Source organism: Gallinula chloropus, assembly GCF_964237585.1.
Source record: "Gallinula chloropus genome assembly, chromosome: 7".
In the NCBI taxonomy this organism is placed as follows: domain Eukaryota; kingdom Metazoa; phylum Chordata; class Aves; order Gruiformes; family Rallidae; genus Gallinula; species Gallinula chloropus.
In genome coordinates, this window is record NC_140092.1 from 9,040,162 (window position 1) to 9,112,250 (window position 72,089).

A 72,089-nucleotide genomic window follows, 5' to 3' on the forward strand; every position below is an offset into this window, starting at 1 on the left:
TATAGTTTCATTATGTACTCTGACAAGAATACTTTGTCATTATGGGCTCTTGCACAAAGTAAGAGCATCAGCACTTCCATGCTGTTCAAGTCAGTGCAGTTCTTTGGGACAAAAATCATTATTCGTATGTGCTACTTGCTTGGAATTGACTTTGTTAACCTCAATTGCAAGTCAATGAGAAAGGGAAAAGCAAGTTTGGTACATTAGTACCACCAACCTCTTCCAAAAGTGGTAAATGCTTAGCTGCAAAAAAATCAGGAAGGGAATGAGAAAAGCAATTCCAAGAAGGATTTGAACTCTGAAAAAGGACACTTCCACCTTGGATTAATTTTATTTCTGGCACTACTGAAGTTGAAATCCTGCCATAAATTTTCTGGATTATGATGCCTTGGCATCAACAAAGGCAACTGTACCTACGTACTTATGCCCTTACTGATACCTTACATAGATGTTAAGTCCCCTGATAAAGCACTGAAAGGTATCAGAAGCTAAATTCTAATATTGGCAGCCAGTGATTACAGTGACATAGTAAACTCCTTCAAACCTAATAAAATAATTCCTTCTCTTACAGGGAAATACGTTACTTCTGACAATCTCTACTCTTTTTTCCAGTCTCACATCTAAGTCAGTTCTAAACTGTGCCTCCACTTGATTGTTCTCAAATCCTAACAATCTGACACAAGTAAAAGCAAACCTCACAATCACTTTAGAAAAAAATCAACACTCCAAACCACTGAACCAAGTAGCCTGTCCTGTTCCTTTAACCACCAGGAAGAATGAAGCAAATGCCTACGTGGAATGTACACAACAGAAAGGGAACAAAGGCAAACATCTCACCATCCAATCAGCAGGTGCCTCTAAGCCCTGTGACACAGCGTATGAGGTGGAAGTTAACTGGAGTATGTGGATAAAACTACAAAAAAACCAATACTTTTTCATGAGGGTGGTGAGGTCCTGGCACCGGCTGCCCAGTGAAGTCATGGCTGCCCCCTCCCTGCCCATGTTCAAGGCAGGTTGGATGGGAATTTGGGCAACCTGGGCTACTGGAGTGTGTCCTTGCCCATGGTTGGGGGTTGGAACTAGATGATCTTTAAGGTCCCTTCCAACTCAAAACATTCCAGGGTTCTATCATAAAACTTACAGGCAGCATACGCAGACCCAGTGGAAACAAATCTTGCTTCTGCCAAGAGTCACAGTCCTCCACAAAGGACACACTCAAAACAGCACTGGTGGAGGAAAGGGAATTCTCCATTATCTATTAGGTTGAGGACAGCAAACCACAAAGAGATTGTGGGGACAGTTGTGTTCCAGGTCTAAATGAAAAGGGACAATGGTGTCCTTGATAAAGTGTACTTTAACTTGATGAATTATATACTGATGATGTGCCATTCAGAAGGAAGGGTCCTTACATCCCTCCTCAATACACTGTTTGGATTTTATTATAAAAAATGACCATCTAGAAGATCTTTGGAAGTCATTTTTGCCTTTTGCATATACTGACTTTCCCAAATAAAAGGGATAAAAGAAGTAGCAATGTATAGTAACTTGTTTCAGTGGGCTTATGATACAAGAAATGATAAAACCACAGCACTTACATGGAATGTGATTATTCCATAGGGCTGTGTTTCCAATTCCTGTTACAATTTTTGAAGGAAAAATAAATTACACAAGCACAAAACTCAAAGTGGTTATTCAATATATTTGCTTTGGAATGTCGGGGGTTTTTTAAAAAGAAAAAAGTAGCACTAACAATGGCCATAAACTGACCTAGGAAACATACACCAGAAATGGATTCTACTCTGGGAAACAACTGAGTCCCACCAACAATTTCCCATATATGGACAAATAAGTGCAGCAAATTGGCATACTGTCAAAAGGAACAGAGGACTCTAAGAGTCTTTTTGGAGCAACACAATGCAAGCAATAAGAAAAAATTTCTTATATAGTGTGAGAAAAAGCATTCACTATATGCCTGTAGCATTCATATTGTGATTTCTTCCTCTGCAGCTGAAGGAAAGCCTATGCCTCACATACTGTGTCTATCAGTGAGACAAACAAGTGAATTCTGTTATGCACTCTAGCTACTACAAAATATTCTTATTGTCTTTTGTTTCTTTCTAAATTCATGTTCCAAAATAATCTTTGAGTTTAAAAAACAAAGTTAAACCACGAACCATCTGCCATACTTCCAATCTAAAAGCTACAACGTACAACTTTTCATATCTGTCTAGTGACTTTTATCTACCAATTCACTGTTATCTGCAATAAAGCAAATTATAATTGCTACAAGGAAGATCATAATAATTAAAGGAATATATATGACATCCTACATTACTGCCTGAACTGCTTTACAGCCAGATAACTACTTTAGTGAAATCGAGTAAAAAGAGACTGACATTACAGGAGAGTCTAACTGCTCCAAGGTGACCCTCTACATCGAACACTTACTATTTGTCCATTGCTATTTTTAGTGACAAATCTGGATAGATCTCATTAACGACGCCGTAGACATGGTCTAATAATCTGATGAAGCTGGGACACTGTCAAGGTTTTAGACTTTCTATTTTTAAACAAACAAACACACTGAATTCCTATCACAAAACAATTTATTTTAGATTCGTACAAATTACTGGCCTATACTTGGGTATTTAATAGCAATTAGTCCCAAGAAGGAAAATATCTCATTTTCTGAGGGTAAAAGTAGAGATACTATCTCCAAACTGTGCTTTGGAATCACTGCAGAGCATACTCTGTGTTCTCTCAGTGCTCCAGGACCTAGTGTTCTCCCAAATATTGATGGGCCACCTCACGGCACGTGAGCCCAGAAACCTGTCGTCCACCATGCTCTCAGTGGAACCACTGAACTCTGCTCACCATCTTTTGGGGAAGAGATCCAACTGCTGCTGAACTGCCTGAAGTTTTACCAAATTTCTCCTCACTGTGTTCTTGGAGGCAACTTTATTGTGGAAATGGCAAACTAGAGAGCCCCACAATGCGTTGCAACATCACTCTTCAGGGTGTTTGTGGACTGCATTACAGTAACATTGCTCCCCTTGACTGTTCAGGGGGATTTTATCCCATCTAAACTGTTCAATTTATCTGAGAGTCAAGCACTCAAACACAGAGAAATACACAATTACTGACCATTTGCCCACCATCTAATCTCGTGTCTCCACCTCCAATAAAATTTAAGACAGTGCAGTGTCCTTGGCTCTGTCACAAAAACCAACCCTGCTTTTCCTGCTGCCCAGCACTTGCTTCACCAGGTACCTCCTGACCACTGAAACACAAAGCAGGATGGTATCATGTACTGATGATGTGACACAAGCAGCTCCCCAGACCGTCACGCCTTGTCTTGACAACATTACACCTCACCATCCTCACCAGTCATTCAGGAGTTATTATTTGATCAGTCAAAATATCACTATTTTGCAACGTGGCCCACACATAAAAGTTTTGTGTGCTGTGCACCAGATTACATTATTAATGTCTCCATGTTTGTTCCTCAACATCCCCATGGGCACCTGGAACACAGAAACATGAGAAACAGACACTTGTTCTGCTGCTGGAAAGCTCAACATGCAGGTCTTTGTAGTAACTCTCCCATAGCTCTGAGAACTTTGGAGAGCAGTATGTCACAGTGCCAGCTCTTTCAGCATTTCCACTTCTTTTTCCAAATTACAAAGCCATTACAATGCCAACCCAATCACCTAGGGATCTCAGAGTATCCGCTCCACTTTGTTCTTCCCTACAGCCACTGGCATTTGTCCACATTTAGAAAAGCAAGGAAATTAGTGGCTCCAAAGCCTGTGGGGTCCCCCCAAGTAGGTTTGCTGAAGTACATTTCACACTCGGTTTGAAAAAGCAGTATGACAGAAAGTTACAGAGATATTAAAAAAGTGAAAATCTCACTACTTTTCCTTCCTCTTCTCTCTTGTCCATATAACAAAAATTGTGCAACAAATGGGAAAGGTATGCTCTGCCACTTACAAGCAGGTTAGGTTTCTCACTCTTACTCAGAATTCACGTCCAGAATATTTAACTATTTCAACAAGAGCTTCTGCTCTATAGTTATGTGTTTGATAAAAATTCCCCAAAATTCTTTTGCCAAGTTGGCAATTACTAGTCAAGGGAGCTAGGCTTGGAGTACAAGGGAGCTAGGCTTGGAGTAAGCTTTCCTCTCTGGTGCTGAAGACCATACATAGTTAATAATCAAGAAATAGCCTCTTGAGAGGGGTTGCTGTAAATAACATACAGAAAATGCTCTCATGTGTGGGAGGTGACAAGGGAAAGAGGAGCATCTTGACACTGGATTTAATTCTGTATGTTGGCAAATCCGGGGGAGAAGCTAACACAAAGGATGGAGGACAACCCCTAATCTATTGTGTTTCCTAGGAAACCTTTCTTACTTCCAGTGGAAGACACCACCAAAAGCACACATTCTCCAATTAGGACTAGTGCCAAGTCTAAATGAAGTGGATGGAAGCACACTCACCAACTTCAGCAGAAAGGAGACCAAACCCAGAGAAGTCAGCTCTCTAAAGCAGGGGCAGAAGTGGTCTTGCAGATTATGCAAAAGTGGCTTTTTCCCCTACTTGCACAGTTCAACTCATCCTACTGCCCCAAGATCATGCTACCACCTACTCCCTTCCTCCACCACTGATTTGGTCATCATCCTTAGATCAAATGGTTCCAAGACAGATTACATGGAATTCAGGCAAAAACTGAAATCACACCTTTCTCCACAGCAGAACATACAAAGTTCAAAGTTTCTACACCCTTTCCAAAACAAGTCCCCAACCACCCCCGAACAACTCATACACTGTGTTTATCACTTGTACTCATGGTAGTTAGTTATGTTGCATCTCCCTTACAGAGACAGGAAAACTGAGCCACTAAGGAGTTGACTCATATGAGTTCATGGAAGTCAACAGCTTCACCTATCCATAGACAGGGCTGTCATGCTGAGCAGTAAGTATGGGCATTCAAAAACACTTAAAAGCAAACGCAACTCTGCAACCAAGATTTTGGTGACCAAAATTATTTTCAAGAATTCTATTCTTTTCAGTGAAGAATACAGCATAACTATCTTTCCAGCTGCATTACTAATAGTTCTAGAACAACTAATAACCGTCATACTTTCTTCTGTTCATCCTCTTCCAGGTGGGAGAAGTGCTTTATTTGCAGCAAGGATTATTTATTTTTTTAATGAAACATCCAAAGGCATGTTCAAAGGAGTGACTGTACTTTGGAATATTATTTTGGGGTTTATGAAGACCACCTGTTTCTGGAGGACTTAGGCCAACATCTCAGTCCAGACAGTAAGAAAATTCTTGCTATGGGTCAGTTTCTTTTGTGTCAAACAAGCAGTTATTGTCCAGGTCTTCAACCTACAGCTTTAACAGGCTTTCATATATCCAAAACACAGGTCACTCACTGAATTAAATGTTACATAAAAACCTGGATTCTCAGCAAAAATTACATGGTAACCCATCAGAGTACCTTTTATATATATTCATCCACCACCAATACTTGAACTCATCTAAAGAACAGGGAAAACATATGCAGATCCTTAGTCCTGAAGTTTGTTCTTCTGCAGTCAGTTTGCAAGACTATCAATGGAAACAATGACTTTCTGCACCTTCAGTATTTGCTAAGTTGGCTTTGTCCCAGCACCCTTCCTACGTCACCCTATTCAGAGTTAGCCTAAAGACTGTTCAAGGTGCAGAGATTGTTCAGCGTACCAGCTGCACACCAGGCACGAAATGCATGTGGCTGTAGAATAAGTCAAGACGTGCATAAACAGGGAGGCAAAAGAACAAGCAAGAAGTAAGTGATGAGCATAACAAAAGCTGAGAGGTATGGGAAAGGAGTACAGAGTGAAAGGCAGTGAAATGGAACAGAAGTGAAAAGGCAAAAAAAAAGAGTAAAGACAGAAAAAGACTTGAACACACCAAAAAAACCCCATTTTATCTAGTGAAGAATGAAAAGCACACAGCTGTGTGTACAAACGTTTGTGTATGGATAACACCCAAACGTACATCCTACCATTTTTTTAACATCTGCAATACCAGACTTTTCAAAATATTAGAGCTGGTTTTACAAGTTTTTCACTTACTCCTACCTTTTGAATTTAGTCACTAAGCTTGTGGATATGAAAAAGAACACGACCATGGATCTGAATCCACTAGGTTCTGGTCTTACACCACAATTTTTACCCCATTCTATATTTTAATTGTTCAGCATCAGCAATGTGAGAGTGTTTGCTTAGAATTACCATGACTCTTCTTACCTTGTATTTTGAAAGCACTTCAAAATGTCTACAACATGCATAAGGAACAAAATTTAAATTACCTAGCAGTTACTAAAGCTAAGAGACCTGAAGAAGCTCTGTACCACTGACAGATAGAATAATGTGGAAAAACTTACTACAAGTTACAGCGACTTTCTCGCAGACCCATTAGGATGTTGGAGTTAATGGGTAAGTCACACAAAATTAGTAACAGCAGCCAAAGGAAGAGGAAGGTAAAAAAGAAAAGCCTATAACCTGACAGCATGAGCTACAGACTTCACGCAGGAAAACAGACTGTAAGCCTGCTGTGGGAACAGAGAGAAAGGAAGGAAAAATGGAATATAAATCAATAGGCCTCTAATTGTTCCTGGGGAAAAAAAGAAAAGAAATTATTTGTAAGAATGTAGTTCAGCACGGTCAATAAACTTTGGTTTAGAGGCTTCTTCGTTGTAGCAGAAATAAGTGCTCAATATCAGAACCAAGTTTTTAGGTTAAATCATATCAAAAGTAAAAAAGTTCCGAAGTAATCTCAAAGAACGTTTCTTTTGAACATGCCTCATGAATTGCCCTTCTCTCTTTTACTCTTTTACTCTCTTTTACTCTTCTCCACCATGTGACACCACCACCACACCTCCACCACCCAAATAAAACTCCATTTGTGAAATCAGATGTCAGGTGCAACACCACACCGTCAGGATACTACTGAAAGTAAACTTCTCACTTCCTTCTGCATTATTCTGTGCGCTTGCAAGCGCTGTGTACTCCAATTCTAGCACAGATCTGAGCCCACACAAACTCCCATGGAAATCACCAGGAGCAGTGAGTTCTATCTGAACTCATCTATCTTTTTGACAGGTCAGGGTCTTAAGCCATGGTGACACAACATAAAGGAGGCAAAGCCCTCCTGCTATCAGAGGAATTTCACCTGTGCATCGTATTCTATGACAGCAGACTCAGGTTGATCTAGGCGTTCATGCCATTTGCCCAAAAGTTCTCTTTGCTAGCTGCAAACACAAAAGTACTATTTTTATACTAATGCAAAATTAATGCAGTATGCAATGGGAAAATCAGCATGCCTATCGCCTTCAAGCTCCACCATTCTGTCGATTAGACAGATTTGACTTTGATGGCATTACTTTAAATTACACTGACCCCAAGCTGCTTGGAGTTTGGTGACTTACCCTACACGACAACGTGTACCTGTAAACACTGGACCTTTATTATATAGATAATAACACTTTGTATTCTTGTATTCTGAAAATCCTCCACCTGTTGAAGCTCTCGGCCGCTGTGCTACTACAGATTTTTCTCCCACTTTAAGAACGTCACCGTGGGTCTCCAGATCCTTCAACCTGTGATTCAAGCGAAGTAATAAAATAAAGCATCAGGGGAGGAGAGAACTCAAGGGAGCAGACCCACGGCCCAGCCGCCGCAGGGCGGGAGTCCTGCCGGACCTTCCTGCGAGCCGGCAGCAGTGCGTGCCCGAGGCCTCAGCCCCTCGCTGGATCCCTGGCCAGTTCAAGCCCGCAGCAGGCTCGGTACCTACAGCCCCTTTCCTGTCAGCCCCACGACAGTTCAGACACGCAAGGGGCTCACAAGGACTCGCTGCCGGTATGTAGGAGCCGTGCAGGGGGCCGGCGGCGTGAGGGCGGTTCGCAGCAGGGCTGTGCCACACAGCAGACGTGGCCCTACAGCTCAGCCTCGCCAGGCTCCAGCTCAACACCCCCCGCCGGCTCCACCTGCTTGCCGTCCCCGCCGCGGGGTCGGGGTCCCTCGGTCCCGAGCAGGCCGGGGTCCCCTCCCACCGACCCTCGCCCTGGCAGTTTCTCCAAGGAGCTGGGGGCACCATCCGAGCGCCGCAGCGGGGCGGGTCCCCCTGCCCCTCGCCCACGGCGGCCCTGAGAGGGCCAGTGCGCGGCGGCCAGGCCGCGCTGCGGGAGGCAGGGCGCCCCGGCCCGCGGCTGCCCCCGCCCCGCCGCCTCACCTCGCTCACAAGCCCCTGCCAGTCGCTCTCGCTGCGGTGGGAGCTCATGGCTCCGGCGGGTCGCGGCGACATGCGGCGGCGAACGGCTCCGCCCGCCCCGGCCTTCCGCCGAGGAGCCTGCGAGGAGAGGCGGGGCCTGCGGTCGCCTCCCGCGGGTCGGCCGGGGCCGCCCAGCTGCGTCCCGGGCACCGACCTGACGGAGCCGGACCTGAGGCGGCGCTTTACCGCCCGCGGCCTAGCACGGCCCTGGCCGCACGGCCTCGCCGGGCCCAGCCCCCGCGGCGAAGCTCCCCGGCGGAGCAGGGCAGGGCCGTGGTGCGTGGGCAGGAGGGCCGGCCCGCGGGGTGAGCGGGGCACGCCCCAGCAGCGCGGTAGTGCACCTGTCTTCGAGTGGCACCTGCATAGGGCTGCGCAGGGAGTGCTGTCAGGGGTGCGCTGCCCGGGATGGGACCTGTCTCCATCGCCCTCCTCTGAAATAACAGCAGGGCCCTGCTGCCAGCCCAGGCACGGAGCTGCCCGGGCTGTCGGTGAGGGGATGGGCGCCAGGGGACGGTACCGCAGTGCAGATTTTAAATATACCTAATAAAACGCCCGCAGATCATGTATACACGTTGTAGGTGTGAAATAAGACACAGCAGGAGGACAGAGAGGTAGAAAAGCGTTTTCTGAAAACATGGTTCTGGAGCGCTGCCCACTTCAGGCACAGGCCTCTTGCACTCAGCTCACAGAGGTGCAAATGGCGCAACTTCCCAGGACTTGGTCTGGCATTTTTTTCCCCCATCAGCACGGATGTCCCTCCATCAGCACTGAAACACAAGCGTGCTGCCCACACCACGCCCAACACCCCTCCAGATACCTCTGCTCCAGCTGTACACGCCGCAGCCAGAGCTGCTGCAGCCACGGTCACTGCAAAGTCCCCATGGACCAGGCCTACACCGAGGCACATCAGGCATGATCTTCGTTACTCTCCTAACACAGAAGCACTCACAGGGCTTAACATTTTCCCAGTGAGTCTGAGTGCGATTGCATGGAGAATCCAAGCAGTTCAACCCATAATTAGTCTTTGTTTTAAATAACAAATGGTGCAAGATCACACTATACAACATGCCTGTATCATTCTTTGCCACAATGTCCCCACTGTTAAGACTTACCAGTGGTTTGGCATCTAGGCACAGTGTTGTCCTGTTATCTAAAACATCCTCCTTCCACAACTTCACCTGCCTTCCAGCAGGTGATGGGTTGGCTTCACCACTGACATTTCTGTTCCAGGTGCTTAATTAACAACTTATATGGGAAGAAACCTAGGCCACATCTAAACCCAACAACTATTTGAATGAAAGATTATCAAGTTTAATAAAGAGTTATTTCCATATATACATATAAATAAAACCCCAGCTACCTTTCTATGGAACTTTAGTTTGATAAAGGTAGATACAGAGTTCAGACATTTTGCCTGCAATTTATAAAACAAACTTAGACATTTTCTCCAAATTAGAGCCCATGTCCTCCTCAGTAGCCTGTTGCTCATCTCCAGCCTTTCTATAACTTTAGTGCTTTAGAGGGTACATTTGTCTTTCCTCTTTCTTCATATTTTTCTGTGGTTTACATTGTTGTGAGTGTGATGTATCATCATCCTGCATGTCCTTGCAGGCTTCTTGGCAAACTATTGCTGAAAACAGCATCTTGTTTGCAGAGACAAATAGCAAATAATGAAAATTAAATGAATAAGAACTATAATTTAAACCCACTGATTTAAAGAATCATGAATTATTTTAGAAACACCATCATTTTCATAGTATTGTTGATAAAGCCAGGCAACTGCTAGTGTAGCTGAACCAAACAATTTTTTCTAGTTCTGCTTCTCATCTGAAGAATTTCTCTGGGTTTTTTTTTTGTCTTTTAGCACCTCAGACTCAGAATGCTGTTGCAGAAAAGCTCTGCTTGCAAGAAAGATAACCCTCTAACAACCCTCATTTTTTTGAAGGATGTCACTCATTTTAATCCCAAAGCTTCTTGCAGTCCCCACAAACATAGGGTTTTAATTTTTATTGATGATAATTATTCAAATTAGAAGTAAATATTCATGAAAGAGAGGTTATTAAAACAAAAGGAACTCTCAGTGTTTCCAGCTCTTATGATTTTATCAAAATTCTGATGAGAGCTGGTGTTTTTCAGAAAGCCCAAGCTCTTGGATGAAAATAACCAATTTCTTTTGAAGTAAAACAAAGATTCAAGGGAATAAATAAAAAATAAGCTGAAACGTGCCTTGAGTACGCTTGATAGGATCAGAAAGGAAATGAAAGAACCCAAATATGTATTTTTAACTCATTGCTATTAGCACTTGATATCAAGCCTTTGGGCAGCTTCTTCAGCTTTCCTGATCTCTCTGTCTTACCAGTGGTTACTGCAGCGCTCCTATGGAACCATCCTGCTGGGACCAGGGAACTCTCTTAGCTTTTAGGCAGACACATACTGAGAGACGGACAAACAAGTCAAGAAGAAAATGACAGAAGTACTGTCACCCCTACTTCACAAATGGGAAACTGAAGAGAAGCGATTCCCTTGCCCAAGAAAAGCAGTTTTGAACATAACCAGGAAGCAAATTCTGGTGTTTCAGGAGTACCGACTGCTGCTTTCATTATAAAATTAATGAGGCATCTTGATTTTTCTCCTACCTGCTGCAGTAACTGCTTTTGCATTGTCACCTTGCCAGCTTCAGAAGAATACAGTATTGTCATTGAACTCTGAGGAAAAAAATAATCTCTCAACCTTCCTCTTCAGCTACCATCCTGTTGTATTTGTCTCTAGATTTCTTATCTTCTTTGCTTTCTTCCTCTATACATTCAACTAGATAAACCTACTGGCTTCTAGTGTTTCATCTCCCTTCTCTGCAGTTCTGCTTTGCGATCAATCTTTCCCTTGGTATCTTGAGTTCATCTGTCTTTTCACCAGATTACCTTCCACTTCTCTGGGCATTTCCTACATTTCATTAAGAAGGCTCTAGACTTTCTAAAAGCACCTTTTTTTTTTTTATTTGCCTGGACAAGTTACATATTCAGAGTCACTTCCAAGCTACCATGGCTCTTTGATACAACTACTCAGGTAAACACATGTAGGAGAATTAACCAACGGTTTTCACTTGTAGGAGATTTAATGGACAGTTTTAAGACACAGCTTTCAGAAATCACTGTCTTTTTCAGACATTGGGAAAGAAAACAACCCATTTTTCTATCCACAGGTAAACCAATGAATGGATCACTTAGAATTTTGCTGCTGATTTTTGTCAGCATCTGTCTACTGCACTAACATGATCATTACATCCATGTCCAACTCTGAAGAAATATAGGATTAAAAAGCCAATGTAAATCCTTAAGATCTGGACGGGCTACATAATTGAAATGTAATGAAAACATGTAGTGCTTGTCCCCTGAAGGATGATTCAATCTGACTTTCCACAGATGTTTCAGGGTTCCATTTAATCAGGTTTTAAATACCTCTGAATGAGGCTATAACCTATTGCAGATAAAACATCCACTTTAGTTCCTTTGGTAATTTATATCTGCATGATTCTAGTTCACGTTCTTGCTAATATGAAGACGGATAAATACACGATGAAACTCTCATCACACGCTTTTGGATGAAGCATCCTATGTTTGGGGCAGGTGGCACTATTACTTTTGGTGTTTATCTGTACCTGTTTGTTTTCTTTCCTTTGCTTTTGCCTCTCCTTGTCAGAGGCTGCTTCTTGTCCAATTTATATTCCAGCGGCGCCTTCTCAATTTTCTCAGGTTCACCGCTGGTTTCACTGTCCTGTATCAGTCCTTCTGCTTCACATGCATGATCCGTCAGCGGGACAATATGATCTGCAGATCAGAAGCAGTTTAGCAGTTATTCATTTGTGTTGAATCCTTTTGTACCCAGTCAAGTCCGTGAAGGACACATCTTAGGCAAACAACAAAGATCTTTAAAGTGATGGTGTTTCTTTTTTTCCTCTCCAGCAGTTACAGACCTTCAACATATTGTGTTCCTTTGTGTATCAGGTGCTGTGTGTGACATTAAAGTTTGAGACAGTATTTCTTTCCCCCTTTTTTTTTTTTGCTAGCTGATTCAACTGGATACTGGAGTTCAGAGTTGAGCAGCTCTCTTCTCTAGAGAGAGTGGAAAAAAGGGAATTTGAGGGAAGAGACAGGAACTGTCCATGATCTGCATGAGCCAGCTGTGGGAGGGAAAAGAAAAACTATGCAAAGCAGCAGCCGAGGGGGAGGGAGTGCAGGTAATGGGTGGGATGCTCATGGAAGGAATTGAAGGGAAAACTATAAAGTCCTGGGGAAGAGGAGAGACTGCAAGTCTGAAAACAGACTGATTTTGAAAATTAGTGACCACATATAAGCAAGAGAACAGGCCTAACTTTGAGGCTTTCCGAGTGATTGAGATTCCGAAGTCAATAGTCTTGTGTTGTATAGATTTTCTAGTAGTACTGAGTTACCTGTAATTTCATATGTAAGTGCTTTCAGTGGTTTTGTGTTAAAGGCTGTTTTCTCTTCTTGCCTGGAGAAAACTTCAGCCAGCCTCAGGTAACACAAGGGGTTTCCATGAAAAACAGGTGGTCGGGTCCCTCCCAGCTATAGCTGTGGCTGCAATGCTCAGAGAATGTGTAGGATGGAGGGCACAGGTGTTTGAGCAGGTCACCAGCCCTTAGCAACTGCTAGTAAACACAGAACTGCTCAGTTCAGATGTGCTCTTGCATGGATGTACTGAGCCTGACACCAAGCATGGGTTTCAGTGAAGTCCCTTAAAACCACCAGGCTATGGATGAGGCTGTGGAAGATGCTGGGGGAAGTTAAATTCCAAACTTGCCAAGAAAGCTCAAAATTCTTCAAGAGCAACTGTAAAATTAGTCAGTTTGATCTAAGCTGGATTTGAAAAGTCTGGGACTCTTGTGTCTGCTAGCAATACTGGATAACTGTGTAAGGATTATGAGTAAGTTTACCAACAAAATTTGTGGCTCTTTTTCCCCTCACTGTAAGAAAAAAGAACACTCAGCAGGACCTAGAACAGTAAAAAGGAAAAGGGGAAAAAAAAAGTGCCAAATCTCAGAGCCTGTTTTAAGACCTTGTCATTACAATTGAATATAGAGTTAATGTAAATGAATTCTGTTTTCCCAGAGGCATCAAACTCCTCCTGTCAAGACAGTCTCTCCTGAGAGACTGGAAAGTCTCTTGCTGCCCTCCTTCTGCATTATTATTATTTCCCTTAAAGTATCTTGCTATTGATGTAACTAAAAATGCAATATAAGATCAGAGAAAATATTTTGTCAAGTGACTCAGACAGGCACAACTGATGGGTACTAAGGAAACGTGTACTGCATTTTATGTTCTCCTGAGTGTGTTAGAAAAATATAAGAAATAGTTCATTATACTAAGAAATACAGGTGGGGAATTCAGACTATGTTCTGTTACTATGAATTGAAGAGTGACCTACTACTGTCATCAGATCTGACATATGAGTGGCTTTTCAGACTTGGAAGTTCATTTTTCAGCTGGTGGGGTATATCAAATCCCTGAAAGCTGTCTGACCATTGCAGAGACACTTACTGCTGTGACCACACCAGGCTTCAGCAGCACAACTATCACTTTACATACGTGATCGATACTCAGCAGACTGTGAGCAAGGAACGAGGTGGAGAATACGAAGAGCAACCAGCCCAATACCATGCTTCCTAGTCAATTGAGAGAGAATAAAGGAAGAAAACTCACCAAATGAGAGCAGAAGAATGAAAGTGAAACAGAACTTGTTGAGAATATCACAGCAAAACTGTTTTCCATACGAAAACATCTATTTAGTAAAAATGAATTATCTGCTTTGGTATGCAGTTTTTCTGGATTAACGAGGAAATTTCTCATCCAACCCTGACTACACACTTTAAAACAGGCAATGGCACCATACAGAAGTTTGGCACCATACTGAAGTTCGCCTGTTTTACATTCAAATCATGCAGGCCTTTGGGACTTCAACCTCAGTCTCTTCTAAGTGAAGTTTCATGGACATTCTTTTATCTCCATGCAAGCTTCTCCAGTTGGTAAAAGCAGTTACACGTTAATTGGATCAAGGAGCTGCAGCTTGTGTTTCCTGTCAGGATATAACCTCCCTCTCTTCACATAAATACTTAGTTATAAAAGTGTAACAGCTTTAACGGAAGGAATTAGGAGATTGCTGTCTGTGCTCCAGGTTTGATTCAGATGGAAATAAAACCTGTCATTCCTCTACCCCAGGAGCTGTTGGAGTAGGCACTGTTCTAGAGTAACCATGTTCCCCCCCTCTCCTTGCTTTATTGTATTGGTCACAATTTTACTGATGAGATTATGATCCTATTAAATTATTATTCCAGTGAAAGTAGATCTGTACTTCTAGTTTATTCATTGCTGCTTGCTTTACCTTTGAATTTCATATATTTTTGTTTTTTATTCTCAGTTCCTAACCGTTTATTTTTAAAATAAACCCACAGAGAAACAGGTTTTTTCTTCCTTGTGTTGGTCATTGAATCAATTTAAAATATAATATGGTCCTAGAGAGAGGTCATACATGAACAGTACGTTTGTTTATTCTTACAAACGATGGAAGCATCAAACTGTCAGTAGTAAGCAGAACCCCATAAAACTAGATAAGGGCTGAGGGCTCTGACTTGCATTCAGCAGTGGGCAGAAATCACAGGTTGAAGTGGGTATTCTCCCTGGCCTTGCCTTGTCCTCCAGAGGCAGCTTGTAGGGACAAAAGAAAATTATGAAATAGCTCCTGAGTCACAATTTACAACCAGGAGTACTGAAATGAAAGCAGAACTCAATTTGTTTGTATATACCGTGCACAGCTATGGTGCTTTCTTTAGCCAGCTGTTTTATATCTGCCTTCTTTTACAAACAAGGTTCCTGAAACCTGCCAACAGGGCACAGGGGTTGGTGTGACTGTGTGCCCTAGCAATTCAGTGCTGTTAGCTGTATGCAGAGATTAGGAGCCAAAGACATTCAGATCTCTGCTGGATAGGTCAGACCCTATGTGGTTTTGCCAGAAATATTTTATCCATGAAGGGTCTTCTCCATCATGGACTTCTATGTCTTCACCAAAAGGGTGACTGGAACAGGCTTCCCAGGGAAGTGGCTGAGTCACCATCCCTGGAGGTGTTTAAAAGACCCATAGATGTGGCACTTAGGGACAAGGTCTTGTGGTTGGACTTGGAAGTGCTAGGTTTACAGTTGGACTCAATGGTCTTAGGGTCCTTTCCAGCCTAGGTGATTCTGTGATTCTATATCAAGATTCCCATAACTAGAAGCAACCTTGCTTTACAGAAGTGTGTACATTTCAAGGCTGTAATAATCTAATGCCTTTACCACTGGAGGTGGTGTCCAAGAGGACCATGCTATATAAGCAACTTCAGCTCTAGAAGATGTGGAGAGACCTGTGGTGAAACTTTAAATGCTACAAGGAGCCTAATTCCCATTCCAGCTCCAAGGCATCTGACCTTTCTGCTTCAAAAGAAGCAGTAACACTACTGTCTAACAGTGTACTGAGAAACCTGGTCCCTCGGTCCCTCAGTCTTTCCAGTCTGTGCATGCAAGGAACAAGATATGGTGGAATGTTGTCAGTTTTTAGGACCCTCCTCTGAGCTTGCTATGCTCATAGTTTTTCTCAGCTCTAGACTGTTCTCAGTCTTTTTCTAAAATACAAAGAAAAATTCCACAGAGTAAGAAAGAGAAGTCAAAGCCTGGTTAAGGAACTTCCTTGGACACTGCTGATGGAGAGTGCTGAGGGCACTCTCAAATTCTGCACCGTTACAGGTTTCACTAACAGCACCATGTTGTTTTTCTTCACTTTAGTGGTTGGGCAGATTCTGACACACCAGGAAAATGTATCTGTTTCAATTTGGTATTTAACAAGGTGCACAGATGGTATTAAAAAGCAGGTAGAAGTGGTTAATCACCTGTGAATTTTAGGCATTTCTCTGCTGTCCATAGAGGACTTCAGAAGTGCATTTACTGCATGGGTTTTTCCATGATGATTTGCATTTTCATGGTTGTTTCCAATCAATCACCCCAGAGAGGCTTGCACATCTTCTCATTGCAGAGCAGTGAAGACCTGCCCATGTCCAGGTTCCTAGTGCAACAAATGATTTGGGACCTGCATCGTGTGGTATTCACCACTCGCGCTCAGGCATATCCGTACCTCATCGCACCCTGAATTGTTTCATTTTACTGACACCATCTGTTTCTTGTGCCTAAACCAATTTGTATTCCATTTCAAGAGTTGTCCCCTATGCTCGGCTTTCTGACCTTGCAAATCGATCTCCTGTGCAGTCTGTAACAAATACTTTCCTGAAATCTGGATGAATTATGTCAACAATTTCATCTTTATCAATTCAGCAATGCATTGAAATGACCCTAATACATTTGTCATACATGATTTTCTTTTAACAGGACCACGCAGCTTTTCCTTTACTAAATCACATCCCTAACCGAATTGTAATCTTCTTCCTTATAAATGTTTCCATTATCTTGCTCACTATTACAGCCAGTCTTACAAGTCTGTATTTTCTTGGGTCTTCCCAGTGTCTCTTTCTGACAGCTCAACAGTAAAGTGCATTTCAGGTAAATATCATTGATATACTCTTTAAAAGAAGAAGGAGGAGAAAAAAATTAAAACCTAGTAAAATATACTCCTGGTGTTCAATAGTAGTTTTAGAAATTCACTGAAATGAATGGAGAATAAAGGAGGATTTCTTTATTGCTGGCAGTTAGTGGCATTGATGGATCATGGCATAGCCATTCTCAGTATGGCCAGATAATTTCACTGTATAGAATTTTATATAGCTACAGCTAAAATTCAATGAACTGATTCAGAAGGTTCAGGATAAACTATAACAATAAGTTAAGCCCTTAAATCGATTTGGTATTTTAAAAGGATAGGGAGCAGCAAGATGTCATCTTCCTTCACAGATGTAACTTTAACTGGAACTGTAAATCCAAAGCAGAGTATTGGGGGATAAGGGTATATAATGTGTGATTTAAGACCCATCCTGGAAATCAGTGAGGATTTGAGTACACCAACTCTAAAACATAATCGGAGCGTTGTAAGAGTCCATCCAGAAAGTTAGGAGGATATTTTTTTAGAAGAATAAAGATAAATTTCATATCTTAAAGAGGGTATTTTTGAAGAGTGCCAGGCAAGATGAGAAAAGAAATGACTGTGAAAGAAGCACCAGAGCAGCAGAGGCATAGATAACCACTCATCCTACTATCCTCTCAAGATACGAGCTGGAGATGATTTCTATCAATGACTTCCAAATATAACATTATTCAGCTTTCATTATGTTGTCAATCTAATTTGAATGTAAGTTATTCAGAGCACATGGCTGTTTTGCCTTTGTGTGTGCCTGTAAAGCACTGCACATCCCAAGCCAGGAAAAAAGGAAAGCATTCTTGGATTAGAGGAGATAACGTCCTCATTGAAAGTCCTGCGTGCAAATGCTTGTTTTCTAATCACCTTTGCAAAACCTGCCCCTGCTGTACCACACAGAGCAGTTCCTCTTCAAAGTAAGAAGAATTGCAGCTTTTATACTAACCATGAACAGTCTCTCCACTTATGAGGAATGGGAAAAACTCCTGCCAATTTACATTATTTTCTGGGGAAAAGGCACCTGAACTCCTAAGATTTGGCTTTCATGGTTACATTAAGTTCAGAGATCTCTCAGTATGGACCAAACTCCATGTTTGAGATTAAATCCTGGGTTCACACTGAAGGGAAATAGAGTTTTTTCACTGACATTAGAGAGGCCAAGGTTTCAGTCCTGCCTTTTGAGACAGGAGTTAGAAAAGTTTCTGCATGCTGAGGCGTGGTTACATCAGAGTGGAGAGCAGTAGAGGTAGCCCACAAGTAATACAGAAAATATTATCCCTAGGGCTGCAAGATCTAAGATAGACACTGTGACCTAAAATAGCAGCTTGTTATGTGCTGACAAGCCCATCTTCCTTCTCTTGACTCTAAATAAAAGCATAAAAGTTTAACTAAGGGGACAATTAGAGCCTGAGAATGTGCATCTACCTGTCCTTTATTAGCCTACTGGGTAATTTTCTAGCTTTCATTTCCTTTCCCTTTCTCCTCCACTTTTACAATAAATCTACTTTAAATTTCCCTGATTTTGTTGCATTGGCTCTTTTTCCTCCTCTTCGCATTTTATTTTTGATCTCTCTCTGCCTTTTGGCTCTGGGAGCTGGGATACCCTCTGTTCACAGGGGCAAGGCATGTGCAGTCACACGATGCAAAGCATGGCACGTCCCAGCACAGGGAGCAGGTCAGGTAACTGTGGTGGTAGTGTGCAGCTGCAGGATGTAGGATGGCTCGGTGGGGAGTGCCTCCTCACAAAGTGGCACAAGGGATGAAGGACAGGCACAGGACGAAGGAAGAGGTCTGGTGATGGTGGGTTGTCACTGTAGTCCTGTCAAAGACCAGAAGACAGCCAAGCAGAGGCTGGCAGGTAGAACTGGCACCTGAACAACTTAAAGAGGGTGCAGGAGCAACGCAGACAACACCAAGCTGAGCTGAAAGTGTGTTCCCACAGCAGAGTCGAAGCACTAAGCCATTATCTGCCAGCAAGCAAATCAGGGTGCAGGCTCTAAACACCTCCCCCCACCAAGGAGATAAAGTGGGAGAGGAAAGCTGAGAGGCAGATTCTCAGGAGAGCAGTGGAGACCAAGCTGCTCAGGTCCCAGCCCAAGCAGAAGGGCCCTGGCATGGCACAAACTACATGGAAGATCAGCAGTGCTGTGTGATCCTATGTGCAAGTAAAAAAATGGCTGGATTTTGTGACTGTTCAAGAGTCTGGATCATGATTTCTGTGCTTCAGGTGACCAGCAGTAGTACAGGCAGTTCTGTAAAACATTCTCCACTCAAGGATCCATTCCACGTACACCATTCCCGAATTTTACAAGAGCTAACCACACTAGCAAATGATACTGGGTGAAGTGATTTGTGTGAAAAGCCGTGAATCCTGAATCCAAGCAGTCCATAGGATAGCATTTACCCTGTGGCTGAAGGGGGTGAAGAGCTGTCCCATGCAGGCTGCACCTGAGATGCTCCCCCTGGAGACCCCACAGCAGGGCTGTCAGTGCTTGTGTGACATGGACCACATGAATCACACCAGCAAGAGGCATCATGGGAGCGACCGCCCCATGGCACTGCCTGTTGGGGTGATGCCTGGCACTACTGATACTGTTTCTCTTTGTTGTTAAGGGAAGGATTTCAATCTGCTCCCAAGTTTTACGCTAGCATGATGCTAGGAGGAAGGCAGTTCGTAAGCAGTGGAGAAAAAAAACACTGCCACAAAAAATAAATAGAAATGAGGTATTCTGTAACAGTATTTGGGCATTTCAACCCTCAGGGGTTATTCATGTAAATGAATCTTGTGCTTATTCTGTCAGGGAACACAAATTAATAGCACATGAAGAAATAAGAACCAACAGTCTTAAAACCCCAGATGAAATTGAACTACACAAATCAGATCCCTTTATAGATTTCAGGACCACAGTCTGGGCCAGAGAGACTTTTGCTTCTGTAAATACAGTTGTTAAAGGTGACCCCATATTAGGGTGAGGTTTTTGAACCGATGTCCCAAAACATCTGAGGTGTTTGGAGCATGTTTTTGCTTTTGGATTATGCCTGCCACAACGTAAAGCTGAAAGGTCTGCAAATACAGCTCATTTGGAGAGCATGTGAAGGTTTGATTGATCCCAGAGCTCTATTGGCATAGAGACTTCCCAAAATGTATTTTCAAAAGCATAGCTGACTGTTCAGCACTACCAGAAGGCCAGCATAATTCAGCTAATACTAACAGAGCTTCTTCTGCTTAGCTATGACCCTAACCAACATGTAAAACTGAACTGTGGGAGGGAATACTCCCAATAATTCCATTGCTCAAGATGTATGAATCACCAAATACTGAAAAAATCCCGAATTTAGACTAGTAGAAGTAAATAGTAATAATCAAAGTTTCAATAGTATAAAAAAGTCACAATAAAGAGCAATCACTCTTGATATCAACACTATCAGCAGTCCAAACGTTTGGAATTTACCTGCTGTCTTGTCATCTGCTTAGAGTCACAGCACTGGAAGTTTTTTTTAGTCTCTCTGACTCTGAACACTTGAGTTTCTCTATAGCTCACTCTTTCAATTTGGTTAGAGCCAATATGAAAGGAAGGTGATGAAAAAGAAGATTTTTTTCCTTGGTCACTTGAACCTTGGGTTTGGAGATCTAATTTACCTATGTAATGAGAATTCCAAGGTTTAATCGGAGTCAGAATGATTTTCAGTGTATGAAAGGCATCCTTTGCATTTCACAGGGGATGGATAATTCCATAGCAGAGGAATTCACATACAGCCTATCTGCACATGGGCTAGCATGACTATCCATGGTAAGGAGGAAGGTACACATACTGGCATATCTGCTGTAGTATTTTCATAGCAGCTTGTATATACACAGTTTTTCAATAGCTTTGGTAGAAAAATGGCTAATTTTATAAAGGATAAGAAAAAACCTCAAAATTAATTTGTGGAAAATGTAACTAGAGAAATAATTTTCAAATGTGACCTGCTGCTAATAATTCTTTAAGAACTGGTCCAGTTCTCATGACCTTAGGGGAACACAGTACTACCTAGTCTATTTGGAAGTAGTCTATTCTTTCCAGGGGGAAAAAAGCTCCAGATTAGTGCAAGTAGAAAGCCTGAAAATGGCATTCTCGACACATTACTTCCAACTTCACTTGTGCCTATACAACTCAGCATGTGAGCCAATTTGCAAAGATATGTTCCACCCTTTAAGGAGCAGCCAGACTTGCAGACTGCAGAATTCCTCCTTGAGGCATGGAGCGGGATGCTGTGCTCTGGTGTCATGAAATTACATACAGGTATTGAAAGTCTAGATAGCTTTTTTGTCCTGCCTTTAGAACTCACCCAGCCTACTTACTATACAGTATATATGTATATACCTGTGTGTGAATTAAAACATGTCCCTTTTTTAAAAGGGTAGAGAATGGCAGGACAAGGGGGAATGGATTGAAGCTAAAGGAAAGAAGGTTTAAATTAAATATTAGGGGGAAGTTTTTTTACAGAGAGAGTGGTGAGGTGCTGGAACAGGCTGCCCAGAGGAGTAGTGGATGCCCTGACCCTGGAGGTGTTCAGGGCCACGTTGAACGGGGGGTTGGAACTATGATCCTTGGGGTCCCTTCCAACCCAGACCAGTCTATGATTCTAGGTAATATAAAAAACCCCTAATGTGACAATGTCCAAAGGACTTTGGTATCTACATGAAATGATTGAGGATAAAGGAACCTCTGGAGGTCACTTGGTCTAGCACCTTGCTCAAAGCAGGGCAAACAAAGTTAGATGAGGTTACTGAGGCTTTGTGCAGACAAATTCTGAGCATCTCCAAGGACAGAGATCCCACAGCTTCCCTGGGCAACGTGATGTGGTGTTTGACCACACTCATTGAGATGTTTTTTTCTTCTTTCTAACCAGAATGTCCATTACAGCAACTTGTGTCCATCACCTCTTGTCCTTTTGCTGTGCAATACTTAAACTTAGAAGAAAAATTGTTTTCTGTTCCATCTAACTCCACATGGACCTACCCACATTTCAAGGCAGGGAGAATGAGGATATTTTCTGACTATTACAGTTTCTTTTTGCAGGCTACCCTAAATTAAATTATACAGTCAGTTCTCCTTTATCAGAAAGTAATGGCTGGATTCAATGGCTTTTTATTGATGCATCACATTGGTGTTCAGATACAGGATTCCCCATGCCTCAAGGCTGCCTTTACAAGGATTAACAAATCTGTTTCTGTGGTGACACACACTAGATTTTTCATGTTTATGAGAAAAATGAGAAACCAGTGATAGTCACTCGTCTACTTTGTCTTTAAAACATGTGGGAGACCTTAACCACTGAAATAGCTAGTTAATAGTTACAAATGTATTTACATTAGTGAACATATAGGTACATTGTGTGGAAGAAAGATTACTGTACACCCTTAGCCTGGAGTGGTTTCCTTACTTTTTAACTAAGTTAAAAAGAGAGTCTGATTTATAACCTTTGATTCTAAAATTAAGAATTCTGTTAATCAATGATTTTTTTGACCACAGGTAAATAAAAAATAAGGTGAGCACCTCTGTAGCACATCTGGATTTGGAAATATGATAAGGTTGGGAACTGAGGAAGAGAAAGACTAATGCCAGAATCCACAGCTGGTAGTTGCATTGGACCTTGGGCTGGGACACTGATGTTCTGCCTATGGCTGTAATTCCCAATGCCACACCATAAGTTTTGCAGGTAAGGTTCACTGAGTGCCTGCAGTTATGCTTGTGAATGCTCACAGAACAGCCTTTTGGTTTGGACCAAGCAACTCTGTCTGAAAACCTCAAGGGGCAAGCGGGGGGCACTTTCCCCTCCTTAAGCCTCCAGACTTGATCCACTATGTGTCAGAGCACAGTAGGTCTGTTTACAGTGATGACAACTACTTTAATTCAAAAACAGTACTGGACAAGAAGCTACTAAAGATAAGGGTGACCACATAATGTTCTATATTTATACTACACAAAAAACCACCCCAAAAACTAGTGAGCAATCACATTTCTCATGGGCTGAGGCAGGGTGCAGCTCTGCAGTGTCTTCTTTTGGCAGATCCCTGGATGCATACACTTCCTTGCTTTCATGGAGGGAAACCCATTTCAACCCTTCATTCTTTGCAGGCTCTCAGCAAACACACAGGAAGTGTGGTGATGGCACTTATCTAGCTCACCTCCCACAAACTTGCCCATAGGGCCCATCGCTGACCCAGCTCCAGGGGAGGCTCAGGATGTGAAACTCTACCTCCTGATAATAGGGAGCTGGACATTGCCAAGGGGGCAGTGTCAAGTGCTGAAATCCTGAAAGGGAAAACCCCCACTGAGTGGTTTGTGGATGGCCACCACGGTTTCTAGTCTCTTCTGAGATTAGAAATTCACAGACTAGCCCTAAATTACTTGGCTGTGGAAATATGGATGGAGCAGAGCAGAAAATGCACCAACCTAGGTCTTCACTGTCCTGATCTGACGTTTAATCCATGTCCTAACTACCTTATCACCCACAGTTCTGTATGCCAAAGTTGATGAGCTCCAGGGAACCTTCACAACTTCAGTACAGAAGAATTTGTCCTGTCCTCGCTAGAGGGAGCCCATGTGGTCCTACCAGAGCCAAGAGAAAAGGAACTGATACAAAGGCAGAGAACAGCACTCTTGCTTTTTATCCCGACATGGTTTAAGTCACCAGTAATCTGAATCCCTTTTTCTCTTTTCTAGACCTGCAATTTTTATGCAAACTTAAGATGGGGATGAGACTTTATAAGCCGTGTCTGAACAGGCTCTTGCATTTTATAAAGGTCAGAGTATACAGCAAATACTAACATGGTCAGCAGAGCTCTGGTCTGAGGTCTGGCTGAGGTCAAATAGCATAAAAACAGCAGCTGGCTAGATGTTCCCTGAACAGCAGCACACTGCAGTGCTAACATGTTCAGGTGCTTCTACACCTCGAGACCAAGAGCCCAAATCCTATTTACAGGATGGTGTGATGAGATGATGATCTCCCCAGACTCCTGTGCCATGCTGGCTAAAAGAGGAAAGTTCAGCCCAACAGTGGAGGTATGGATTCACCATGCAAAGCAACTGGCACAGGCTTCAGCCAGTGGTACCACTGGTACAGCGCACACTTTAAAGGATGTGTTTAAAAAAAGGGTAGATGAGGTACTTAGGGTTATGGTTTAGTATAGGATGGGAATGGTTAGACTCGATCTTCAAAGGTCGCTTCCAACCTTGTGATTCTGTCATTGTGAGATGCTGCATGTCCTTGTTTTTCTCTGTCCCACTGTGCCCTGTTGCTGTAATTTCTGGTGTCTGAGGAAACACAACCAGAGTGCTGCAAGGCAGGGAGACTAAGAAGAGTTTGGGAACCATGGAGTGAGACACCTTGCTAACTAGAAGGAGGGTCAGGGTGTAGGTACCTTAACATGGATCACAGCACAGATGGCTTGAACACCATGGGATTACCGTCCCAGAGAGCAACGTGTACTCCACCCTTATGGGTCAGACATGGAAGAACATGACAAATTGGAGGTCCCTTGACGTCTCTGTCTTGCCAGCACTGCATAAGCCTACCAGCAGTGCCATTAGCCCTGCATTTTGCTCATTTGCTTGGGCTCTTGCTTCTCTTCCCTTTCCTGCGCGAAGAGGCTTGTTTAATTTTGCTAACGACTCTGAATGAAGATAAGGCCCATGTGTGTAATAACAGATTAAAATTAAACTTCAAACAAATTATCTGTTAGGATTTAGGAAAATCTTATCTGGGGAGGAATTAATCCTTGCTGCTTGTTTTGGGGCTTTAGCAGGCCACCGGGGATTTGGAAGCGAGCGCTTTTTCAGCCTGGTGCACGCACAGCAAGTGGAGCAGCGTGCATAATGCTCTGGATATGCTAAAAAGCCCCAAACAAAAACAACCAAGAGACACCTAAACATCTGAAGTGCAGCCTGAACTGATTGCAAACCAAATGCAGGTGCTGTACATCATCAGTTGTCACTGTCAAAGCCCTGGTCTCCTTGTGACTAATGTCCCTGCTTCCTTTGTCATTGCTTATCAGGAGCCCTAGTGCTCCATGCTGCGTGGTTTGGAAACCAGCCACTGCACCCTCCTGATGATGTGAGGTTGCTCTGAGAAGATGCTGCTCAATCCAGCCTATTAATCAAATTAACAGAGAGGGGGCAAGAAGTGCCTGTGGGGTTTACTTTGCTGAAAAATGCTAATGTGGCTCAGAGAGGTGCTGGGAGTGGGACTACATGTGGGGCTTGCAGACCCTGGGCAAGGCAGCCCCATTTGCATGTTACCACCCCATGATGGTTCAATGCATTTAATCCCAGGAACAACTTCAGACTAACAGTATAGTCCTGCTTCTCTGACTTGCAGATAATACCCATGACAGACAATAAAGACAAAGACAGAAAGACCTCTAGAAACAGCTCCTTAGCCTCTTACTACAGAGATCTCCTTCCCACCAGCAAAAAATCCCTGGTGGAGGTCTTTCACCTTTTTCTCTTCCATCTATTTCTTCTTTCTTTCAGCTTAGCTGCCCACACCAGCCATAAGGTGAAAGTAATAAGTGGGAACAAGAGAGGACAGTAGCTTCAGTAGCCAGAAGGAGATAAATGGGTGCTCTCTGGAAGGATAAACTGGACCAATAGGAAAATTGTGTGGGAAAAATCTCAAATGTTTATAAAGTTTTGTGTTTTTCTTATTTATGTTTTTCTTGCCATTCTGGGGGCATTATGTAAGGGTCAGAGCATAACAACCCCTTAGGGCTGAACAACAGTATGAGAACAGAAGCTACTTGAAAACATCTCAAATCTCTATTATCCTCAACCACACAATAGGTTAAGATGCAAGTTTTGGTAGAAATGCTGGGTGCCTGAACTCAACAGAGGTTTGCACTGAATCCATCATATATCCACTACTGTTTTGGGAATGCTTGAATACATTGCCATGCTATAAGTACCCTGAACCAACCACCTGAAAGCCACCTAATAGAATGGACTAGCCCTGCACCCAGAAAGCCCCAGAAGACTGAATGCACCCACCATGGATGTACAGAACACCTATTTAGAAAGCAAAACAGATGAGCTCTCACTAAAGTCCACTCTACTCTCCTTCCCTCCCCAGCCAGCACCATTGTCTCATGGCAGAAGCACAGCTGTGTCATTGCATCATCCCATCTCTGACCATAGAGTGTATCAAGGAGAGGAGCTGAGAGGGCTCAGTTCAACATGTGGTCTTCATGGTTGGAAATCACCTCTCTCTCCAGAACAGTGCTCTCCACTCCCTGAGTTGCTCATAGCTCCACATTGCTTACCATCAATCTCAGGTGTCAATAGGTGGGCTATACAAGGGAAAAATATTTGAAATAGTTTTTTCCCTTTCTGACAAGGAGTCAGAAGGAAAGAAGGTGGTCCCTTTTTTACCTCTGAAGTTTCTGGCAAGGATGCTGAAGCACAGTGGCACACATTCAGTCTGTGTGTGGATGGGCAAACCTCTGCCCTCCCATCCCTCCTGGAACCAATCAGACACAGTGCTCTCACTCTTACCTAGCTAGCCACCTGCTGAGAAGTAAACCCAACACAACTTGCACCAACTGAAGGCATTCTTTCATGCTATTTCTTGAAAAGCATCTAGTAACCTTCTGCACAGTATCCCTCAGTGTGCAGCCAGGCAGGATAAGGCAGAAATCCCTAGAGACATGCAATCATTTTTTGGTCCAGCCTTTAACTGGGCAGAGGTCACTACTGAGCAATCTCTAGTCCATGCAAGAGGAGTATGTTATCTTGGCAACACTTCAAATGTATGCTCACCTGAAGAGTGAAAGACTCAACACCAGAGGTTAAGCAGTTTGGTGTGCTGAACACATGGTATAATAGCTCAGTTTTACCTTTCCTGAATTTCCATCTGAATCTCCTGTACAGCTCTTGACAATAAATGTCACATCTTTTATTGTAATAGAAATTACTAGCAAAAGGCAAATACATTTCTGAAGGATTGAATTTGTTGCCATGGGAGGTAATGTAAATAATTTGGGGTTAAATACAAAGAGACAAAGAAAGCTCTCTTGTTAAAGTAAATACAATCTCATTGCTTTGTATTCAGTTTTAGAAGGCTCATGAATATCCTTGTTTTCCGTAACCTTGCACATTATTGAAAAAGATCTTTCATTTGCTCCTACCCTTTGCAATTTCCTTAGATATTCTATTTCCTTGCATCTGCAGAAACTGATCTGTTTCTCCTGTGCTTGACAAACCGTCAACATCTGCAGGTGAAAGATTTCAGAGGGAAGAAACAGTAAAAAAAAAAGGCAACAAAAACCTTCCCTAATCATTTTTCCTTTGATTTCCATACACTCCTGTAATAGGATGTATCCAATGGTGAATTTTTCTGAAAATATATTTAAACTGAGCAAATTCAGATTTGATTTGTTGACACTGGAGAACAAACTCAGTGAAAGAAGTCATCTGTCTTGCTCAGAAGCTGGCTCAGACCAAAGCCATCTACTCCTCACAGGAGTATATTTGTATCTTCATAGAGGAACCAATTGGAAGACCAGTCTTGACTGGAGAACATGAAACAACAGTACAGGACCATGCAGGTGAGGTACCCCGGAGGGAGAGCCCTTAACTGGAGGGTCACCAGCCAGCACATCGAGGTGACACATTCAAGTACCTGCTTAAGGTCACACTGCAAAAGGAGGGAGTGCTGACAAGTGCTGTAACCATGTGGGCATCCATTTGGCTTTCCCACAGAGAGTGGTTTGTAACTGTGCTGTGCCTTGTCAGGCTTTCACCAAATGTCAGGTTTTGCAAAATAAAGGAATGGAGGGCCCAAGCTCCATCCTTATGAATTGGAGGAGGCTCCCTCCCAGTTGCTGGTTTGGTCATGTAAATGAGGTGCTTCTGACTGAACTTTGCTTTGTACAAAATAAGCTGCAGGAGTATCTACCCCACACAGTGCCCCCTCTGGGTGGGAAGAGCAGATCTCTGAAGAGCTCCCATCCCCATTTTCTGATGCTCAGATGAATTGAAATCCACTGCTTATAACACTCTGGACAGGGTTAAGCTTTCCTACCATCCCAGCTCTTAAAAATAAGAGGGCCCAATGAGCATTCTCCTTAGCCCACCCATCGGGAGACCTTGACAGGGACTCATGACTTACTTCAGCTCAGAGGGTTTGCAGAAGACCATTTTGCCATCATTATGACTCGTGATAATTTTGTCCTGTGTTTACCTCAGTGTCACAGCATTCATGGGTAACTACAGATGGTTGGTAGTCTTGGGATGAAAGGCAAGATCCTGAGCTAGCTGTCAGCATAGGCAAGTGAAGGTGAAGTGCAGTAGGGAAGAAGCCCATGGATGAGCCTGACATGTTTTTAGTGAAGACAAACTTAATGCCTTGGGCTGCATTTGGGAGCAGGAGGAGTGATTCACTCTCTTCCCTAAATTATACCACTGCGTGGGGCATGCATCAGACATTAGCAAGCTCCCAGTTATTCCAGAAGTTAGTATGCTGTGCCAACTCATTACTTCCTAAATAGCTTCAGTGTCAGTGCTAAGTGGTGACTTAACTGACTGCTGACATTCACTACAAGGTCACTAAGCTAAGTCTATACTTAGGAACACTTTGGTGCTGCAAATGACATGGAAGTGATTTCATCTATACACATTTTGATGAGGATAAGAGGAGCAGAGAATTAAATACTCTTAGAATGGCTGGATTGTCTCTGCAGTTGGTTATAAGCAGTGTATTACTACTTTGCTCTCCTTCCATAGGGAGGACTTGAACATGAGGGGGGAAAATTTAATGAAAGGAAACATTTTTCTCTGAGCATGGCTGAACACTGGCATAGCTTGCACCTCCACAGAGGCTGTGGAACCTCCATCCTTGGAGATCAAAAGCCTTCTGGACATGGTCCTGAGCAAACAACTCTCTAGGTGATTCCTTTTGAGCAGAAGGGTTGGACCAGGTGACCTCCAGAGGTCCCTTCCATCACTGTTCCTTTTCAGGCTCAGGTCCTGATCTGACTGCCCTCCTGATACCTGAATGCCTTGTCTTTGCTGATCCTTCCTATCACAGGTCTGACCAACATGGACAAAGATAGAAAACACATTTAATATTTGGCTCACTGAAAACCTGGAGAAGGAGTCTCAGGAAAGCAAATACCAAGGACAACACCAATAAGGAATTGAGTAACACCTGGAAAAGTGAACATTCCTGCTTTTTCTTCTAAGGTATCTAGCATGTCTCTACTGATGGCTACAGCAAGTGTGCAGCATTTCTGACTGCAGAGAGCTGCTCTTGACTTGCTCAGCTCTTTTCAGTCCACATGCTGCAGACGGATTCTTCCCTCCCAGCACCCACTGAAAAGGTTCTCCCCAAAAGCCCAGTGCCTGTGGTCAGAGGGCAAAGACATAGACAGCTCCACCTGCCAGCCTGTAGCTGTCAGCATCTTCAGGAACTCTGAAACTCAAAGGATAATTCTCACCCCCCACCCATACAGCTGTTAGCACATCAAGTAACCTGTTCCAAACTATTCCCCCCTACCTACTCCTCACTATTAAATCTCTGCCTGTCCTAAAGCCTCAGGAATTTTACAAATACTTCCTGCAATCCCTGTGTACCAAGCAACAATATAGAGGCTACCAGTACCACATTCAAAGTTCTAGTGACATTCACTAAAATATTCCAGAGTAGAGCAGGACACTGAAGTCCATGTCTTTTAGTTCATGACCTTCAGGGACAGTTAGTGTAGCATTTCTCTCTGCACCTTCCATGGGTAAGCTGGTCTTTACTGGGAAGAAGGGACCCAGAGCTGCCTGATGCCAAGCTACAAGAACATCTTTGCTCTCTTCTGCCCACCACACCAAAGGACCAGGATTTTTGCCACTTGGCCCTCATTGATAAATATCAAAAGGCAAATTATCCTCATCTAGGCTGCAGATGTTGATATGAGTCTGCCTACAACAATTAAGATAAATATCTCAGCTGTCATTTAAGGGGAAATGGCATACAGTTCTTCAAGTCTGAAGATTCAGACATAATAATCTCCCAGTGATTAGGAAGACAAAGGCAAATAAATTGGGGCCAAAGGGACTAGAAGGAAAAATGAAAGGAGATAAACTCTATTACCTTCTGTTACCCCCAAATCTGTCTTGATCCATATCTGAGAAAAGCAAAGGAATGAATCACAATTTGTTAGTAGTGGAGCAGCACAAGGTTGGGAAGTGGGGCTGCACACAGGTATCATCCTTTTCAAGCCAAAGGTGGCAAGAAGGCATTAAAATTCTGGTTTGTTTCACATTTCACTTCATTATCTTGTTTTGGTCAGGTCCATCCTTGATGTGTATTGGGATAAACTAGATGAGAGCCATGGAGGTCCTGCTGTGCCGGAGTGGGCTGGTTGAGCCCATGGGCTACCAGCACCTCTGGACCGGCACTGTTGTATAGGGTGGGACTGGGTTTCAGCATGGACATGAGCACCTCCCTCTCTACACAGCTGTCACCCAGGACATCCTTATAATTTTCCAGCCCAAAAAAATCAGTGATTTTTTTTGTCCCACCTGCATTCACCTCCAGGCAGCAGCCTGCTCCAAGCCCATCTAGCCTTGGTTTGTGAGAGCTGCCCAGGCTCTTCCAGTGTGGGATTTTATAGGACAAACTCCCAAAACTCATGTGGCAGCTATTCCTGTGAGAGAGGCAGATGCAATAAGTTGGTGGGGAGTAACTGCAGGACTCTGTAGTTATTCACTTCATTAAGTCTTAATTGTAACTATTTCAAGGTGCAGCCCCAGCACCGTAATCAGATCCCGAGGTGACAGAGGCACAGATAATTGTAATGAGCCTTCCTCCAAAATGAAAGGCCTGCAGTTTTCTCCCCAGATGCTAATGGTACAAAGTGGAATCAGAAAATGCTGTCAGCAGGAACTGGGAGAAGATGGGGATCCAAGGAGACCCTTGGGCTACAGAGTTTGCAAATAGTAGGCAGATACCATTAACCAGGGTTACTGATTTGACTTCTGTTTCTCCTTTCTGTTTCCAGCTTGCTCTCAGAAGCTTCCCAACTAAGTCCGCTCCACCCTGGCCTCATCACTACTTTGCAGTCTGTAAAACTCTGGCAAAACTATTTACCACAATAGCAAGACTAGAAAAGAAAGGAATAGAAGAAAGACAGCAAACAACATGCAGAGAGTAGTGCTGCTCCCTCCTCACATGTGCCAGCCCAGGCTCCATCCACTCTGACCCCACCAGCAGTGAGTGGTGAGTACTTTCTTGACCTACTGGCCTTCATTTTGTGGTGGTTCGGCCCCAAACAGTGGCTGAGCATCACACACCACCTGGTCAATCCCAAAGGAGAAAGAGACAGAGCCTCCATGGGTTGGGATAAGGACAGTTTGCTGACAAAAAGCACCATAGCAAATTACACTCACACCCAATGACAACACAGAGTACCCTACTTACCTTAACACTGAGCACTGCACTGATGTGATGACTGACCCAACACCCTGGCTACACTCAGACTATCCCAAAGGTACCAAGAGCATCCCTTCCCCGACCAGCCCCTTTTATGGGGGAGTGATGTCAGGTGGTGTGGAAACAGCCTGGGCTAACTCAGCTCACCTGGGCTGGCTGCTTGGGGAGGTTGACTCTGATCTGACCAGAACCAGGACACATTCATGGGACTAAAACAGAGAATTAATTGTCAGGGCACACCTGCAGCTGGAGGATGACTCAGCCCCAGGGGGCTGTTGAGTCAGAAGAACTGAAACAGCCATTGAAGTTGGAAAATGAGCATTCTTATACAATCCAGTGCTAATGTCCAAGCAGGAAATAGAAATGAACTTTGGAATAAAAGTCAACAATTGCAAATGAATAAAAATGGGAGCAATGCTACCAGAAGCCCTTCATTCTGGTGATGTCACGGTTCCCAAATGCCCTTCAAAAATGCAAATCGCCTACAATGTAATAAAAAGGGCATTTTCTGGAGTGTGCAGAGCTTGCATAGTTTAATTAAGCATAAACTAGGGTGACTCTGGAAAGGAAAACGATGTGGATTGCATTCTCTGAGTGACCTTGGAAAAGCACTTAGATACTTTTCCTACACAGCAATTAAGTAAACTCACACTTCTTATGCTGTCAACCCTATTCCTTTCCTTTATTTAGAAACATATTTTTTGTTCTCCCTGAATCCCTGATCTCACACTGATTTATCTCTGTGCTTAGAAAATGTGATTCGTTTCCCTGAAGGTAACTAAACATTTGTCTACAGCCTCACCATCTCTAGTTTTCTAATCTCTACTTCGATATTACTTATATTAAACTTCTGGCACCTGCTTTCTTTGCTTTCCACTGAACTTCAACTAGGCTACCTCACTGACACGGCAAAACTGGACTAAGGAGATGCCTATAGAAATTTCTGATCCAACCTTCCCAAAACCAACCTCGTGGCCTTCTATGATGGAGACTACCTCACTGGAAAAGGGAAGAGCTGGGATGTCATCTACCTGGAATTCTGTAAGGCCTTGGGTGTGGATGGAATGTCTGATGGATAAGGAATTGGTTGGATGATCATATTGAGAGAGTAGTGGTCAACAGCTCAATGCCCAGATGGAGATGAGTGACATGTGGTGTTCCTCAGGGGTCCATACCGGGACCAGTACATCAGTGGGATCAGTGCACCCCCAGTGAGCTTGCAGATGACACCAAACTGAATGGTGCGATTGACAGACCAAAAGGACAGGATACCATCCAGAGAGACATGGACAACCTTGAGAATTGGATCCAGGTGGTTTTGTCAGATTTTGAGTGATACCCTTGAAGCCCATTAGATCATCTAACCTAGAGTTTCTCAAAAAGGAGGCTGAACTGTAGGAGGAATACAAGAGAGGTTAGAGGGATGGTTTCCAGGCACTAGGAAGGAAACCCAATGTTAGCAGCTCAGCTTCATTTCCTCTACGTTAGAGTGTGAAAAAACCCTCTCAGTAACTCCTGGCTGTGAGCTCTGCTGCCAAGAGGGAGTGTATGGGGCTTAGAAGGGGTGAGTGGGACTCTTTGAGCTGTTCCTTACACATCTGCCTTCAGCTTGATCTTTCAAAAAGACCCTGCTCTGCCTTCCCCTTGAAATCTGCAGCAGAGTGACACACACACACACACCCCCCTGTCTATTTTTGGGAATGCTTCTCTCTTAGCATCTTCCTGTGACTTTCAAGGAGGGATAGAAACCTTAGGAGGAAGATTTGAAGAAGTTGGTAACGGGTGGGGAAGAGATGTTCTCCTTGCAAGGGCAGAGAAACCGGGGGAGGGCAGGTGGGGAAAGGGTGCTGCTCTTTGAGCTGTGATGGAGTTTCACTGAACCACGCTGCAAAGGCTGCTGACTCATAAAAAGGTGGAATACCCAAAAGGAAGGCAATGATCCCGGAGCAATTGCATCCATTATGGTATGTCAGACATGTCTTTGATTGCACAAGCCTGTAATTAGTGACAGAATTGCGCAGTTTCTGAAGAAAGGAAGGAAACAGAAAGACTTACTCCCTGCACTAGTGCCTAGCTGGATAGCTGATAATGCTCCAGGATGCTTTAAATAAAACGTAGTCATCACTGATAGATTGGTATTTCTTTCTGAAATTTCAGAGTAAATGCCAGTGAATAGGTAAAATCTACCAAGTCTTGAGAGACCTCCCAGTGAAGAGCTGAGAGTCGAGGGATTCATCTTCGGGCTTGGCTCCTGCCCGCTCCGCAGGCGAGACACCTGCTTAAGTGTCTCTGGAAACTATTTTGAAAATTAAGATCTCTTAGTTTTGTGCTAAGAAGGGAAGGAAGCAACCGAGTTTAACACGAACCCAAGATGTAGTAATAGCTGCATTACATACTTGCTAACGCTAGATGGGGTGTAAGGAAAGAGTGAAGGGAAAAGCCAGGGAAGAGCAAAACCTTGGAGGCACAGCGCTGAGTTTCACTGAGCGGAGCACGGCTTCCTCCCCGCTTTCAGAAGCCAAAACCGATCATACCCGGGCAAGGATCTGTTTTTCCACCTCGTCCATCCCTCTGGCAGTGGGGATCCTCACTTCATGGATATTTTAACACGCATGACACACAGCTATTAGTCTCATTAACTACATTTTATTCATATATTGAAAGAGTACATACAAGTGTCGGTAGCGTAGACTGCATCAGCTCCTCCTTACTAAAAAATCCTCAGTGTATATACAGCCTTAAAAAGCTCCCACTGTAGCTAGCACATTGTCTTAAATCTATGCTTATACAAACTGCTGCTCTTTACATAGTTGCATGTATTTTGGAATACATTAAAAAATCACCAGGTGGCATGTTCTGTTTTCCTTTGCCACTGTTCTGGAGGTCTAACAGTTGCAACGAATTATGGATATGCATAGTTCAGTTTCTATTGCAGAATATAGGCCATGGAGTCAAAACTGTTGTTGCATTTGGAAAGGCAGAAAGTATGGAGCCAGGAGTTGGACTTGATGATCCTTACAGGTCCTGCCCAACTCAGCATATTCTGTGGTTCTATTTTCGATGCTTAGGGATTTCTGCTGTTAGAGCTGCATCCTGCAGCTTTTCCTTGGGATCAGGAAGAGCAGAACAAGGCTCTTTTCGACACCCTGCCTTTGTTTAATCCTGCGAAATATAACTTTTCCTTAATCAACTGGTGCTTTTTTTGCCCACCCTCTTAGCTGCTTTGACCTCCTGTGCACCAGCTCAGCAGAAAAGGCTGGCTGGTGTCAGACACTGGGCTCCTCATGAAGCTGGGAGGGATACGGAGCTGGGCTTTCAGACCAACCAGCACAGCTGCTCATCAGAAGTGGCAGCCTGCCCGCAGAATTCATTTCCCTCGCTTCCTTCTTCTGGTCCCGTGTGAATGACTTAGGTTCCTGTGGATCATTTCATCCACTTTATTAAGCCTGTCTCTGCAGAGACCATTTTAATTTAATTCAACCTGATAGCCAAGGCTAAAAATCCCCCTGTCTCTCGAAACAGCACAATCTCCTGGTATTGGATACATGAGCCCTCCTCCTCCATCTGCTTCTTTCCCAATTCAAGGTCCAATTTCTCTAAAGTGGCTTTTAGCTCTTTGACCGATGCTCCATGCTGAGTGAATGGTACTCACAGCGAGCCCTAAGAGAAAGTGCTAGTGCACCAAGAAATGCCCCTCTTTGGCAGAATATCCAAACCATGCGTGGCAGACAGAAAAACAATTAAAAAATGCTTTCTCACAACCCAGTTTAAAGAGACATTGCTGGCAGAGCATAGTACTTCAGGCAGCTGGATAGGTAAAATTGCCAATGTAATGAAAAATAAAACCAGTGTGAGCACCTCCCTAGGAAAAAAAAAATTAGCATGTCACTTAAAAACAGCATAAAATTAGTTATGTCTCTGACATAACCTTATTTCATAGAAGTGAGGCAAAAGTTGGAGAAAGCTGTGATATTTCAGGTCGCTGGTAGGTTATGGCTCCTCAGGGGAGTCCTTGCACATAATCCTCTGCTGCAGCACTGTTCACATCTGGGACACTGGAGAGGCTGTGAGAACATCTCTTTTTGTGACAACGGACCACGTGCCAGGTATCCAGGGCAAAAACATGTCACTCATTCAGCACAGAGGTGGTGAGACAGCCCTGAGTAGGAAGGACTGAAGGACAGTTTCCTTCGCTCCGCCTGCGTCGTGCAGTGCCTATTATCCAAGGCATGACACAACAACCCAACATGCTGAGTGGTATGGAAACGTAAAGAAACACACTGTGTACATGAACAAACCAGGGCTCTGATGCACAGCTAGGTAAGGATGGTGAGAGTCTTTTGAAGGAAACAGTCCCTTGCTGTTACCCTGACCAAGAGGCTCTGTGTGCCAGGACTGCCCTCTTTCCGATGACCGAATGCCTTAGTCTGTAGGCACCCAAACCCAGCAATGCAGCACGGTCTGTTCCCATCCTCCTGTTTAACCTTCAGTGGTTTGGCAACCCAGTGAAAGCCTCGAGCCACCAAGAGGCAAACCACCTTCTTAGAGGCAGGGTTAGCTCTAGCCTGAAACATACCCAGCCACTTTGGTTTCAAAAAGACTCGTTGACCATCATCTTTAAACCACATCCAAAAGGAGGATTCCCCAAACACATCTTGTGATAACTGAACTCTGAATTTATTGCTTGGGAGCTGTGCTGGGGGAAGAATGCTGGAGAATAAGTTATCTCACTGCATAGAGACGAGTTTTAGCATAGAGCATGTGAATGTAGGTATGTGTTTCAGGCTAAGCTTAAGCTGGGCCTTCTGAATGAGAGATCCCAGCAGATTTACTTGGTAAAGCAACCCAGAATCATCAGGAAGAGTATGAACTAGGGCAAAATGGGGTGAATTTCTGGAATACCTGTTAAACCAGGACGTGGATGGAATTGGCAGTCGATTAATTCGTGACATCAAGCAGATCTCTATTATTTTCTGTTAACTTGAGAAGATCCCACATTCTACAAAGGACATACCCTTCGTTTCCTGGCTACTCAGTTACTGTGGGCTAGTTGTTGTACACAATTTGTTGCTAAAATAATGAATGGAAGAAAAATGGCAAGATATTTTGACTTTCCCTTTAATCTACAACGAATTAAAATGATGCCTCAGATTTACTATAAACCGAAGAGATTTTGAAAACAGACCTCAAGAAACAAACAAATAAAAGTGTATTCTGGAACATTAGTGCTTGCTTTTACAGTTCATCAGCAACCATGAGGAAAGGAACTGGCTCTAGTCTTAAAATCATTACTAACTGTTAGTTTAAGAGTCAAGATGATTTCTATGCTTTGTATGGCTTACTCTTCACTTTATGAGATGTTCAATTCAAGGTAGTTTTCTGGGTAAAATTTAGATTGTTCCCTTAGATGTCAACATTAATCCTAACGCGCTGCACTCTCCTCTGACTGCAGATTACAAAGTGTCTTTGAAAAAGGATAAAACAGACATGTCATGCAGTAACCAAGTAAATGCAATCCCTGATTAATATGCAAGTTTGAAAAGTTCAGAAAATGTCATCATACTCCATAGGCGCACCTTTTTGGAAAGGTCTCCCTGCTTTGCTGTGTATAAATGTCATTCCACATGAATTTCACTTGAGCAGCTTTTCATAAACTCAAGTCAATGGTGATATGTTCAAATATTTGAGTGTTGCCTTTAAAACTAGAGGCGAAGAAAAAATCTCTTCGATCCGTTGACACAGCTGTGAAAGATCGCGGCGCTTGCACGTAAATTTCTTTAAATAACATGAAGAGCTTCTTTTCACCATCCCACTGGTATATCTGGGAGAAGGTGTAGTCGCTTCCCAAGGCTAGGTAGTAATTGTTCTTAAAGGAGAAAGGCTGCAGGGTCATGGCCCCTCGGGAGGGAAGAGCCTGTATCTCCACAAACTGTTTGCTGTTCCATTTCATGACTCTGGAGTCACCAATGAATCTCGTGAGCGTGAGGTACAGGTTATCTTGCATCCTGAAACTCTTCACAGCCAAGACATCTTCCATGTTGGGGATTTCACTGTGTGGGACAAACTTTTTGGAAACTTTGTTCCACTGAAGTATAATGGGAACCTGGGAGCGGCTAGAGAGGATTAAATGGGATTTCCCATCTATATCGAGAAACTCAGCATCAGTGTCCCTGAACCACTCATGAAGGGACTGGTATGAGTAAAATCCTTTGTTATTCCATTTGTACACTGTTGACAAACCTGCTTTAGAGCTGTCTGCTATGACAAAGAACATTTCGCTATCTATCTCGAACAGCTCTATGTCGTTCGGCTTGGAAATGCGGGATACTTCGATGTCCTGGAATTTGACAAATTTCGTCCAGCTTTCATCGTACTTGTAAATGTGTGAGCCACCAAAGAGCTGTGCCACCACCACAAAGACTTGATCACCAACAAGAATGGCTTTACATCCCACTATGGACTGACCTATTGACCAAAGAAAAAAAGAGAAAAAAAGAAAAAAGCAAAAAAAAAAGCCAAACAAACAAACAAAAAAAGCAGATATATTAGCTCAGTACAAAGCAGCTTTTAAACCACTGAGATATTACCACACCACACCACCCTTTGTTACCATCTTCACCATCTCATGATTTTTGTCTTGTACTACATGATGGCAGACCTTCTATTCATAACTTTTTCTCTACAATAAATGGGAAGATGACATCAAATGTTGGAAATGCCACACCCTCAAGGTGTGCAAGTATCATGCACCCTAAAATACTCATTCTTTTTTACGCAGCATAGTTTTTCTTTCTCTGTATGTTCAAACATGTGCTCCTTAATATCCAAAACAATTATGTAAGCAAATCTTATTTTTCCAAAATAACAAGAGTTGTTATCTCATGACTCAGCAGGAATCTGAAGCTATCTTATTCTTGGAACGTCTTTCTTCCCAGTTTAAGTAGAAGAATGAAATATAGTCTATTTTTCTTGGTCCAAGAGGGCCAGAGTCAGCTTTTTGGTACTGCAAATAGAAACACTGATGCATATCGATGGATATCACCTGACAGCAGGATGAAAAGATAAATGAAACTCAGTTGGTTTTGTTAAGTCATCTTGAGATTACATTAAACTAGAAATATTTAGTAATACTGCAGTTGCCAGATTAGATCAGATTGAGCTGTGGTCTGTTTTGAGAATGTCGAGTCACTATACAAGATTCACATTAAAAAGTAGTAACTAGGCTATTTACAAAAGTTTTTGTTGGAAGAAGAGAGGAATTTCTCTCTGAAGTGCACAGCTGTAGTGGAGCAGTATCTGTACATACTCCTCTCTGCATAGTCACGGTCACAGTCACAACAGAAGACTCTCTCTCTGGTGTCTCCACTGGGCCCCTACCCACAGGTGTTTCACAGCCAGCCTGGGATGATCTACCACCCTTCCAAAGCAGGAGGGGCAAGATTCATCCCAAGTACCATAAGATATCTTCAGCGTAGACACAAATGCTTGAGCTGATCATCCAGGCTCTTTCTGATCTAACTTAATGAAAAAGTACTCTACAAAAGATTTCACCTGTCCTGTAGATGCCTCCTCCTGCAGAGGAGCTAGCTATGAAAACACAATGGAACATGAAAAAAACCTCAAATTTTTCATTTCCAAAATTTCCTAACAGACCATTAACATTGTAAACCTTTGTTAGTGGCACACAGAGTTTATCTGAGGAGGTGGGTGCTTACTGCCTTTGTGGACTTCCCACACCACCAGATGAAGATGCTCTGTTTCCCATAATGCAAGGTAAAAAATAATCTATCACACGTAACAAGGAACAGGAGGGAAGGATGCTCCATGGACAGATTTAGTTTCTGAGACCTCAGAACCAGTAGCTTTAAGTAGCTGGGAAACTGGGCAGCATATAACAGCTCTAAAGGCTCTACCCCTGCTGTCATGGTGTGACTGAGCTCTGTATAGCATCATGAGTGTTGGTTAATGAGAGAATGGTTGCTCACAGGAGAAAATCACCTAGCATCAACATGGGCTTTTTGTTTGATGAGTAATCTGGCCAGGATGCTAATTTAGCATGTTTGTCAACAAAAAGCAAACATGAAAGCTTTACAGCACGTCTCTTTAGGTAACAACCCTGGTTTAAATGCTTCTATGACATCTTCAGTCGTGAAGTACGCTTTCCTGGCCAGTCCACCCTAGAGGCATCCTTCAGACCTATTTCCTTCTACAGGCAGTAGAGTATTTTTATACTCTCTTTTGCAAGCACTTTGGCAAGAGTGCAGGCTCCTTCAGCCTGTACTTCAGCTTGCAGTGTGATTCAGGCAGTGAGTGTCTAAGCTGGGCCACGGTGTGACATTCACAGCAAGTGGTTGTGCCTTCAGAACAGTTTACAAGATCAGAATAAAAAAAGCCTGGTTTGTGTGCTACTGCAAAGTCAAATGTGCATGTGTGAACAAGGCACACCACTCCATGAAGTCATTTGTGTTCAAACACATTTTGATCTACCGATTTCCACACAGAACCAGGACAAAACCCACCAGCTGGTCCCATCTACAAATCTCGTCCTTGAGGAACACCAACAGTTCGTCAACAACATGAATCCCAGTTCTCATATACCTGTGATATTGTCATAACTCCTGAAATTCATTTCAATGTGATCCCACTCCAGTACCATGCAGTTCTCCATGCTGGGCTGTGCAATGGCTACGAACACATCATTCTTTGAGTTGAACGTATCCACTGAAACTGACTGGTAGGGCAAAATCTGGTGAACAACAAAATCTAGAAACATACATTTATAACAATTAGGATACATCCTTGCTGGAAACATAGATTAAGGGGTTGCTGATTATAAACATTAACACTGAAAAATGAGTTACATACACTGGGTTTTGTACAGCTCTAGCAGGGAAGTGTCATTGCTCATGTTAGACCTGCAGCAACAGGGGAAAGCTTCTCCTGCTTTGGGTTTCATAAACTGTCCTCTGGAATATAGTTGCCAAGGAGATCAAACAGGTAACTAGTGTCAGAAATCAGATTTTCCAGCTAGGCTGGCTGGTATCAATGAAATCAGGATATTGAGAGAGAAGTCTCTTTCCCCACAGCTGGAAGTTGCTTTCCCGTCAAGTGAAATGGCCTTGCTAGAATCACTTTCAAGCTGAGAGACAGCAACTTCCAGCTGAAGTCCAATAACTTCTTAAGTCATGCAAATTTAATCACTGGCAATTTGTGTTATGCTAAACCAGGCAGAAAGTGAAATGATAATCTGAAGCTTGCCTGGGGACAACCCCATTTTGGCTAGACCATTGACAGAATGGTGTAATCAACAACTCAGTTAACATAACATTTTATGGGGCATTGTATAGTAGTTTAGGCATAAAATACAACCAACCTGCAAATTGCTACCCAGTGGAAAACTTGTTCTAGATGCTAAGACTGAGGAGTTGGAGCAACCTGTAAAGACTAAGAGTGTAACCCCAAATTTCAAGATTTCTTCTCAAAATCCAAGTGCCTTTCTTAATTTAACTCTAAAAATCACCCTGGGCTAAGTGAGCTGGCAGCGTAGAGCCAATCCAGGCCCAAGCGAGGAGACCTGGGCCTGCATCTGATCTCAGGCCTGACAGCTGGGCCAGCTCATTACTATCAGGAAGAGAAACGGGTATAGCAGAGCTGACAAAAGCAGCACTTGGGTCTCAAAGGTGGCAGAAGGCCCAGGCTGAAGTGATGTATGGACACAGGTACACAGAAGAGGAAATGCATCTTTCACTAGAGTGACGTTTCTCTGCAGAACCACGCGCCGCTCCGTTCCGAGCTGCATTTGTTAGCTGCTCTCGCCATGGGCTCCTGCCTTGGAAGGGCCTGAGCATCCAGGGATTTGGGGGAAATGGTAATTAAGTCCTCACTCGAATCCCTCATTTTACTGCATTATGAAATAATTGTTTTTGAATGAAGAACTCTCTGTCTCTGCATGCTTGAAAGCCTTGCCCTTGAGGAGTTACACTTCTGGAGAATAAAGATAGATGACTACCATTAAACAAATAGAGCAGATTCTACAGCTGCGGAAGAAATGACAGTCTCCATTCTTCGAGGGACTACTATAAATAGAGTTTGGGCTTGATTCATAAATGCTGTTAGGAAAACATGAAAGTTATCTTCATTCTCACTGGGAAAAGAAAAAGACTGGAGAAAACTGACACTGAAGTATGCGGAAAGTAAAAGTAAGTGATAAATCATGGAAGGTACCTAAGGATGGAACGATAGCAGATACAGGCACCGAAAATCAATATATTTTTAAAATCTGGAGAAAAAGACTAAAACTCTAATGCTGAAAAAGACATCTCTAGAAATCTGAACAGTTGTGAAACACTTTCAGAGAATCTGTGAACTAAAACAAACCAATCTGTGTGTTAAAGCCCACTGCTCATTCAGAAATGATTCAGTGTTAGTTAACACAGCTATTTTTACTTGTACCTGTCATTGGACTCTTTCTGTCACTGGATGAGTAAAAATGGGTAACAAAATCAGTCAGAATCAGTAACAAGCAATAAATGTTGGGTTTAGCACCAATTAGAAATACCACATTCTAATGTGGCACAGGGTTACACAGTAAAGAGATGCCACTGCATCAGGCTTGCCAAAAATCTAGGTCTTGGGGGCTTGGTTTGGTTTTACAGGCAGATCCACATGCCTTGCTTTAATACTAGAAAGAACTTGTACAGTAAATACAGGGTTGGGGAGGGGATGTTTCACAACATTTTTCTCTTCTAAGCTGGATCAGCCTGCTCAGGACAGGGAGGGGGATACGGCCCTCACTTCCCCCATGCTGCTGGCTACACAGGCTGTCACTCTGTCCCATTCACCCCAACGCACAGTCTTACTCTCCCTGTCCAGGACATGTGGTTTTAACACTGCTGTCTGCTGGCTGAGGGCTGGGGTGGGCTGGTGAGAGCTCCTTCGGCTGCTGTACCAGTACGAGCTGTCACAGATTAGGGACCTAACTCTTCTGTTGTCAGGCCAATTTCCCTCCCAGCAACTCCTTCTCTGGCTGATCCCAGCACATGGGAGCACTGATGCTGGCGAGCAGCAGGGGAGCATGCGAGGAACGCCGGAGGATACCAAAGAGAAAGGGAAGCAATGAGCTATTTGGGCAGCAGCTCCTAAGCTGTATCCTGTGACTCAGCTGCAAGTCAGTCCTCCTGCCCCACAGCCCTTCTTCCCAGCACTGGAGACTTCTACTCCAGGTGAGGCTAACGGGGACCTGGAGGGGTGCTGGCAACACTTAGCTGTCCCCTCCTGTTTCTCACCACAGTGGCACAGGAGTGAGCATGGAGCAGGTAGCTCTTAATTTTCAAACTAAGTTCCTTCCAGCCAGCAGGGAAAGAGGACCACCGACAGAAGACAATCTCAGCTAAGTAAAGACAGAGGACACCAAGCTTCTGAAGCTCATTGAGATGACCCCACTGGCAGGCCTGGGCAAAGCAGGTCCCAGGCACACACACAGCCTGCTTCCAGTGGCTGTGGGAGTGTGAGGCCTGTTTTCCACTATTCAGAAAGTAAGCGTGGATTCCTCTGCCACACTTAGACACAGCCCCCCTCGCAGACTGCTGGGGAGAAAGAGAAGAAACAAAGTAAAATGGCTTAGCCTGCTCCCATGCTGTAAGCCATGAGGAATGGAAAAGAGGGATGCTATCACAGAGGGAGTTAAAAGAGCAGATCACCAACACTGTGAATCATTTTGTTCTCTGGCTTTTTTTTTTTTATTCATTTTTTGGCAGCACCTCTCTCCTCCCATTACCACTGTAGCAGTTCAGTGGATGCAATGAACTGATGGAGCTGTCAATAGATACGTTCTACCAAGCAACTGCTTTGTTACCACATCCTACATCCACTCAGAGAGCACCAGAGACCAGCAATGATGGGAAGCCTGATCACGCCTGGCAAAGAAGGGAAACCCGATATGAACAAGGAATGAAAGAGGTTTGCAGAGCACTGCCCCTCAGGGAGCAGGAAAGGAGAAAACACCCACAGGGTATGTTGCTTTACTCCGGAATGCAGTACAAGCCCTAGCCTGTGGCTAACCAGTCCTTGGGGAGTGGATACGGGCATGTTTATAGTCCCTTTGGATCTGGAGGAGGCAAAGGCAGAGAAGGAAAGAGCGGCTGTGGCCTGGTGCCACAGACTGCCAAGGCCACTGGAGGGTTACAGCTCAAGCAAGGCAGCTTGCCGTTCAGTGCAGAGGACATGATGCTGTCTCAAGGGTGATGCATTCCTGAAGACTTGCATTTCTACTCATCTCTGGTTTCTCTCTGACAGGTCATTTCTGCACACAGTCTGTCCCTCTTGGACATTTGGTAAGGATGCCAGAGTTCCATGTCATCTGCACCCTCCACCTTCACTACGCCCTGGAGCTTTGGGAAGCCTGCTGCTGCTCCCCCAGGCCAGAGGAGACACGTCCTTTGCTCTTTGAGCACTGTATTGCAGCTCTATGCTGTGCTGCAAGAGCACTTCTCTGATGGCATTGGAACGAACATTCAGCTGGTCAGTCCTTGCAGTGCCCAACACCTCAGCTCCCCAGCAAACTCCACAGCTTGTGAAATTAAATTTGCGCTTGGCATAACTTTGTTTATGGCAGACAAAGAGACTAACATTAAGAGTGAATTGTGCCTGTAGCAACTTTACAGTTAGGTTCCTAACAAGACAGCAGAGGGATGTAGGTCAGTATAGGTCCAAGGACCAGGCAGGTAAGGCTTGTTCTCACACACTGTTAGCGCTGTGCAATTGCTTAAACCAGACTGAAATGAAACAAAGCCTGATCTTACTTCACACTTCTGCATCTCAGTGGTTTGGCAAACACAGGAACGTGACTTTGGTACCATTCTAAGCTACGTTGCTCTCCTGCTTTTGGCATCCTTTTATGTAGCAGATAACTGCTCTTTACCTCTGTTGCTCTTCTGACACAGATTTGAATTCTGAGTTCTTTCTCTTTGCCTTTACATGCTGCCCTGGGATTAACTTTCATACCTTGCCCTGAAACTTTATTTCACATTACCAGTAATCAACTTTTCTATTGTCTCTTAATGATGATGACTGCCTTGATGACAGATGAGAGCTCGAATGTTCTAGCATTACTGTACAGAAGAAAGGCAGAGTGCTGACATCGTATACATGAAAGATGAAAAACAATACTCGCAGCTGGCATTCTCAGTTATATGATGTGGCTACACTTAAAGATAGGTAACTGCGGCTGTTCAGTCATAAAATAAAAGCATAACCACATGCAAGCTTCTTTTCACTTCCTCCAGCATGCTTTACATTACCTAAAATAAAAATCAACATCCTAAACAAGGCAGTAGTCAGAATATTATTGGACATTTTTCTCTAACTTAATGGAGTTCCGTGAAGAACTGCTGGCAGTATTGCTGCCACATCTGATGCTATTAAATTGTGGCCTATTGAATAAAGATAACAGATATAGCCACATTATTTGAACTTCTTTTCATTGCTTTCTGTGAAATACAGAGATTTGGAGAAGCTCATCTGCCATAACTATATGGTCTTATTCCACATAATAGAAAGCATTCTGTGATGAAAATTAAGTCACAAAGTGAGTCATAATCAAGTCTTTTGGAATATGAATAGTCAGACCTCTTCTCCCATTATCACTTAATCCAAATAAAAACTCGCTACTTACTTCGGCTTCAAAATGTAATTTTCCCATTTTATGCTTGCTGTAGCACTGGAAGTGCTTTGCATGTAACCCTTTCCTCCCCCCAGGTCATGCTCACAGAACCAAAAGGGTACAGTCTAAACTTCTGATATTTAACCATTTGCAGTGTGCTTAGAAATAGACATTCTGAATACCTGTAGTGGTGCATTCATAATCAAAACTTGTCACATCATTTAACTTCTTATCCTGATATTCTGCTGGACCAATACACAGGACATCAGAAACAGTGGAATTTGTCATCTTTAACCACAAAAACAACCACTTGGCTTTGCAGTCACACTCAAATTTATTTCCCCTTAAATCTCTAAAAAAACACACAGAAATAAACATATTTGAAAAGGTTGATAGCAATATGAATACTACAGAACTGTTATCACCTTGACATGCTGAATTTAAAAATACCTGAGTAGCCTTGAATTGGTTTTGAACTGAGAACAGGGAAGTTTCTTAAGTTTTATTTGGCCTCCCTTGCTATGAGTAAGTTTGGCCTCTCCTTCACTGAGGTGTCATCCTTGGAAAAACTGTGTCATTCTAGGAAATACGCCCACATATAATCTTACTAATAGAGCACTCTGATTCACCTGTAAAGTCACTCATGTTTGGAAGTTTTCTTGGGATTAGGACTACAGGGGACTAAATCCTACCAGTGTGGTTGTTGGCTGTAAGCCTCCTACCCATCATCTACTGCTGGCACAGATACATCCCATTCCTTCACTAAACTACTCCAGCACCTCTGCTGGACAGAGCAGCCTTGCTGGTACCATCTCTGTGTTACACTAAAGTACAGGTGCAAGGCTTGCATTTTTAGAGCTGCTGCTGATGTGGAGCCAATTTAACATACCCCTACTAACATATGTGCAATCCCAACGCTGTAGCTGGTCTTCAACCCTTTGGTAATTGTTGTGGCTTACAATCTTACTTGGCTATTAGGGAGAGCCAGGACAAAAAATAGGGGAAGCTGACTAGCAGTTTGGCTGGGAGCATTAGGAAGGCTCTACAGAGGGATCTGGGTGAGCTGGGTTGATGGGCTGGGACCACTGTATGAGGTTCAACAGGGCTAGAGGTTAGGTCCTGCACTTGGGTCACAGCGATCCCATGCAATGCTACAGGCTTGGGAGAGTGGCTGGAAAGCTCCCATGTGGAAAAGAACCTGGGGATCTTGTTCAGCAGCCAGCTGAACATGAGCCAGCAGTGTGCCCAGGTGGCCAAGAAAGCCAAGAGCATCCTGGCTTGTGTCAGGAATACCGTGGCCAGCAGGTCCAGGGAGGTGATTGTGTCCCTGTACTTGGCACCGGTGAGGCTGCACCTCAAGTGCTGCGTTTAGTTTTGGGCCACTCACACTACAAGACAGACATTGCAGGGTTGGAGTGTGTCCAGAGACGTGCAATGAAGCTGCTGAAGGGTCTAGAGCACAAATCTGATGATGAGCAGCTGAGGGAACTGGGCTTGTTTAGCCTGGAGAAAAGGAGGCTGAGGGGAGACTCTCTATAGCTATCTGAAAGGAGGTTGTAGGCAGGTGAATGTTGATCTCTTCTCCCAGGAAAGAAGCAATAGGAGGAGAGGCAATGGCCTCAAGTTGCTCCAAGGGAGGTTGAGAGTGGATATTAGGAAAAAATTCTTCACAAAAAAGGGTTGTCAAGCACTGGAACAGGCTGCCCAGGGAAGTGGCTGAGTCACCATCCCCGGAGGTGTTTTAAAGACATGTAGATGTGGTGTTTAGGGACAGGGTTTAGTGGTGGACTTGGGAATGTCAGGTTAACAATTGGACTTGATGATCTAAAGAATTCTCTGATTCAGTTATACAAGAAAACACTGATAGTAAGTCAGCAGTGTGCTACAACTGCACACAAACAAGAAAAAAAAAAGCATATTCTTTAAAATTAAATGCCTTTTACTAAAAATGATCTCAGGGAATTCATGCAGCATTGTGTCCCCTTCCCTAGAAAACAATTTATATGAAACACCCGAAAGAAGTACAGTAATGCAAGCCAAGTACAGCGTCATGAGAGGAAACATTTAAGAAACTGCAGTTATTTTAAAGGAGTCTACCAAGTAAACAATTCTAAAATGAGAAAAGCAAGAGCAACGATCTGTGCAGGGACCAGACAGAGCCCCGTGCAAACCTGGAACGTAAAACTCAGAGTAACAGAGTGACAGAAGCAGGAGGTCAATAGAAAGCCTCATTACTTACAGTTCAATTAAAGAATCTAAATCGCTGAAGACATCCCTTGGCAGAGCTCTGAGATGGTTATTGGCCAAAGAACTAGAAAATAAAGTTAGAGCTTAGTACCACTGCTATCTCTTGCCTGGCTGACCCTTGCTAAGCATGAGCTCACCTATCTGACACCGTCCCACCACCGCCATTGTTAACAGCTACCAGGATCAGGCACATCCTAATTATTCTCACTGAAGAATGGCAATTGCTTGAAGCTGATCTAAGTAAAATTTATTAAATGAGTTATTTATTTTTTTTATTGCCCAAGTGAAACATAGCACACAGAGAAGTCGCTGTGCCTGTGTTAAATAACTTACAGGTGAGTCAGGTCTCGAAGGCCACGAAATGCGTTTCTTGAAATGGTTTCAATTTTGTTTCCTTCAATGAATCTAGGGAAAAACCCAAATTAAAATACTTGAATTAGCAGTATTACTAGCATCACCAGCACTTTAACCTATGGTTTCCATACTCAGCAGGTTCCTGGGTCGCCCCTTCAGACTTAACGGTGTGCAAGTCCCAGTGGAGCAGCTCAAACTCCCTTTTCCCCTTTTCTTGTGTCGAGGAGCAATGTGGGTACTGGGCAGCGCAAGGGTCAGCGTGTGACACACACACCCAGCAGAAAAGGGTGCAAAACAAACAAAGCAAAACCCATTATTCCTCTGTTGGTTAATCCTCCTGGGGGGTGTTATGTGAGGCTGTGTGGAGAGGCCTCTCAGGCGGACTTCAGCTTCTGAAGTCCAACCTTCCTCTCACAAATTGCCTGCCATTTAAAACCACAGGACAGCGCAGCAGCGCTGGGGCTGCCCTGGCTTGCAGATGGATGCTCTACAGGGGAGCTCCCACGGCTGCACTCACAGTGCCACATCCACACCCCCAGAGCCCTGACAGGAACCGCAGCTACATGACTGGCAGACATCTGAAGTCTGCATAAATGGCAAGACAGCTGCCTTGTTCCTCTTCTTGCTGCCTCAGTTCAGCTCTCTCCAGCCAGGACACGGCCGCTGCAGGGTGCCCGGCTGCACACAAGTCACAGCCCCCTGCGCTGGGGTCGAACAACAGGCACGTATTGATTCCAGGAGCACGCTGCTCCTCCTGACTGCATGTCAGCATTTAAAGAGCTGATATTTGAGCATTTTGACCCCCAAACATTTGAGGACGCATCCTTAAATATACCATCAGCCCTGCAAAGCGATTGCTGCCAGGTGGCCATCAAGATACTGCATGGTACAGCTGTACCTGGACAAAGATAACTGCACACTGACTTTATAAAAGGTTTTATGAGATAAAAGTGACTCCCTTCCTCCTACACATCCTTGTTTGCCTTCCGGAGAAATAAAGGAAAAATACTGTGATCCCAGGTCTCTTCTCAAGGGAGTCAAGATGCAGGAGATGACAAGTGCTCTGGGCTCTACAGTTTAGATGTAGCAAAAATCCTTCGCCAAGTGACCGGACCCCTGACAGCATGCAAAGGGTGTGGATGCAAGCACTGTGCCTGCTGGGGGTTGTCCAAAGTGTCAGCCGTACTCTGTTACAAGGCTGCCTGGGGACAAGAATTCAATCCGCAGAGCAGAGCACCAAACTGCCTCCTGACACCCTCACTGGCACCTGGCATGCCCGCACAGTGCCAGCTCACTGGCCCGTGCAAGTACACGTGGCTTCACTGTACACGCTGCAGTGAGATGATGCAAATTTAGGCTGGGACTCAGGAATTTGCTGGATTCCTGAGTCACCAAACCTGGCCTTGAAGGGAGGCTATCCTGGGAAGACGACTCTGATCACCAGCAAAACTCCTGTCTTTATTGCACCCGTCTTATTTAGACTCCACATGGAGCCAGTTAGTTTAAGGATGCATTGAATGCCATCATCAGTGCTGCAAGTGCAGCAGGACACAGCCGTGTCTTTAGATATACATATACATGTAAATAAAGGTATTTGCTGTGGGCGCTCCCTGGCTGCTCTTCATCCAAAGACTTTGCTTTGTACACAAAGGAACCCGCCACTGGGGTTTTCTTATTCTCCATAAGGTCCAACCACTGGTACCCTGGAGACATGAGTTGCTGAAGCGGTAAAGGAGTTACTGGCTGCAGGGCCAAAGAAAACCCTAAAGAAAGGCCACTCACACCCAGATCCCAAACTCTAGAGGTGTGATTTGCTGGGAAGAGGAAGAGCTCTGCGGACTTGGCAGGGAAGGCAACCACAACCCTTAACTGAGGTCACTTTGTTCAGGCGCGGCTAAAGGAAACTGAAGCTCTAAGGCTTTACCAGTCTTCCCTCTGCTCCCCAGCTTGCAGCTGGCAAACACCCCATGACCAGCCTGGCAGGATATTTTCCTTCAGTGGGTCTGGCCGCAATCACCAACACAACTGCTACCACTGCCAGGACAAGCTCCGTGTTCGGCTCATCAGGGCTTGAAAGCAAAGCACAGAGGAGCCACCATGCAAACAATTTTCTTCCTTTTTGCAAACTCTGCAAATTACATGGGGTTTTCCCCCCACAGACAGTTGGAAAAAAAGAACAATTAGATAACTCACTCTGGCTGAGAAACCCAGATGCAGCTGAATCGCAGATTTCAACATGTACCATTCACCATTATCCTCCATTTCTAGGTCTGCAAATTCCATCGTTTGCTGCTCTGCACGGAGCAGACTATTAGTCCTAAGTATACCCCACCTTAATACCTACTTGCCTGCAAGACTTTAGTGAGAATCAATTCTGTGAGCACTGGTTTTCCTTTAGAAAAAGGCAGGAACATTTTCCACAGCTACCTTTCACCACAGGAAGGTGGGTGGAAAGATGAATTTCAGAGTTTCAAACATACCAGCTCGTGTCCAGTAACACAGAGAAATGGCAGTCCTTTGGAGTATCAAGTGAGGACAACCTGGTACCAGGGCTAATACTTTTTGTTAAAATTAAAAAAGGTGACCTAAAAAATAAAATAAAAAAAAAAAAGATCGGGAAATGAATGTAATGTAAAAATCAACAAAGAAGTGAACCAAGTAAAGAAAAGGAAAGTTAAATGAATTAAAATAATAATATAGATAATTATAGATATAATCACAATATATTACATGAAATATGTTTTATGCTCATATATTTATAATTATTTATAATATAAAGATAAATGCCACGGGCATTAGGTGGGATATCAGAACAAAGACAAAGTCAGAGAGGAAAGTTTAGGGGGAGAGAACTGGCTGGTATAGGGGAAAAAGTTTAGGGGAAGAGAAGGGTCGTTCTGGGCATTACACGGACACTCTGCACCTCCTCATCAGCCTGCCAGCAGGCCAGGAGAGGCTCCCCCACTTTCTCCTGAGGTCCAAAACCCTTGACAGCAACGGTGCTGTTCTGGAAAGCCAGGACAGGCTTGTGCTCAGCAATGCTTTCCATGGCATACTGCAATCACAGAGCCACCTTGCTTTCATGGCATATTTTAAAAATCCACTGCAACCTCTGAGAAAATGGTGAGCCATCATAAAGGACGTTTGCACAGGAGCGAAGCATAAATCCTTCACTACCCCAGCTCCTGGGAATCACAGTAAAGACTAAGGCTCCACGGCAGGAGTCTTGGCAACTTATCAAAGCATCTTGATTTATAAGGACAGGGGAAGACATAAAATACCAAACTTACAGATATTCTAGATGGAAGAGACCAGCAAAGGCATCATCTCGTATAACAGTGAAGGAGTTGGAGTTCAGCAAGCTGAAAATGGAGAGCAGGCATCAGAAAAGCACATTAAAACTTGACACACTGGATTACGCCCATTGTGTTTATTGCCCATGACCAAACTAATCTCAGTGACTCGAGCCCATATTGCCCCACCAATGCAGCACACATAAAACACTGTGGAATGGTCTATAAAAAAAAAATAAAATAAAAAAAAAAATCAAAGGCATAATGTGGTGCTAGTTAACATCCACTCTTCCCCAGGAAAAATGTTCGCTGTGCCCTTCACCTTGATTAAATGCAACCTGGCCCTCAACTCTCTGGTCCCCAGGGCAGGACAAGGTGTCCTGAGAGGGCAGGTCTGCTGAACACGGACCCCAGTTGCCCACCACCCTTCCAACCACATTGAAAATCTTCAAGAGACCATCTCAGCAGCACTCCTGAGCTCCCTGAAAGGGGCGAGCCCTTTTTTACGAGCGCTGGCTCTCATTTACGCAGTACTGGTGGATCAGCACCCACACGTTCTCCACGGGGGATGCTCCAAGCCTGGCACGCAGACGGGCTACAGCCCGCGGCAGGAGAGGACAGCACACGGTTGGTGCAGCCAGTTCATCAGCTGCAGACGTGCCCGGACAGCCAGAGACAGTCAGTCTCCTGCTACGCTTGCACAGCAAAACCCTGGCTGCGTGGGCAGCGGGGCAGAGCGGTGGTGCTGCCTGCTCCAGGCACTGCCTTTGTCCTCCTATGTGAACTTCAGGGACAAGGCGTGTCAAAGCTGCACTGTGCCAGGACAAGGCGGCCCGGGAGCAGGATGCCGCGCAACGGCATCGCCAGCAGCGCTCCTTCTCTGCGGCATCAAAGCACAACGACCTCCAGTGCTGACGTTCACAAGCCCGGAGAGAGACCTTCTTTAAAAGAAAACAGCAAAACTTCTAATTCACTCCAAAGAAATCAAATGCTACTCAGAAGAAATAATTTTGTGGAAAACCTCAATATTTTATGCTACCAGTGAACGTGTCCACGCTCATCGGTGTCATAGAGCAACTTACTAATCCTCTTCCTGTAAGGCTTTAGGCATTTCACTAAAATTAATTTAGAAGACTAATGAACAAGAAATGCAAACTTTTCTCGTGATCCTTGGTTATTCTGCTAATACTAGACAAATTATCTCAAGAAGTCTGACAGAGACACAGCCTCCACCAAAAATAAACCTTTGCCTTACTGTTTTACTGTGGTGACTGCCACAGAAGGCGCAGTCCTGAGGTACCCAAGTGATGCATGGATCTCTTTTGTCACTTAATCACTCTTCTTAATCACTCTTCTTTTTTCTCATGTTTGAAGGGAAAAGTCACAAATTACTCTAACTGACAAAATTTGCCATGGCCCAAGGTGGTGGTGACAAACCCCTCTTGCTCTCATGTCTGACAGAAGCCACTTCAGACTTCCTCAACAGCTGATCTCCACCCCATCCCCTCACACCCCTCAACATCTCCTGGAAGAAATGAGAGCTAAAGAAAAGGGATAACCTTCATCTACTCTTCCTCCATCTTCCCAGTACCACTGTCCAGAGCCAGACAGATTCCCCCTATCTCTAATTTTTCCTCCCATGTTTTTTTCTCCACCCACCCTCGGGTTCACCCTGTTCTTTCCCAGCTGGCACAAGTCTGCCCCTGCCCTCTGCCCAGCACTCTGTGCTGGCTCCCAAGTCCCACAAAAACTTAGGCTGGGGGACTGGTGCCGCACTACAGAAGGTGAAACCTTTGCTCTACCTGCTTCTCCCCAGCATCTTCCATGGGATGTTGCTCCCCCCCAAATACCAAGAGAGGCCATTGAAAACAAGGTGGGGTGCCTGAGGAGGGGAGGCAGCCCATCATGCCAGCAAAAGCTTTTAGGGACTATCTCTTGCTAAGACCAGTTTTAACCACTAGCTTTGTAACAAGTGCTTAGCCTGGGTTTCTGGCATGCGTCCCATCTGTTCGCCAGTTTTTTCCTTGCAGTGTGTCTTTGCTTTGGGGGCAGCTCAGTTCTTACATGGGAGAGGCATGGAGTGTCCACTTGGTACCCGGTGTTACAGGCAGGCTGCACTGGGCTGCAGGCATCGCAGCTTCTCCCAGACTACCAGATAAATGAGAATCTGGGCTCCCCAGGAGAACTGTATCACACCCTGAATCTCTGTGCCTTCCCCCTCTGCCAGGAGAGCTCAATCAAAGCTCATTTGGGTAAGCTACCAGAGCTGCAGGCACACACCTGACTGCAACATGGGCACAACCAAGAGATTTGCTGGAGGTCAGGAAGGAGGGAGGGCTGCAGAGTCCTGGGAACCGGACCGCTGTCCCCTAGGACAGAGGACCACCCTGCCTGTAGGTCCATCAGGCCAGAAGGCACCAGAGAGGTCACCCTCCAAGTCAGATGCTGAAGCCCAGAGTCATGCTGCAGCCAACACCAGCATTTCAGGCACAGAGTCCCAGCAGCCTCTGCTTGTCCCCCATCGCGCCCGCAGCATCCCCAGGGCAAAGCGAGACTCGGGGGCACGAAGCGAGAGCGACTGGGAGCTGCCACAGGACTCCAGGGGCACAGCTCTGCCCCAAACTTATTAAAGCTGATTTAAAAAAAAACCCAAAAATGATCTTAGGGCATCAGCAAACACTTTGTCCTCCTTCAGCAACTACATACATGCTTTATGGACTGGTTTATGAGCGGGAAATGCATTCCTCTGTTACAAAACAGCAGCTGTATCAGCCGGGCTGCACAAGCCGGGGATGCACCCATAGCCTCCCTTTCCACAAGGACACCCGTGACTATTTGGGAGGCGCGGGCAAAGCGCTAACTGGCCGCCGGCGCTTCCAGTGCCATACTCACAGCAGCTGCAGGGAGGGCAGGTGGGAAAACATCCTGTCCTTCACTTCGGAGAAGGTCCCGTTTACCAGGCTCCTGGAAAAAGAGAAGCCACCCGTCAAGCGGGACCGTCCCGTCCCGCACCTCGCCATCGACCCCCCTCCTCTTCCTCCGCCCCGAGCTCCCGGCATCGCTCAAGCCCCCCCACTCACAAGGAGCCCAGGCCGGCGGGCAGGCTGCGCGGCGCCCCCGCCGCCCCCACGCACAGCGCCGACTCCCGCCAGCAGCTGCAGGGCGGCGCGCAGCGCGGTGGCTTCCGCGGAGCGGCCGGCGACGGCAGGAGCAGGAGCAGCATCGCGGCGGCGGAGCAGAGAGCCAGCAGCCGCAGCGGGCCCGCCATCCCGGCGCCGCCGCTGCCCGCCGGCCGGCGGCCGCTCCCCGCCGCCTCCCGCGCCCTGACATCAGCGCGGCGCCGCCCCGCCGCCGCGCCGCGCCGCGCTGCGGGGCCGGGCCGGGCCGGGGCGGGCGGGGTGGGGTGAGCGGGGAGGGGAGGGGATGGGGGGTCCCGCCGGCGGCCGGGCGGTGCGAGGGGCGGTGCCTAAGGGGGCGGCCGCCGCCGCCCTCCTAACTCCCCGCGATGGGGAGCCCAGAGCGCACTGGCTGATTCTCCGGGATGTCCCTGCAGAACCATAGCAAAAATCTTACAAAGGGGGAAAACAAGGGGGGTGTGGGGGTGTGGGGGTGTGGGAAGCATCACTTAACTTCAGGACGACTATTTAGGCAGGGTTCGAAATTTCCTTCCAAAAAACCCCCCGTACAAGTTCTCAGGGCAACCTGCACGAAAGGCTGAGCGCTCTCACCGGGGTGAGTTGTCTTCTGCCGTGGTGTTGGGAGAATCTCAGTCCCTAGTGGCTTTCATAGCCTGAAATTGAACCAGCTTTCTGATGATATGTATATACATGTAGCTTACATTGTATACTGCACAGTCATGCTTAAGTGAGCATGACTTACGGACCCCTTGCTCACTGCAGAGAGGAGGATGACAGCCTCCACCCCCGAAGAAAAAAGGATACTCCTGGACTACCCAGACAATCCCAGCATCCTCAGTCCCCCTAACGCCTCTGTGATACCCTCTAATTATCTGCCACCATAACTTGTAGCAAGGCCGACTCCAGGGACATCTAGATCAAAGAAGAGGCAGGTGGTGATGCCGCTTTGTCTTGTGAAGCGGTAATGTGTGTGTGCGTTGTGTTCAGAAGCGACTCATCAAATCATGGTGTGTCTGAAAGCCTGAAAGGTATAAGGACCATGTGTGAAGCCATATTTAGAGTGCTCACACTATGAGATTGTGTCCAGAGGAGGCTGACCAAGATGGTGAAAGGTCCCCAGAGCCTTCTAGGGAGCAGCTGAGGTCGCTTGGTTTGTTTGGCTGAGAGAAGGCTGAGGGGTGACCTCATAGCTCTCTACACTGGGAGTTCTTCACTGGGACAGTGGTTGGTCACTGGAACTGAGTCTCCAGGGACTCTGTCATGGCAGCAAGCTTGCCAGAGTTCAAGGAGCATCTGGATGATGCTCTTAGTCATATGGTTTAGTGTTAGGTAGTCCTGTGTGAAGAGCAGGGAGTTGGACTTGATGATCCTTATGGGTTCCTCCCAACTCCAGATATTCTCCGATTGTCTGAAATAAAAAGGCACAAGAATAATTTCCCCAAACGGCACCAGTGTTGTGATGTTCCCATGAAACAGACAAGATGTTTCTCCATGAAGCATCCAGGCATGTCACTTTGGGAAGACTTTTACGTGTCCACCTTTTCCAAGTGTCGCTCCACATGCTGTCAGGAAATGCAGCAGGAAATACCTGGGGTTTGGTATTACTACAAGGTTTAAATGACTGCAAATGCCGTATGGATATGTAAAGCCCTGTCTCTAAAAGATACACTCCTTTTTCACTCCAAAGCCTTTAGGATTCCAGTTCCACAACTCAGTTCTGCAACTTGAACTCGTGCTGAGCTGTTTCCCACAGACCTCTCGAAATCTCGGGGTGCTTTCCAGAAGGGAAGCTTGTTTGTCCGCTATCACAGCCCACGATTAATTTTTGCAGACAGGATGTTTTCAGATTTAACTGCAATTTATTTGGTGATCATCTCTCCTTCCCTGGGGAAGAGGAAAGAGGGTTTTTATCTCTTCTTTCCCCACCCGCGGTGTTTTATGCAGCTTTGCCTGCAGTAGCCCTGCTCTACTCAGCAAGGGGCTGCCAGGCACAGGCTGCGCTCTCCGGGGGGGGTTTGGAAATGTCGAGGAGCCCCCCTCACAAGCCAGGGGAGGATGGGGAGGAAGAGGAGGCAGGTGCAGCAGGGCCATGGTGCTGCACAGGAGGGAGCCGGCGTGGAGGGCGAGAGCATCGTTGGAGGCTGAGCAGCGAGCCTGGAGCGCCAGCAGGACGCAGCAGACGGCCCCGTCTTGCTGGAACTAAAAATGAAGGATTGTTTCAGAACATTCAAACGACAGAAAACAGGTGCGTGGGGGGGTGCAAATATAAATATGCGAATACACAGGCGCCCATGCACACACACACACACACACACACACACACACACACACACACACACACACAGGGTTCCTTAAAAGAACAGTCAAAAAGCACTTCTTTCAAGGAGCGATGCCTATTGCATCTGTACATTAGCCCTGCCTAAAAATGAAAGCCTTCTCTTCTTTGAGAAGAAAAAAAGGCATTGACACAGAGCTCCAAAGAACAAGAGCAGCACTGAAACGTGCTTTCTGTTGTTTCCCTTCAAATTCCAGGTCACGGGCTCAGGTGATTGTTTCTGCAGGCTTGCAGGTGCAGCCACCTAAGTTGTGCCACAAGTAAATGCAGCCAACTGCGTATGAATGATTGTGCTTTCAGATACCCATGGGTAAAGTGGCATTTCACGTGGGTGACACAGCTGAAGGAGCACTCAGGCAGCACGTCAGTGGGCCTGATGTAAAACTCTGAACAGGCACCTGAGGCACAAGGGATCTGCCACCTCTCTCAACAGCCATCGTGACCCAGTGTGCAGGGGAAGGCACAAGGCCCCTGGGACACCCCACGTGCCCCCGTGCAGACACGTACGACAGCGCATGGGATCCCCCAGGTGGGTGGTGAATGGAAAGGATTCCGATCCCCAGGTGAGATGTCTTGCCACTGTGATGCACGACGTTATCACCATTGCTCCTGCTAGCACGACAACTCTTTCTCTTTTCCAGAATCTTGGATATTTGTCTTGAATTGCAGGGAGAAATGGAATCAGATGAACATCTAGGAGCACGTAAATATTAAAATAAAAACCCCCATGTGAAAGTTTCTGCTCTGTTTCTTCAAGACCAGGAAGGTATTTCTCACACATTTTCGCTCCTCACCCCTGTTCACACAACCCCCTGCTTTATTGAGTGGACATTAATGTAAAAGCTTTCACTGTATGCTTTCCTGTAGCTTGATAGAAGTGGAAAGTAGTGGACAAAGCTGCTGGTGGGCTCACCCCATACAACATAAGAAACACGGAAGGGAAGAACACTTCAACCTTTCATCTGAGAAAACTTAATTTCTAGGTTAATTTGTGAATAAAAGTCAGCTTTGCTGGCTCACAACCTACCACCTGCCCCAAGTAACAAATTTGGAAAAAATAAAAGGTGGGTGAGAGGAAAGTATGTCAGTAGAAGTGTTCCCACTCTTAATTGCTTGTGACCCTGCTGTGGAAGAAGGTATGGGAAAATTAATGCTCCAAGCAATAACCGTCTTGCTGAGTGTTTTCCTTTCTTTCTCCACTCGTGGTTCATGTGACCTTTTTGGACTCCAACTGCTAGAGGAGATGTACTGCAACATGCAGAGTACATTATTATTATTATCTTGAACATTCTCCAGCTTTTGTACCAAATGTTTAGTCTGCTTGGTCAGGATTAAATGTCCTTTGCTTTTGACTTCTGAAGATTTCTGGTCCAGATCACACACCTGGTACGTTACTGCAGTTTTCCTTCAGAGAAACACAAAAGCAGTTTTCCTTGCTGAAATGCCACGCTACAAGACAGGCTTTTATGAAAAACTATTTTAAGAAAAGTGTTCTCAGAAATCAAACAACTTTACAGCTCACCAAATCCTGCTTTGGGAGAGCTGGCAAGTCCTCCGAAGTGACACTTACACCAGAGGTGTGCTGGCTGCTGGATGCTGTGGTGGAGGTGGCTATTCACATTACTCCAGAAAAAGAGGACTTGGTCACATGTACCATCCTTGCTTTCATGATTTCCAAAAAGCCTCTAAACAGGGATTCATGGTGACTTGAAATGCCCAGATCTGGAAAGGACTCACTATGGGAAGAGGAACGGTCAGAACAAGCACAACCACAGGCTGGGTAGAGAATGGATTGAGAGCAGCCCTGATGGGAAGGACTGTGGGGATGTTGATGGACAAGAAGCTCAACATGACTCCACAATGGGCACTTGCAGCCCAGAAAGCCAACTGCATCCTGGGCTGCATCAAAAAAAGCAGGTCGACAGAGGTGATTCTGCCCTTCTACTCCACCTGTGCAAGACCTCACCTGGAGTACTGCATCCAGCTCTGGGGTCCTCAGTACAGGATAGAAGACATGGACCTGCTGGAGCAAGTCCAGAGGAGGGCCACAAAATCATCAGAAGGCTGGAGCACCTCTCCTATGAAGCCAGGCTGAGAGAGTTGGGCTTGTTCAGCCTGGAGAAGAGAAGGGTCCAAGGACACCTTGTAGTGGCCTTCCTGTACCTGAAGGGGCCTGCAGGAAAGCTGGAGAGGGACTGCTTACAAGGGCAGGGAGTGATAGAACGAAGTGTCATGACCTTTAGCTGAAGGAGGGGAGGTTTAGATTACATAATATTGGGAAGAAATCCTTTACTACGAAGGTAGGGAGGCCCTGGCACAGGTTGCCCAGAGAAGCTGTGGCTGCCCCCTCCCTGGCAGTGTTCAAGGCCAGGTTGGATGGGGCTTTGGGCAGCCTGGTCTAGGGGAGGATGTCCCTGCCCATGGCAGGGGGGTTTGAACTAGATACTCTCTGAGGTCACTTCCAGCCCAAACCATTCCAGGCTTCTATGAAGCTGCAGTGCCCCAGAGGTTTTCACATGTAGGTCCTACCCTGCAGTAAGTCCTCTTGAGAAAAGGTATTAGTAGTATATTAGCACTGGGTATGTAATAAAAACTTAATAGACATCCACACGCCTTTCTCTTTCTTGACTTGTGAATGCCTAAGACACCAAAGGAGCTGCAAGATGTTCCTTGAAGAGCAAAATGAACAGAGTCTGACCTAAGGCTGCATATCCACATCCCCCTACGCCTCCTCACATTGCAGCTTCTTCACTCACCAGGGATCTGTGCTTCCTCATTACCCCTGCTTCTGTGGCCTCATGCAATGGGCACCCTGCTTCCTAATAGCCCTGTGCACCATCACTGTGCCTGACAGGTAGGCAAGAAGCTGGAAGTACCTCCATCTGGCACAGTGCTGTGTGTGTGCTGGATCCAGCTGCTTTGAGCACTGGGTACTTCAAAGGGTGAAGAGAACTGGGAGAGGGTGAGCACCCCTTGCCTACCCCTCATCTCTTCTTCCCCCTCCCCGGCCATCACTGGCAACTCAGGATCTTGGCATCCTCCACCCTTCTCTCCAAACTGGTTTAAACTGAATGAGCTCAAAGTTATTAAAGGGTTCTGGCAAACTGGCCCAAATGTGAACGGGTAGTGCAATAACACAAGTCCCATTTCTTCAGGATGCCAGGCAAAGAGAAAAACCCCACAGAGAGGATGACAGTTCTATGGGAAAAAGAGATGTTCCTATTTGCAGGACGACTGTGTTCCACTATTTCCCTGTGTGGATTTTGCTATGCTACTTGAGTATCTACCCCAAGTAAATCAATAAGGAATTTTAATTTTCTTCTCTTTCCACCTTCAGCTTGGTAAGAAATATGTCTAAATAAGGCCTGTAAATGAAAGTAAAATTAATCCTTTATATTCTTACAGACAGAATATCTGTAGCCTTGGCTACAGGAAAAAGTGGTCCACTGATGAGTGGGTTATGCCCTCTGAAATCAATGAAACAGGATTCCTGTATTTTTTCCATGGTTGGACAAAGCTCAGAAAACCTGCAGTCCCTCAAAAGCAGAGACACTTGAAAATAAATCCTTAGATAACTCACAGCTTCAGATAGCCCACAAAAAGAGACAGGAGGCTCTGGGAGAAGGAAAGCAGGCCTCATGGAAAGTATAGCAGGGGACTATTAAGACACAGGCGGCCAGATTTTGCCTTGAATATACCCATTTACTGACAAATTGTACAATCAGCGAATAAATTTTAATGCTGTTTGATCAACTGCAGTTTCCTGACCATCTCACCCCAATTCTGCACAATAATGTGTGCTGAACTACTTGAAACCTTGCTGTTCAAACCAGGGTTGCTGGGTACAGCACCTCCCAGAACAAACAGTCGCCATGTTTTAGAAGAGGACCAGTTCTCAGCCGTCCCAGCCTCCTGAAAATGGCCCCAAACTGGCTGCTGAGCGTCTGAGATGAAGCTGAAGATAATGTCTGTCACACACAGAATCAAAAGGTTGGAAGAGATCTTTGAAGATCATAGAGTCCAACCATTCCCATCCTATGCTAAATCATGTCCCTAAGTACCTCATCTACCCTTTTTTTGAACACATCCAGGGATGGTGACTCAACCCCCTCCCTGGGCAGCCTGTTCCAGGCCCTGACAACTCTTTCAGTAAAAATTTTTTTTCTAATATCCAATCTAAACCTGCCCTGGCAGCTTCATGCCATTTCCCCTTGTCCTATCACCTGTCACCTGGCTGAAGAGACCATTGCCCACCACTCTACAACCTCCCTTCAGGTAGTTGTAGGTGGTGATAAGGTCTGCCCTCAGCCTCCTCTTCTCCAGGCTAAACATCCCCAGCTCCCTCAGCTGTTCCTCATATGATTTGCCCTCCAGCCCCTTCACCAGTCTGGGCAAGTTCAGCAGAGGGCCCCAGGCAGGACAGCGGCTGGAGCACTTCCCTGGGCTTGTCCAGCTTGGAGAAGAGGGCACCTTACAGTGGTTCCCCAGTATCTACAGGGAGGTCATCGAGGATGCAGGGCCAGGCTCTTCACTTGGAGAGATGCAAGGTAGGAGAACAAGAGGCAAGAGGTGATGTAACAAGAGACTTTCAGACCATGTATATGGATAAAGGTTTTCCTCAGGGGGACAATCAGAATGTTGGGCAGCTGCCCTGAGGGGCTGTGCAGTCTCCATCCTTGGGGCTTTCAAGCAACAGCTATATCAATCTGAGCAACCTGGTGTAACCTCCAAGCTGGCTGTGCTCTGAGTGCAGGTTGGACAAGTGACCTCCTGAGGTTTTATTCCAACCTGAATCATCCTGTGATCACGTGAATCTTTGGTAACAGAGCCTCATCTATAGGCTCCATAAACAAGGACCCTGGTTGTAGGTGCTGTCACTAAGAAGAAGAAACACAACTCTGATTTATTTTTTTTTGCCTTCCCTATATTTAAATTCTCATTAAAAACGATGGATTATTTCAGGGTCTTTTTTTTTCACATCACCCAGATATATTCACAAACATGCACATCCTTATATATAGAAACAGAGAGCGTCTGTGCGTTTTCCTCTGTGTATTTACCCACTAAGTGCGTGTTTTATAATCCTGGGTGTTTTGCAAGGCTGCAGGGTAATCTGCTCCATTCAGTAGCTACTCCTGCTCAGGAGATGCACAACAGCCAGGGCTGCTCCACAGCTCGGTTGCTGGGTAAACTGTAGCTCATTTGTATGCAGCACCCTGCGCCAAAGTGATAAGAAGCCAAATACTCCTAGGAAACAGCGCAAATGAAATACGGCACGCAGGAGGCGAAGTATTTATAGAAACAAAATATCAGCATTTTCCACACATTTACACAAAGCAATTTCAGTCTTTTCATAGGAAAAAAAAGAACATCTCTGGCACTCATTTACTCATTTCCCTGCAGTCACAGATTTTGGCCAGAAAGCACTAACTACATAGAAAACCTTCAGGTCACAGCAAATTAAAGATCAATGACAACCTAAAATAGATGCTGTCATATTTTCACTCCTAACATGTCTTTGTAATAAGAGCATTGTTTTAGTAAGTAAATAACGTGACATTTCTGCTTTAATGGGATTTTAGCATCGCGGCCGAACCCTGCCCGCAGATCCCTGGAGAGAAAGAATTATATCTGCATTTAACTCCTTGGGACCTCGGGATTGATTAGCTGAAGTCTGTCAGAAAAGTGACTGACCACATCTTCCTTCCTGAGCGTGTGTCAGCTGTGGCTCCATCCAAGACAGTGAAGCGTTGTCGTGTGATGCCCACCTGGGCCCTGGGGACCAGCCCCCAGCCCGCAGCAGGCACCATGCCCATCACAGCTAAGGGCACTCCAGGCAGTTTGGCCACCATACTTCAGCCTCGCTCAAGGGAAGCAAGGAGAGGACTGTGATGGTCTTTGGAGAGACTAAACATTTGCATCTTGCTCACATCAAACACCTGCAGCGCCCGCCAGTGTCCAGTGCTGCTGCTGGCACTTGCCCGCCTGTCCCTTCCCTGCATGTGCCAGGGCCACCAAGCACAGCCCCTGTCACCTGGCTGGCTGAGCAGCCTGCCCTCTGTCTTTAAATGAATAGCCCGGGTTAGAGAGCTATTTTTAAAACCTAGGTGGCCGATTCTGAAGTCTCATGGTGACATCTGGAGATGTTGTTACATGTGCTCAGCCCTGCTGGTGTACATGGCTCGTGTAGTCTTATGAGCAGCATTAAGCCATGCAGTAACACTTATGGACTGGAGAAAAATGCAGTTGTTTAGTCATTCCCCAGTAAAGTAATAGAATGTATAACACCTTTTTCAGGAAGCTTAGAAAATAAGCACTTATTCAGCTAATTCCAAGTATTATTCGCATTTGGTTAATGATGCAGGTAGAGGTTGGGCAATGCCATCAGCTGTACCTTCTGCTATGATCCCGTGACTTAAATCATGATTTCCTGTTCGTGGATGTTGGGAGGGTGTGTGGATTTGGGAATGAATGAAAAAATACATGCTAAAATCCCAGCTGCAATGTGAATTTGTCTTTTATTGCTCTTTTATTGCTGGAGTTTTTATTAGGAACACCAAGAAACAGGAAAAAGCAAGAGAAAATATTGGAAACGTCTAGTACAAAGTAAAGAAATAAAGCAGTGAATAAAAGAAAGCACCTGAACTGGGAAACAGCAGAAAGACATAAAAAAATGTATTTTTTTCTGCTTCCTACAACTGAGTCAAATAGATTTTTGGCAGAAATTAACTTTATCTATTAGTATAAAGGCATTAAATTTAATGATTACTACATAACCTTTTGCACATCTCTATTTTAACCTTCGATCTCCACCATGGCTAAATAAGTAACTAAAGACATAGTGGTCAGTCCATGCCAGTGATTTATGAAGAGCAGAAAGGAGTCTCAGAGAGCCCAGAGGGCTATGCAGCAGGAGCCACGATGCGCTGCCAGTCGCACGTAGCTCATGAATCTGTTTCCCATCTGTATCTACACACCCAACGCGTGCAGGTAAAGCAGAGACATTTTAAGAATGTGTTGCTGCAGCACAGGCTTCTTGCTCAACAGGACAGCAACCTGCAAAGCTCTAAATCTGTTCCCACCTGGCTGCGGAGTGCCAGTATGTACCAGCCCTAGACAAGCCTGGTAAAGTGGAACAAACTGGAGAAAAAAAGACAGTCATGAAATGTATAAAAACCTGACCCTCAAGCAGCTGCAAAACAGCAAATCCAAGACTTTTTCTTGCCAAAACCAGGGAGGCCTTGCAACTTACTCAGCTTCAGAGAAATCGATGCAGTGCTGTTTCTTACAAAATTTCTCAGCCCCCGTTCCTTCGGGCATTGGAGGGATTAAGTAAACAAAGAGAGTTTCTGTGCGTCTACCAAGTCTCTTCCAGACAGCATATTTCCAAACCTGCCTCTCTGGGATTTCTCTTAGGGTCACGCATATTCTGGGTAGGTCTGGCTTCCTGGGTTTTTCTCTTCCCTGGCGTGTCTAGTCAAGGATCAGAGAAGTTCCTCTTCCCATTCCTCAGTGAATTTATGAGTATCTTACTCTGTGTCTGCTGCTGATGCTGCATGAAAGATGGTTACTTCACCAACTTCCATAACACTGCTGGATCAGTATAAAACCTATTGGAGACTAAGATGAATATTCAAGCCCAGGACATCTGTTTCACCCTTCAAGACATGCATTGGTTTGCTGAAGTCTTCAAAATTAATGCAGACACTCCATTATGTTTTGGATCATGTGGTTAACCTGATCCGGTTTCTCCCAAGCTGTAACAGGGACATCATTGTTTCCAAATTGTGTACTCAAACAGCATTTCTTTTCCTCACATCAGATTTCCATTTCCTTCACTAGAATCCTTGCCTACATTTCCAATCATGCTGATGCAACAAAATACTGTCTTTTACTGTGAATTCTCATGCAGGGTCAGCAAGACCTTACCTCCAGCAATGCACACCCGTTAGAAGGTGCAGTTTAGAAGCTGTACCTTTCAGTTAAAGGGAAAAATGTGAGGCTGGAAAACTAAGCTAATAGCTCTCTCTACAAGGTTTAGGTGCAGAACACTGAAACCTCAGTAAAGTATCAGATGAACCTTGAAGGCCACGTGAGGGAGGGCACAAGACTTTCCTCTGACAGGCAGAAGGATGGATCAGTAATAACAGCTAACTCAGGGTAGGCTGGAGGGGGGGGGGGGGGGGGAATCTGATGTAGAGGTGCTAGATTAACTGACTGAGACATCCTTTCTTGTGCCTTTACCCTTCAGAGAACGATCACATCTTAAGTCAAGCAGGTTGCACAGCTTGAGAATTTGGGCATCATCTACAGAACATGCTTTTCAGTGGAGAGGAGGCCACCTCTCAAACAGCTTGGTTGTTACCTAACTCCTGTGGGTCCTCAATTCCAAAGGTGGCCATGCTCAAAGGCATACTTAAATTCAAAGAAGATGCAGGAACAGAACATTTCTTTGCCTCTGTCCTCTTGAAAGCCTTGAGCCACTGTGTTTTCTTAGAGGACCTTAACACACCATAGGATCAAGGCCTTCATACAATGCAGCTCCAGCCACTACTTGAAAAACATCCTTATAAGCACCACCTTCCAGCTTCCATCAACAGATTTCTGATCACCATTCCTCAAGGAAATGACAAATGTATTCTCAGTCTTGCCCTAGGGAATTCTCTAAGCCTGGAGGGAAAAGTCTTAGCCTGGGGCTTAGAGTCTTCTCTGGAGGAGGAGGAAGGATGTACTTCATCCTTCCAGGTGTGCCAAGGAGGGGGAAAAAAAAAAATCCCTCAACATTCATTTAAGTGAGCAGAGGGAACAAATGGGTTGACAACCTGCAGCCTCATGACCCAGGACAGAAGGGGCAGTGCTCTGAGGAGTGAGTGCTCTTCAAGTGAGCAGTGCAGGTGCCCTGGGTGAGGCTCAGCCAGGGCATTACCGTGGCTGCCAACACCTCCACGTCAGGCACTCTGGTCCTTTGGGTGTCTCACAGGGCTCAGAGTTTCTATATGTTTTGCATCAGAAAGGACAACAGGTCAAAAGAAAGGCAGCTTCCTTATAAACACTCTGAGGGCTGGGGGTGCCAGTCAAAGGGGTTAGGGAGCAGCATCCCGTTTGAGGTACCCAGGGTTTTTTTGCGCCTGACCATTAGGAAACTAGTCTCTAGGGAGGTGGTCTCTTGCCAGAAGTGTTCTCTTAGGTGTACCCTCTAGCAGGAATCAAAAGGGGGCTGAGGGACACAGCGGGCCATACTGTACTGCAGGGGCACTGGAGATGGCAGCTCTCCTCCCTTTGTAGGTTATATCCCACTTCAGACCCAGGCTCACAGACACAGCCTGGAAGGATCCCAGTTAGCACAGCCTCAGTGTTGAGTCCATTGGGTTTTATACACAGCACCGGAAAGAAGAGGCTTAGCAAAGCCGTTACTCATGCAAAAACATACACTGAGGATCACAGCTACAGAAGGAGGTGTGCTGATCTCTGGCGTGGAGTCTTGGCTCACACAGTCCCTCCCTGGGCTAGCAGCCACTGGCACTTTCTGTCTCCTGCCCAGGGCTGAGGACAATGTGATCTGCAATGCTGAGAGCTGAATAGCGATCAGCCTGGTTCTCCCCGTCGCCACAAGTCTTAACACCATGACTGGCTTCAGAAGAATTAGTGCTATGATAGCTGCTGGCTGGGATATAGCTCTGAACCACAGTCCCTGAAAAGAGAAAATGCCTATCAGTCTGAATTCTGAATCAAAGAGCTTAAAGAATATCCTTGCTTAAGATAAAAGACCAAAGTCACTGGAGTTATTTTATACCATTCAACTGACTTTGCTTTATATTTGTATGACCTTTCCCTTCCTTTACATCTTCCCTTTTGCTTTTGCTGTTGTTTTTTTAAAGCTGTATTAAAGATGAGTTTAAGTGAAAATGATTTATTTGTTTTGGAGCAGCGTTAAGACCCATTTCAAGAAAGAATGGAAAAATAGAGTCAAGATGAAAGGACTCTGAGCAAAGACAAAGGCAAACTCTTTGGGAGTGCAACCAAAGCCCTGGGTGTGGGAATCACGTTCCCAGAAGTTCCTGCTTGAACAGTTGGCTGCAACCGAATGGAGCATAGGGAAAACCCAAAGACCAGCACGCAAGAGCAATTAAAGGTCACAGCAGCAAGGAAAGGGTAGAAAAAGATGAGATTCATCAGTTGGGAATTGCATATTTATCAAGAACGGGCTTTGAGGAAGATCTGCCAGGAAGATGAGGCAGGCAGGAGAACTTGCCTGAGGAACAAAGGGGAAGAACCTGGTATTGAATTTGGAAATAGTTAGCACCACCTATTGGTGTCCGTTTTAGATGGGAAAATGCTGGCCTATTCCCAGCCATCCTTACGCAGGCAAAAGAGAAATGCCACTGCCACAGAGATGTTTGTTTTTATAACGGACACTTGAAATATTTATAAACTTGGGATTCTTTGTTGCACTTCTTGTGACACAGTTTAGGTTGATTCTCCATAGTGCCCCAAGTACTTGGAAACTACATATGTTTGAACTTAATGAGATCTGATTAGGCCAGCACTGTATCTGACCTCATTTCAATTAAAATAAGAGAAAATTCACTGAAAAGCCTTCCCTCTGTCTCTCACGCTTATTAGCATTTAAAAATACATGCAAAAACCCCTCCACAGAATCACAGACTCCATATGCACTAACAAGCAGCAGAGTGGAAAAGACCACAAGATAAATATCTGTAATAAAGAACTCGGTGCCTTCTCTCCAAGCCCGTCTAATCAATCAAAATGCATTTTGCTCTGCGTATTTGCCTATTCTATTTGCTGACCTGTGTGAGTAAAGCTTGCAGATATTGGCAGTCTTGTGCTTTTCGGGAAAGGAGGTTTCAAGTAAGGTGCCATCCATCATAGCATCAGAGCTGTTCAGAAATAAGTTAGGACTTCTTGGGGTGTTCTGGGGGTTTTTAGCTAGTGCCTGTCAACCTTACAGGAATGGGGACCGAACAGTGACCAACCACAGAAGGGTTTCTATAACAGCACACGTGGCTTGCATGTGCAGCAGTAAGAATACAATTTATGTGTGTTAATTTGTCTATTCCCCACACCCATCTCCTTTTTGGTGTTTTTCTTCTTTTTGCCTTATTGCTCACCCATTAGCTAGAAACCTCCACTCAGAGGAATCCAACTGCTGCAGTTCAGACAGGTTAAGCATTAGTGAGAAAAGCCTCCGCAGAAAGACTTGATTAAAGTCCATCAGGAGCCACGGTCCTTGTCCAGGCCGATGCCAAGCACCAGCGAGAGCATCAGCTTTCCCTGAAGTTCATTTGCTGGTTGTCAACAGCCGGTAGGATCAGACCCGGCTCCCGCAAGCGCTATTAAGGTGTAATTGGATTTGCTCAGAGGCGCTCCCAAACAGCCTTGCTTTATCTCATGCCTGGGTTATCTTCCTTGCATTTAACTATCGGTTAAACAAAGGGCACAGGCAGGAGCGACCCATTCTGCTGGGACCTGCCTGTGCGTGGCCCAGCCGCACGGCAGCGATCGATAACCCACCCATGTTCCAGCCCTCAGACGGACAGGAGTTGGCCTGAAACACAGAGTGCACAGCTTATGTCTCTGTCTATGGCACGGGCACCTTATTTATTTCTTTGCTGCTTGAAGCTTCTGGTGCGGGTGTTATTTTCGTTAGCTACGGAAAGCATCAGGATTCCACAAAAACCTTGGGAAGGTGTTTGCGTGCTGGAAGCATTCCTGTAGAATGGGAAATCACAAGGGAAATTTTGTTGATGCGTGGATTGACCACGGCTTAGGTGATCAGAATTCATGGCACCTGTTTTTCACTAAGGCAATAGTTTAAATGAAAACATCAGGATTTATTTTTTTAAAAAATATATCTCAGAAATGACCAGCTTTGATAATTTCTGCCCTTAGTTTGAGGTAATTTTGTATTCCTCCTATCTGTTTTATTATTGAGACTGTGATGTGAAGTTGAAACCAGAGTTTCCCTAAGTTTGGGCAGAAATTCTAACGTCCCTGGAAAACAAATCAAGTCTCTCTGTATAGATCCAGCATATGCTGCTGCAGTTCTGCTCTACCAGAGAAAATTCAAAGAAAAAGATCTACTCAGAGATAGAACCAGAAAGAAAATTAGCGTTTCTGACTAATAGTATTGAGGGATTTTTCCTGTCAAAATCTTACTTTAGGCACATTGTTTTATGGAAAACAACAAGCAAAAGCTTAAAATAATAATAATAATAAAAAAAGTTTCACACTATAACCAGACTTCCACTGCACGTGGATAAATTATTGGCTTAACTTAAAGCAAGATGTATAAAACTTCCCTAAAACCATAGACTTCAAAGGCAGGATTGGCAGGGTGCAAGAGGCTGTGTAACCATCGCTGCTGAGGTACTTCAAATATTTAAGAAAAACATCTGTTGACAGGCCTGAAAACCGGCATTTTCTGGCAGTGCATATTCGGGGAACTAAGAGCTATAGGAACAGTGATGGCTCACTGTCACTTCCCTGCTCATCCACTGGACCTCTGGAAGGAAATCAGAGGTCTTTGTATTTTCTAAGCTCCTTTTATGTCAGGCGCTTTGAAACTATCAAAGGATTCAGCTAGTCAAAGCCACCAGCCTGGAAACTGCGAGGTGATTTTACCCTCACGTATGCCATAATGTGGTATTTGGTCTTGTGAATCCTATAGCAAACCTCATTCAGGCAAAACGTATTTATCCTTGTTTAAGGAGAAGAAAGTTAAAAACATGAGAGTTGAACCAATCTGCACCTTAAAGACAGAGCACGTGTCCCGAGCTCCCTGTCTCTGGCATCAGACTCTGTGCCCTGCTCTGGGCTCTCTGAGATGGAACCAAAGGGCATAACCAGGGTTAACCAGCACAGCTACATGAAAGGCAGTCGGCACTTGGAGGTGACCCTTCTCCCTCTACTTTCTTACCTATGGAATGGGAAGGACGCTTGTTTAGCCCCACCTCACAGGATGATGGAGAAATGCAGGCTTTCCATTTCAGGCTCTGTAGACCTCAGGCAAAACTAAAAAAAAATTCATGCAAGAGTTGAACAACTAAATCATAAAATAAAGACTGAAATTGAATTTTTGAACTGAAATATTTAGGGGATTTTTTTTTTGTGCATGTAAAGCTTTCTCTGGTACCAGCATTTCCCCTTTTCCTGCCAGCTGCTAGCTTCCTCTGGCCTTGAAGCAAGTCCCTCATGCTGTATGTGCTCTTGGCCGGGATCAGTGACACCATCAATCTTCTGAGCCGTCGTCATCCCCTGCACTTTCATGACACAAAACTTACACCGCTATATTTTACCGAGGAAATGAGGTCACCCAAGACCCACTGACTGCTAAATACAAATGCCTGTTACTGTAGAGCAAGGCAGAAAAACAGGAGCAACCTCAACCCCAGCGTGACGGGAGAGCAGAGCAGCCCGAACAGCTCTGTCACACGGGACACACGACCAGGATATACCTGTGCACAGGGCCACGTAGCAAGTCCCACAGCACAGGATTTCTGTGAAGAAAATCTGCTTCTCTACATCCAACACAGGGGTGAGGAAGAGAGAGAAGAGCTTCAGGACTTCCCCATAAATGCGAATATCAACAGTAGTGTTGCAGTGGAACAACAAAACCGAAGCAAACAGTGTGGGGGTAAGCTGAAGCCACCTTATAATTTAATAAATTCCCGCCCCATCAATAAAGACACAAAAGCAAATATAAAACAGCAGAGTCCCACCTGCACCGAGGACTGGGGTAAGACTTGAATTAGGGCTGGTCCCCTCAGAGGTCTCTGGAGTTACTACACCAGCTTTCAGACCCATTTAAACCTTTTCTGAGCAATTCTGATCGGTACTTGACAGACTCTGGCTGTGGCACTGCCAGCTGTGGCCCTGAAGGCAGCACTGCCTGTGCCTCCTCCACGGACACCTCAGCCGAAGGTGGGATGCAGCCACAGAAGCACAAAGCAGCAGTAGGCAGAAAACCAACCCCAAGCAGTGAAAGGCAGAAGGAGACCGCACGGCCACTGTAAGTGAAGAGGCAGGGGGGTAACAGCGACCTGCTAAACCAACAAAGGAGGAAGGAGGAACCTTTAGCAGGGTGAGAAGAGTTGTCATTAAAGAAATATCCTGCTCTTCCCAATGAGTTTATTTTGGGAACCCGTTCATTGTGCACGTGCAGCTTATCTCTGTAGCTCAGAGAAGAGTATAGATCTGCTCTCTGCTGTCACCTCGGCTGACAGACAGCTGCTGCTGCAGCAGAGTGACAGCTGAAAAGCTGTGCGATTGATTCCAACCCCGTCTTGCTCCGCTGCAGCTAACGAGAGGCTTGTGTTCATTCCCCTTTTATTGAAGTCTTTTCTTCTAATTGCCTGTTTAATGCCTTAAAAAATACTGGGAGACACAGGTCAGTGCTCCAGTAAGCTGATGTTTGGGCAATGTTTTCCAGGTACAAATGAAGATTTGCTTACGCTCAACACAAAGGCTGCAGAGGAAAAATTAATGATCTTATCAGGTAAAGCAGGTGTTGTGGTCACACCACCAAGGTCACCAGCATTAACAAAACACTCCGAAAACAGAACTGCTGTATGTTCCCAGCAAGGTGCTGGAGCCTTGTAGAGATAATGTGCTCAGCCTCGAGGGGGAAAAAATATGATGCGCTAACACTCACCAACAGCTGTTAATGGCAGAGTATTGTGGACAAGAAGGATGTTTGACCTACCAGTCCTTTGGAAGAGGATGTAAACAACTGGCTTGGTTCCCCGCTGCCTTGCCCCTGCTATGGCCTTCTACGCTGGTGCCAAGTAAATGCAGCATATATGCTAAATGCTGCAGCATCAAAAGACCTGAGTTTTACTACCACTTGCACAGAGGCAGGGGAAAATTAGGGCCTCCAAATTCAGGAAGAGGGGTTTATGCAAGAACGAAGTGAACAGAGCCTCAGAAAGGCAGTTCTATAGCAACTCAATGAAATGAGCATCTTTTAACTCTGCTAAATGGTGCCCCAGGAGCCTTGTGAGTCACGGCTACTTGGTTCCATGACAAAAATACATTGTTATTGCGTCTGCTTCCTCAGCCCGCTGCAGAGCCATCGCACCTAGGCAAGAGAAAACACAACTGCCTTCTGGATCAGCAGACCGAACAACCCAAGGCCAGGCACATTCACTTCTGCCCAGCTTACACAGAAACTTTGAATACTGGTAAGGGTGTAGGAGCAATAAAGCAGTGTTTGTTTTGCCCATCTCGGTGTGAAAAGGGATCAAAAATGATTTACCTGGACAAGGAAACACCGATCCAGAAGTCGCCGCGTGAAGCCACCACAAAGCACTGTGGAGAGCATACATAGCCTGCAAAGAACTCCAGCAGCCACAAGAGATTCTTTCTGAAGACACAGAAATACCTCATTCCCAAGGCCTTGGGGCCAACAAGTCTGGAATTCCTCACACCTTCAGGGAGTGGAGAGGAATAGCACAGGGCCTGGCCACACCACCTGCTGCCAGAAGACCCACACGCTGTGCATCTTTTCTGAAACCCAAAGTGCTGCCCTGACACAGATTTAATGTGCAGCTGAAATTTTTAGAAACAAAACCAAAGAGAAAACCAGAGCGTGACAGCTTGTGCCATCTGCATGGAATACGAGCTTGAGTTTTAATAGCATCC

At 45.0% G+C, this 72,089-nt stretch overlaps 1 protein-coding gene across 1 annotated transcript; it reads right to left on the reverse strand.

Moving 5' to 3' along the window:
• Positions 1-37,050: 37,050 nt before the first annotated feature.
• On the reverse strand, positions 37,051-54,225 carry LGI2 (leucine rich repeat LGI family member 2; the record flags this gene model as incomplete). Its single annotated transcript, XM_084266855.1, has 8 exons — positions 37,051-37,868; positions 40,002-40,166; positions 45,246-45,415; positions 47,303-47,374; positions 47,644-47,715; positions 50,955-51,026; positions 53,850-53,921; positions 54,038-54,225. 8 exons carry the CDS (start codon positions 54,223-54,225, stop codon positions 37,051-37,053), a joined length of 1,629 nt encoding a protein of 542 aa, XP_084122981.1.
• Positions 54,226-72,089: the final 17,864 nt, after the last annotated feature.